The sequence below is a fragment of the Trachemys scripta genome, chromosome 9 (assembly GCF_013100865.1).
Source record: "Trachemys scripta elegans isolate TJP31775 chromosome 9, CAS_Tse_1.0, whole genome shotgun sequence".
Classification (NCBI taxonomy): domain Eukaryota; kingdom Metazoa; phylum Chordata; order Testudines; family Emydidae; genus Trachemys; species Trachemys scripta.
This window is the reverse complement of record NC_048306.1, coordinates 25,109,108-25,181,196: the sequence shown is the minus strand read 5'-3', so window position 1 is coordinate 25,181,196 and position 72,089 is coordinate 25,109,108.

The following is a 72,089-nucleotide window of genomic DNA, read 5'->3' as shown; positions in this document are numbered from 1 at the left end:
CTGGGCAGGCAAAGCCGCAGAAGTGGGTAGCACAGGGTGCTTAATTACCCAATACCAATAGTAGCCCATGGAGGGCCCCATTTTGCCCTCTGATAGAAGGACCTGGCTCAGCTTCCTCCTGACAGTGGGACTGGAGGAGAAGACAAGTCATGTTCAGCCCCTCCCCTCTGGCAGTTTGGGTTTGTGGTAATGAGCAGAGATGGCTGCTATCTGAAAGTGGGCACTTGCCACTGAGAGACAATTCCAGGCGTGGGTAAAGGCATCTGACTGCAAGCAGGATTAGTGTCCACGCTGCCTGCAGCATAGAGTTACCATATTTAAAAAATAAGAGGACACTCCACGGGCCCTAGCCCCGCCCCTTTCCCACCCCCGGCCCCACCTCAACTCCGCCCTTTCCCCGCCCCTTCCCCAAAGTCCCCGCCCTAACTCCCCCTCCTCCCTCCCAGCCACGCGGAAAGGGCTGCCCGAGCGCTACCGGCTTCACGGTTAGCCGGGCAGCCTCCAGACCCTGCGCCCCCGGCCGGCACTTCCCCAGCACAGCTGGAGCCCGGGAGGGGAAGCGCCCAGCTGGGGGCGCAGGGTCTGGAGGCTGCCCAGCAAACCATGAAGCCGGTAGCACTCGGGCTTCGGGCAGCCCTTATGCCTCCGGACCCTGCGCCCCTGGCCGGGCACTTCTCCTCCCCGGCTCCAGCTGCTCTGCTCCTCCCCGGACTCAGACTTTGGCTCTGTTTAAGAGCCAAGCTGCCCAAGCCCAGTGCTACCGGCTTCGGGCAGCCCCCGTGCCTCCGGACCCCAGCCGCTGGCTGGGCACTTCTCCTCCCCGGCTCCAGCTGCTCTGCTCCGGCGGATCGGGGTCCGGAGGCACGGGGGCTGCCCGAAGCCGGTAGCGCTGGCTCGGGCAGCTTGGCTCTTAAACAGAGCCGAAGTCTGAGTCCGGGGAGGAGCAGAGCAGCTGCGGGAGAGGAAGTGCCCGGCCGGTATTTTTCCCGGACATGTTCGGCTTTTTGGCAATTCCCCCCGGATGGGGGTTTGATTGCCGAAAAGACGGACATGTCCGGGAAAAACCGGACGTATGGTAACCCTAATGCAGAGCACATTGTCCTCCCCTCCCATCAGCCCTAATTGAGTCACATGCAAGGAGGGGCACTCCCTTTCCTCTGTCTCAATTCTGGCCTCCAGTTAGCAGCATGAAGAGGGCTAGTTTACACTGTGCTCTAACCCCATGGATGTCAGCAGGGGCTCCTTGCAAGCTTCATTTACTTTATTTCATTTGTAAATATCTTTAGGAGTGGGACCCGGTCCCTGAATATGGGCTTCCCTCCTAACTCCAGCCATACTTCCCTTGCTCCTTTGTTTCTTCCATGAAGGAGCGTTTGTCAGCCCTCTCTGTGCTACCAACGGGTTTCAGTCTCTTTGATCCTGGCATGTTGGATTAGCATGGTAAGGTGAATTTGGTACTATGGCAAATGTGTGGGGCTGAGAGCACTGATAGCTACAAGATGCACAGGGGAAGGTAGACAGTGTGCATTGTGCAAGTTCCTTAGCTGTAGTTCTGTCAATGCACTTCACTCCTGAGTCTCAGCACCCACTGCTACTCCAATCCTGGCTGCCATACACAGTGAGATAAGGATGTTCCCAACCCTAATATTAACCCTGGTCTCAATAGCTAAAGGTCATGTATTCTCTCACTTCTTCACATGTGCTACCATTGCCATTCTATGGGTCATTGTGGCCAATGTGTACCTGAGTGGAATATAAGCAGCTTTCCCTAGGGAACAGAAGCTTCATCTGGGATCAATAATTCCTGCATTTGACTCTGAAAATGGGAAGGGAAATCCCTAGAGTCCTAACAGCAGGGCCGGCTCTAGCTTTTTTGCCACCCCAAGCAAAAAAAAAAAAAAGGCTGGACCGACGAAGCAAAAAAACCCGGCAGCCGCAGGGAGCGCGTGGAGGATGGTGAAGGGCGGCCTTGGGGTGCCTCTTCCGGCCAGGCAGGCAGAGCCCCCGGGGGCTGCAGGAGGTGCTGGCTCAGCCGCTTCTTTAAAGGCGACTCGGCTGGGCCGGGCTCCGAGCGGCGTGGGAAGCGGAGGCCGGTGCAGGCAGCGGGGAGTGGCGCATCCCGGGGAGCCCGGTGGCATGGTGAGCGGCAGGATCTCTAGTTCCTGCCCCCCCTGGGCCGGGGTCCGTGCCCCTGCAGGGCTGAGCTGGGCTGGGCGAAGTGCGGGGAGCCGGCCAAAAGCAAAACAAAAAAAGAAAAAAGAACCACGGCAGAGCGGCCGGAATGTGCCGCCCCAAGATTGGCTGGAATGCTGCCCCTTACAATGTGCTACCCCAGGCACATGCTTTCTCGTCTGGTGCCTGGAGCCGGCCCTGCCTGGCAGGTGGCTGCTGCTGCTGGATTCTGAAAATGTGGCACTTGGATTTTTACGGTTTTTTTTTTTTTTTTTTTAATTTCTTTCTTTGTCTTCATCCTGCGGGTAGCTCTTCTTGCTCCAAAAGCCAGAGATGGATTCAAGAATTGTTTTACACAAAGGGTAAAGCTATTTTCCTTCACTTACAATAGCAATTCCATTCTCTCTCCATTTCCCTGTCCCTTTCAACTCTTTATTTTGACAACTTGAGTTATGTGTCTCTCTCTTGCCAAACTCTCAGCAGTTATTCCCATTGGCTGCAGTAACTCCTCCTTCCGAGGGTGGAGTCTCCACCCTAGCTACTGCCTTGGCCAATCAGCCTCTCATAAATCACAGCAGCTGTTTCTGTTTTTAAGAACAAAGGGAAATTTCATAGAACATTTCCCCCTCCCCCCACCTTTTGTTTTTCCCTAGAGATTAGGAACAAAGTGCTGATTACATCAGAACACAGCAACATAGTTAAGGCTTGGAAAGACCATCTGGCCCATCACGGGGCCCAGGAAACACAAATTAGCCTAGATACTGCCATTTTCGCCCCTCTCAAATCTCATTTATGGACATACCCTCAGATTCCTCCTCTCCAATAATGTCTCCAGCTCCCCCTTACATTGATTTACAGTACACCACTGCCTTCCCTCGCTGCTTCATTCCATAGTCCAACCTATTCCCGCCTTAGCTTCAATCCATCATCGCCTCCTTTTTGCTAAATGACTATTCTTTTTTTTAAAAAACAGCACAGTTTCCAGCTCTTGTATGCCTCTAGGAGGTACCCATACAGTGCGTGTGTGTGTGTGTGTGTGTGTGTGTGTGTGTGTCATCTGGGATCTCCAAGGGAAAACCTAGGCCCCCAACAAGACCTTTTTGTTCACTTTTTACTATTTGAAAATCATTTTGCCTGCTACTGCATTAACTTTATCACTATTTTAGTAATGCTACTAATTTTCCCTCCTCAGTTTTCCAGCCATGTTTTGTGTAAAACATACAAGCAGGTAGAGTTTGTGAGCCGAACAGGTGGCGAAGATAAACGTTTTCATGCCATTAAGTGGGAACCACTGAATCAAGGAGCATCTGCTCTAACACTTGTGGGAATGGGAATCTCCTTTGGCCAGTAGTGAATCTTGTCTACACTAGATACATTTCCTGCAATTGATAGCAATGCCGAAAGAGTTAGCGTAGACAAGGTGCTGGTGGCTATCAGTCTTTCAAGTATCATGATTTCTAAACCTGTGGTTAAAATACAGGTAGCCATCTACAGTTGGGCACCCATTGTTGTTACCGTGGGTAGAACTGCTCCAGCGGGAAATGTTAGGAAAGTTTCATTCAGCCCTCCAGCCACTCAAGAGTGCGTGAGCAAGCCCATTACAACATGGGATAAACATGAAAAAGACCACACCAACAAAAGGGCAGCTTAATTCAACTGTAGTTTCCTCAACACTGAATTGTCCCAGAGACAGAAATATGAATAGGCGCTCTTCAGCCTTTCTGTCTAGTTTCCCTTTCTGCTATGCCCTGCAGCAAGGTCAGATTCCTTTCTTTGTTCATTTTTATTTTCTTTAAAAAACATTTTTTAGGGTGAATTCTGTGCTGCTGGAAAGTGCCAGTTTGACAATGCCAGAGACTAAAGGCCTCTGTTGCCCACAGGAGAGAGAGCACAAAGAACGGCAGTGCAAGTTTCCCATACATGCTGCCTCTCCAAAATGCCAAACCTCCTCCCAAGAGGGACCCCTCGAGCAACTGAGCAGGGAGTTGCTTCTCCAGGACCCATTTTTGTTGTTGTTCAGGCTGTCAAACACACCCACAAAAAGGCCAGTTGGGGCCAAGCGGGCTGGTAGTTTGTGTGATGTGGACATATGTCCACTAGGAACTGGCCTGAGACTCTGCAAACTCCTTTTGCAAAGGCCACCAAATAACCATCATCAGATCAACCCTGCTTGACATTATTCCTATTTCCTTGTCACTGATTGGGATACCATAGATTCCGGATTACAATTACACAGAAGGACGGGAGAAGGGGCCCAGGAGGGATGTCAGCCCATCCCAGGAACATGAATAGCTTTGATAATTAGCCAGGGCTGTGGAGGGAAATGATGAAAGGTAAAAAGGATTTGTTTAAACATGGCAAGCTTTACTGCTTTTCCTCACTGAAAGCCTCTCTTTAAAGTGGTTGGAAGATTTTCCTCCTATTTCCCCCCAGATGTTTAACTTTAACATTCAATGCGAATGCATTGAAATACCTGTAATAGGAATCAATCAGTTAAAAGATTTTTTTCAAGGATTCCCTCGTACATTGTATTGCATTCAATCCCCAGCCAAATGCAGGGGCTTTGGAAGGAGCTTAAGCCTAAGGTAGCAATTTCCAGGTGATGTCCCTATCCCCTCCTTTCCTTGTCTGATGTAGGATGTATTGAAGGATTAATCTGGGTATGGGGCTGTGATCTCTCTAGGAGGAAGCATATGCTTTTCTGGGCTGGCCCCACTGCAGAATAGTGGACCTCCTCTGGGGGACTCCCTAACCTGACTGGCTGTATATCTGATATAGTGTGTGGTAAAAGGTATCCATATATCTCACACTTTCTATGTTACTCAGTCTTAGCTGAAGGTCTGTGTCCAGGACTGAGTAAACACCAAGCCATTCAGAAGCAGGTTCCCCTTTCTTACTAGTTGTCTGCTTCCAGTGACCAGCAGATACTTCATTAGTGGCCTGGAGCTCTGCCCTCCAGCCCTGAAACGCATGACAGGGAGTTTTCACTAGCCAGATCCATGCAATTCTTTATCTTTACTTTGAGTGTTATTTCTCTTGCAGGATTACTGCAAGGCCCCACTCAGCACTGAGGCCCTGTTATGCTGGGCACTTTACAGACTCACATGAAGACAGTCCCTGTCCCAAGCATCTTAAAGACAAAATGGAGTGACAGAGGAAGCGCTGCATTATACAGAGTGGTCGGGGCGATGCTGGCACAGGAGTAAGAGTTTCACAGTGATTGTTTATTTGCATGACCTATCCTCAGTTGCAGCCTCTTCTTAGTAATTATATATCCTCCTTCTTGAAGGCTTCAAGGGAGATTAATGTCTAGAGGAGAGATTTGAAGGGTGAGAGCATGGTGACCTGGAGTAGCAGCTTGGGAACAGCATTCCATGTTCAGGAATTGGCATGGAAGAATTCAACAAATCGGGCGACAGGTCTGGCATGCCTGGCAGAATGGGAGGGGATGAGGAGGAATGCAAAAAGAGGCAAGGACAGCTAATTACAGAGTTCCGCTTGAACTTGATGTGGTGAAGAAGAGAAAACCAGCGGAGGGATTCAAAGAAAGGCAAGATGCACTCAGGTATTCCCCAGGGCAGACCGGACATATGAGTAGCTATTATCGACTAGGCATCTGGATTTATTATTCATACTACACCATAAGTGCTCAGGGCATTTTATAGGCAAATAAAATGAGCAGATCAGTGCCCAGAGGAGCTTTGCGCCTATAAATGAATCTGATGGCTCTAATTGTTTTACAGGTTCCTTTTCCCATCTCCATTGCCACCTCGCCAGCACAGCAGCTCCATAATGGGAAGCTGCTCTTTCTCTCCTATCACTCCCACTGGCTAATCACTTTCCAGCCCCTGGGCTCATGGTAGAGCACACAGAAGTGACACAGGCTGGCATCTCCAGTGACAGGCTGGCCTATCCAACTCTGCCTTCACTTGCTCATGCTGGGAAATAATCATCTGCTCTCTCTATCTGCCTTGCTCTGGGGGAGCAGCGTCTCTCTCAGACATGTCAAGGGCACAAAGTGCTACCTAGCCTGGCTACAATCACATCACGGCTTGCTGTGTAGACATACTCAGAGCGAGCAGTGCAGAGCTGTGGAGCAGGGACCAGAGTATTGCCCAGCAAATAGTGAGAGCAGATCCTCTGGCCATGCTGTAGGAGCTATAGGCCACCCCCATGCTTCTTTCCTCCATTTCCGGAGTTTCTCTAGGCTACTATTTTCTGTTCTCCTGTTGTCGTGGCTTTCTCCCCTTCCCACTCTTCTTTGCAACCTATCACTCATCTCTCCAGCTGTGTATCCACCTGGCTCCTCCTTCCCCACGCTCCTTGTCACTCCCTTTCATTCGTTTCTTCTCTCCTTCCTGCTCTGCTCCATCTATTCTTCATTTCCCCTCTTTACAGAGTCCCTTTTCTCTCCTCCTCCTTTTCTATTCTTCCTCTTCCATTCTCTCCAGCCAGAAGCTCTCAGCCAAAAGTGCTGCCCCAGCAGCAGGCAGAGCCCAGCGAGCGCCCGCTTCATTTCCATGGTGATGGGGCATGTGTTAACCCCAGCAATCCACTCATTGCCTCCCTTCCTCTGCTCGCCAGGGAACACCCAGGGTGACCGTGCAGGCTGCCTGGCTGAGACAGAAGCAGGCAGACCAGCCTCACCAGCAGGGTTTACACAGGCCAATACGATTCTCCACAGCCAGGCAGGCTGCTAACTTTCCTCCTCTCCTGATGACCAGTGTGGGGTTGAAGGGAAGGGGGTGCTGGGCGAGTCCCACCAGCTGCTGCCACCCCAGCTGCGGGCTGTTAGGTTTCAGTTTAGCTCAATTAGTTTTTTAAGCCTTATTAAATAAACATAGTTAGTGCTGGGGCAGCGCCCAGCCTTCTGTTTGCAGCTGGAGCCAGTGGGCAGCCCATGTGAAAGCAATTTGGGAGGGTTGGGTTGGCCAGGCTTGGCCAATTAGCCACACTGTCAAAAATGGAGTCATTAAGGGGGGGGAGGGGCGAGGCTACAGGGTAAGAGTGGGGTTGGGAGGCTAGTAGGGAATGAGCAGATGTGGGGTTGACCTGAATGGACATTAGGAGTCTAAGTACCTTTGTGGATCTTGGCCTAAGGTCCTGTGGAAGGGTGACTGGAAAAGAGGCCAGTTAAGATAAAGTCACAGGGAATTGATTAATAATTAGTGGGTGATTAGTAATTTCTGGCTACCACCTAGAGAGGGATTAAGAAAATGAGGCACTATGGGGCTGTTTCCTCCTGGGGACTGCTAAAGGGCTGCCTGTGCCTCTGTTGCATGCACCCCCTGCTCTGGTACAATGTTTTCCCTCCTTTGTGCTACTGACAGTGTAATTCAACTGGAGTGTGTCTGTCTCTGCTGAAGTCTCCTTTTCTGCAGCAGTTACAGTGAAAATACATATCCTACCACCTCCGCCTGCAGAGAGATGTGAGGGTGCATCAAGGGGAAACCACAGCCTTCAAACTTAATATTTGACAAATGTCCTGAGAAAGGCAAAAGCACGTGAATGAGAAGGAGGAGGGGCTGCCAGCTTTATGAGTGGGAAGCTATGGGGAGGGTGCTAGGCAGGGTGGGCTATAAACATTATATTTTATCTCTAGAGATCTGAGTTCAAAAGTCACCATCAGCTTAGTGGCTTCTCAACCAGAAGATAAAAATGGGCATTTGTCAGATGGCTGACTAGCATTCATGTTAAAAGGACACTTATCGTCCCTGGATGGTAAACAAACCAACCTATAGCACAAGTGAGCATGGATGACAGTCCCTGCACAGGAGAGGCCCACACCGGGAAAAGCAGGACACAGAGCTGTGCAGGTATCCCTGCTGGAAAGCAGGATGAGGTGTATTGACCAAGTTGTGTGGACTGAAAAAGCAGAGGGTGCTTTGGGCCTGAACCAGGTGCATTGACAGAGCTGTGTGGTGGAAACTTGCACAGCATCTGCTTGAACAGTTTAAGATTGCACCTCCCCACCTTGAGTTTCATTCTGCATTCACTCTCTCTGCCTCTTAGTGGCCACTCACCCATTTTGCATGGGGACTTCTAAGGTGTTCTACTTCTTCTTGGCCTAATTAACTTAATATCAGGAGCACAGAGACCCTGTGTCACTGAAGTCCAGGATTTCTCCCTCCTCACAATCATTTCCACATCATTTGGAATTTCCTGCTCCACTAATTTTTGTGCTGCTCTTCCTGCTCCATTGTGCCACACTGCAAAGGGCACAGCAAGTGAGTGCTACATTAGGTCCTTCCTAGATGCAAGGAGGCCTGAATTATTGAAAAGTTTGCTTCTTCATTTAGATCTGGAGCAATTGATCCTTAGCCTTTCATCTCCTCTCCCTCCCCCTAAGTAATGGGCAGTATCCCCAGTCCCAACAATGTACTAAGGGTCTGTAAGGAAAGGGTGAGGACAATACCAGGAATGAAGTGGTGGGGCTGTGCCCATGAAGAAGTGCCTGGACCTCTCTTTCCCCATGCTGCTGGAATAGACTCTGAGAATTCTTAGACTCATTCTCCACTGCCTTGCTCGTTGTCTTTTGGCAGCATTTTACAGCTGCTGTGCACTTACTTTGAACAGGTAAAAATGATGCACAAGGTACAAGGCAGTGTAGGACTCAGCACCCAGGGCACTTTTTGCTTGGCTTGCCATCTGTGTGGAAGCCGTGGATAATCCTCAGCTGTCACCCACACTCCGGCAGGGGGGGCAGGATGACGTCTGCAGGGCCGCATCACAGCGTGATGACACCATGCTCCAAATGCTATCGCCCTGGGTCTCAAGGTGATTTGATGATGCTGTGCAGCTGAGTCAGCTGAATTAAACCCCTGGATGTTTGAGGCTCATTTGGCAAAACTATGATAAATGCCCAACAATAACTGCTCCCCCCAAACCCTAATACTGTTTTTCTATCCAATGCTTCTGGGAGATGGCTCAGAAACATCAACTGAATCCCCTTTGGGTGAGATGCAGCTGTAGCTTGGAACAGAGATGCCATTTCCTCTAGTGCCCTGCTGTGTATTTTAAATAAGATCATTTTGACATGGCCAGATCTCTGTCCCATTCGTGTGCAATAAATAGAATGAAGCATGTGACAAGTCTCCATTCTCCTCTCTGTGGGTGAGGTGAGAAGTCCCATCTCCTCCTATTCTCCTGTGAGCGCTCTCACAGGAGACTTGACTTTGCTCTGATGTGGGCTGTGTTGTTTCCACACACATGAGCATTAAGAGGCATGGCTGAGCACACACAGGGACTGGAAAGGTTAGCCAGGAATGAGAGAATCTGACTTCCCCGAGAGGAGCTCTCTGGAGGGGATTTGACTAGAAAAATAGCACCAGTGCAGAAACCAGAAAGCCCTTCTTTTAGAAACAGGAATAAAGGGATTTGAAGACACAGTGGAGACAAACACCATAATCTAGGGCTATTCAATGAACTGAAGAAGGCTCTGAATTATGGGGTCACGCCCACATCCCACCCCCAGTTCAATGGGAGTCTGCTGTGTAAAATGCTGGCAGAATATGCCTTATGAAGGAATCACTTCACTCCCGCAGTGAAATGCCTCCCTCACCCTGGTGAAACACCAGGCAGTCACCAGCAGTACTGCTGAGAAATGCCAGGCTAAAAGAGGAGATTTTTACCCAGAGGAAACTGAAAAGGAGAGTGTGGGAGTAAGGAAGGGGACAGTGTAAATATCTGCGCTGGAATCTGGTCAAGAAATTGGGGTTAGCAGTGTCTCCTTTTGGGGACAAGTGGTGGGAACTTTCAATATGTCTTTCCCCAAACCCTCCCTGAAATGTGAATACTTCATATGGGTCAGATATTCCCTCTGGGCATACTACACCTCAAATGCAGTGTTTAAGGCCATGGGAAAATTTCTGTTTTCAGCTCATCTTCATTTCTGCAAACATTGCTTCAGGTTCAGTCCAGGTGTTTCACTTTAAATATAGGGTTTGCTTGAAACCACCATGGTCAAGGTGAAACTGAAGTGAAAGCAGTGAGTTTTGTGAAGCTCTCTGCAGGGTGAAGGTGTACCAGAGGTCCTGTGAGCTTTGTGAGGACTTCCTTGGGTTTTGTTAGAGAAAACCCACCATGCCACACATTTCATCACAAAGCCCAAATGAAACCACAAAACTCAATTGAGAGACATTTTCTGCCTCTCCCGAGACCACAAAAATGTTCTTGTGTAAATTTGTCTGGCTTTGCTTCTGTATTTGGATCTGAAAGTAGTTTTATGCCTCCTGCTTTCAGGCTAACAGTACCACACTGGGACAGGATTTGTATACTCATGAGGTGAAACCTCTTTTTTGTTGAAGGGCAGAGTGAAATTAACCACTGAGTAATAATTTGGAGGAAATAAAAGAATTGTCTGAAGGGAAGGGGAGACTGATCGCAGCGCTGACATTGTTACTGAGCAACCTTTGAGCGTCAAAGGCCTCCGCAGACTTCCCCCAATGAGGCACAGGCACTTTCCACATCCATAACCAATGAGGCTGCATGACTCACACACTGGCTAGTTGGTTGTGCATTTCATATCCTTGGAGAACTGGTGCCCCAGAGTAACAAAAGAGCTTCTGAGTGCATTTGCAATGTCAGGTGGAGCTGATAGATGCCCTCCCAGGAATGGGAATTATGACCGGTTTGCATTAACCTTCCCAAACATCCTAAATCACTTTGTATTTTGTCATTATAAATCCAAAAGTTCCATCCCTAGCTGTTCATCACTGCAATGGCCCCTCTTGCACAGAGCCCAGCGGTACCATGGGTTCCTAAGCAGACCCCAGTGTTTGCAGATCTGCTTTTGCTATGTCTTTTTACTGCTGTTTAGCAAATGATACAAGTATCAAACCTCAGTGCAACTCGGGGCAAAAAAGGAGAATGAGGATTCAGAGCTGATGCAATGGGTTAAAGAGAATACAGTGCTAGGGTTGGTGAGGAGAGAAAGGTGAATCTGTGGTATGCGCTCGTAACAGACTGAGTACCATTATTATCTTATTTATCCTTGTTCTCCCTTTTGCCACTCCATTGTTTGTTGACATCACTTATTCCCCTCCTCCCCAATTTTGTATTGGGGGGGGGAGACCACATATTTTTTTATGTGCAGGCACCTGGAACACTTTAGGGTCTGATACAGATAATAACTACCCCCGCCACACACACACTTAAAAGTTAATTAATGGAAACTTCCAGATGTATCCATGCCTCACTGATTAACCATCTGATATTAATTACCCCTGTTTACTTACCTTCCTTTCCTTTCTTTTTTTTGTCTCCTTGTAATCTTTGTTTGTGTGTCAGGGGGCATTTATTTTGTAAGCTCTGTGGGACTGGGATTGCTTTCTCACTTATATTGTGAAGGTGCCTGGTATGTATTTGGGTGCACAAAAGAAAATGACGTGCATATAGACTTCCCCAGGCACAGGTGCATCCAATCTGTAAAATGGGGACAATGATAGTAAGAGTCCATTGTAAACTGCTTTGAGATCTATGCACGCAAAGTGCCATAGAAGTTCTAAGTATTAGTGTTTTGGATTATATACACAAACACCGCCTGCATTCAGGTATGCACACCTCTGCACAATATAGTGATCAGTAAAACTGCAAGCCTAGAACTCTCTGATATGCTCAGAGCCCTAGTCAGTTTCCCTAAATTTTATAGATTTGTTGGCACATTGACAGGGACCGGCAGCTCAGCTTTTCGTCCTTTTGATTTAAATTAACTGAGTGCTATGCAAGTAGATACCATAACATCGTTAGCTCTGCCTAAACATTTAAGATCCATTAAAGACTGGTTATCTGACTGCCTCCTTCCAGAGGAGGCAGCACCACCGTAGCTCGTGAGATGGTGAGATGTGCTGCAGATATGTTGTTATAATGTCTTTGTTATTATGTCAGTGAACAAATGTTGGACAAAAAATGCCCTGGGCCCATTTCTTCCCACAGTCCTTGGGCCTCATCATGCACTTCACCTCATCGTTAGGCATGTTTTCTTGGCTTCTACTCATCAGAAATTTCCTGCTACAGAAGAAAACTATTTTAAGATTTGTTTTCTGACACATGATTTTGGAGCAGCCATTGTTCCGGCCTTGAGGGGAAATTGGTTTTAAGGACTCCTGAGCAGAGCTGTGCCAATAACCAATTTTTTTGGTTCAGTGGCCAAACAAAAAAAAAAAAATCATTTCACCGTAAGACAAAACAGTTTGTTCAGTTTTCAGTGTTTTTACCTTTAAAAAAAATAAAATGGAAGTAAAATTCAAAACAAGTCATTTAGTCTTTTTGGACTTTTTGTGTGTTTTCAGCTGAAACAATTTGACAAATTCAATATTAATTTGTGAAATGTTTCAGTCAACGCAAATCTGAATTTTTCACTGAACAAATATATTTTGTCCAAAAAATGTTTTATGGAGCTTTACTCCCCAGTTCTCTTCCAAGCTCTGACACTGACTGATTTTAATCAAATGCCTTTCCCTCTTTGTCACTTCGTTTCACTATTTGTAAACTGGGAATAATACCTATCTCCCAGTGGGATTGTAAGGCTTAATTAATATTTATAAAATGCTTTGAAGGAAAAAGTGGCTAGATAAATGCTGAATATTGCCATCCATGTTATAGATGGATTTATGACATCGAGGTGTGTCAGCCAATTGGCACACAGTTTGCATTCAGTAATTTGCACGCTGCCAACCTATTGGTTAAAGAGTTGTTAATGTTATTTTATTTCTCCTGGTCCTGTCCACTTTGACAATCTTGTATTTTTTGTCTCTGATCTCACCGTTGTTCAGTTCTGCCCTCTGAAAACAGACCTGGGGCGACCTTAGAGCTGGCATTGGCTAAAGCTATCAAATGTATTGGAAAGTCATTGATATCACTAGTGAACCTGGTCTACAGCCAGATTCCTTTGTAGACATTTTAATTATAATGAATGCAGTTAAAGACTATGGAGATCAGCCAAAAAATGTAATAATGTATCCAATGTCTAGAGACCCTTAGCTGATGGGACCAGATCCATCTCTTGTCTTTCCATAATCAATGGTGTTAAAGCAGGTCTGAATTTGGCTCCATATATTATGGTTGCAAATCTATCTTTCTGTCTGATTAGGCACGGTAGTGTGGACTCGGTGATTCTGACATCGATCCCTTTCCTTTTCAAAGACTGTCACAGAATAATACCATAGAAATTGTAGCATGTATCTAAGCCCAGATGTGGACACTTTACACAGAGAAATCCACTCAAACTTGCAACCTAGAGAGGAAGAATATTGAGAGCCTGCCCTTTAGATCATGTTTTCTATCTAGGATAAGCCAATTGCAGTGATCCTAGCAACTGTCCAGCAAAGCTCGTAGCGCGGCTTCTAGGAACAAGCCATAGACAGTGCCCTGCTGTAGGGTGGTTTTCACTAGTGCTCAGCCCTGGTGTTTTAATAGCTCAGCCTTTACTGAGCCCCAGAGTGGAGTCATCTATCCATCAGTCCTAGTGATATCAGTGGCCAAACATCTCTGAGTGGGGTTCTAAGAGGCTACCCACACCAGGGGCTAGTTGGAGCTCTAGTGGGCTCTTGAATGTAAATGACCTGTTTTTATCAAGATGGCTGTGGGCTTGGCAGCTAGTGCTCAGAGCACTTTGGATCTTACTGAGTCTGGGGGAGCTGCCAAGAGCAGGAATGCTCTTTTTCTGTGCAGCAGCATTATGTATACATATGCTGTGTGTTTATCTGAGAGTCTCCTTATCTGTAGCTGCATGTTATCCCCAGCCTTGAGATTGTTTATTAGATTCAGCTGTTTTCATATTTTGCTGATGTGTCTGGAACTTAATGCTGTAAAAATGGTCACGTGATCTCATTGTACAATGCAAACCTGTCAGACATGTGACCCGAGGGCACTGGAATGTATTTAGAGAGATTTGTCTGAAGACAAGCTTCTCAATTGGAGAGCAGTTCAGTTATACATTATCTCTGGTCTGGCACAAAACTGCTCCAACTGCCTGGATCTACAGGCAGCTCGGGAGAAACCCGGGCTGCAGGTGAGGTGCTGCAGGGCAGGCATGAGGTGCATTGGAAGAGCTGGGTGGGGAGCTGAGGAGTAGAAGGAGGGGTGCTACAGAGCAGGAGTGAGAGGCTTGGCAGAGTTCTGTAGGCAACCAGGATTGGACTAGTGGAGGTGGGTTTGGGATATTAATTATCTGGAGCTCTGGAGTGAGGTGTGTTGATAGAGATGCGGGGAGAAGGGCAGCATTAGCACCATCCTGTGCTGTGCCTGGCTCTAAACCAGTGATTTTCAACTTTTTTTTTTTTTCATTTGCAGACCCCCTTCAAAATTTCAAACAAGGTGCAGACCCCTTTGGAAATCTTAGACGTAGCCTGTAGAACCACTGCTCCAAACAACAATGGTCTCGCTGTCACAAACACAGGATTCAGTTTTAACAGTAGAAGCAAAACTGAGCTGAAGCCTTCACTGAGGACCGTCAGTTCTCATGTCGTGGATTCTCACACAGTGTCTATTACTCTGGTGCGACGGAGGCAGGTACAGGAATAAGGAGGGATTCTGGTGGGTCAACATTCATTGTAAAGCTCTGTTCCCTACAGGCCAGCAAGCTGTATTTGGCAGCTGGTTTATGATTGTCTTTGGCATTCCTAATGAAGTCCCTTGGGCTCCCCAGCCTCTTTCATAGCATTCAGTGTTCCTAGACACTTTAAAGCTCGTTTTGTTACTGGCTAACAGCTGCCTTTAAACTACTATTTGAAATGGAATTAAATTAATTTAAAAAGAGCCTTTCAAAGTTGTTTTTTCCAGCCGTGGCAGGTTTTCCATCTGGGTTTACCTCATTTTGGGCAGGCGACTGTATCACAAGGTCTTTTCTCTTAGACCTGGACAACCAGCCTCCTTCAGACTCCCTCTTCCTCCTCCTCAGGTAGCCCAGCTTGTATAAAAAGCCTGACTGAGATAGTGGCTGCTTTCCCCAGCCCATGACGGGCTTTAAACACCTGGGTCTCTTTCTCTTGGCAGGGAACTGCGAGGCCACAATTGAGCCCTTTGAGTCTTCTGTGGAGTCCATGGAACATCCAACTGGTTCCTGGGCACAGTACCTGTTGTACCTCCTACCTGCCCTGTTAGTTAACTGTCCTAGTTTTCCATGGGACACAGATCAGTGCAGTCTGGCAGGGGCTCAGCAGCGCAGTAGGCTACAGAAGTAATTTTGGCCTTCTGGAAACCTGAATGCAAATCTTGTTGCTGAATGTGACAAATGTAAATGGATTAAGTGTGTCTCAGCCTAGTCCTTAGTTAATTTTTGTCCACATCATAAAATCATGGCACAATTCATAGATTTTAAAGCCAGAAGGGAGAATTCTGACCATGTGGTCTGACCTCCTGAATTATACAGGCCCTATACTCTCACCCAGTAAATTCTACATCAGCCCATAACTTCTCTTTGAGCTTAGAACATCTCGTTTAGAAAAATGTCCAGTCTCAATTTAAAGGCTTATAGTGATGGAGAATCCACCATGTTCCTAGAGATGATATTCCAGTGGTTAATTACCCTCACTGTTAGAAATAGGTCTGTTGTTGCTCATCTGAATTTGATTACCTTCAGCTTCAACCTACGGTAGCCCATTATGCCTTTTTCTGCTAGATTAAAGAACCACCTGCTATCAGAAATCTCTTCCCCATGTAGGTACTTGTGGGCTCTGATCAAGTCATCTACTGGACACACTTATTCCAGTTTTGTCTCAATAATGCCATGTGCAGGGGTAATACCACTTCCCAACTCCTACTTGCTATTTCCCTGCTTATGCATGCAATGCTCACATTTGTCCTATTAGTTACAGCATCATGTTGGGGGCTCATGTTCAATTGGTTGTCAATTATGACCCCTAAGTCCTTTTCAATGTCACTGCATTCCAGGATACTGGATATTGTAAGTATGGCCTATATTCTTTGTTCCTACATGTATGACCTTGCATTTGGCTGTTCTAAAATGCGTGTTATTCAAATGAGCCCATCTTACCCAACGATCCAGATCGGCCTGTGTAGCTGATTTGCCTCCCTCGTTATTTACCACTCCACCAATTTTTATATCATCTTCAAGTTTTACCAGCAATGATTTTCTATTTTCTTCAGATCATGGGTAAAGCTTTAGCATGACTGTAAGTTTCTGTTTAGGTCTGGGTTCACTCGTAGAGCACTGGAAAAACAGCGAGTGTTGCAGGTGAGGTGAGGTGCCTTGTTAGTGCTGTGGGTCAGCTTGAAGTAAGACTTGTGCAAGAAGGGAAGATAAAGAGGGTGAATCCTGGAAATTCATTTCTACCCCCTCCCCACAATGCCCCAGAAAGTTGTGATCTTGCAAAAAAAAAGCCATAAGACAGTGGTGAAATTAGGTGGAGTTTATAAGGAATGTGGCTCTGGAAACGTAAAAGATTTGTATGGTTCTTATCCAGACTTTCACTGGGGTTCAAATGTGGTGGGATTCATCCACCAGCTCATTAGTATTGGGATTCTTGTAGGTGTTGAAATTGGGAGAACTGCTCCCAGTGTGCTTAGTCATCTGTGACCAATCAGGGCTGCATTTGGTCTTGTTTCTGAAGCCCATCCGGTTCCTGTGCAGTTCTGGCTTCCTGCACTCTTTACCCATCAAGTGAAAGTTGGATCTGAAGGTGGCCAGAGGTCGGCATTTCTCTTCCTCTCAGAACAATGACGCGATGGACTTCAGCAGCTATTAGCAGTGCACTGATGGCTGCCAGCTGTGTTGCCTTAACATCTTCCCATTATCTCCAGGCTGCTGGCTGACTCTATCTTTGGGGAAGCTTTCCCCTGACTGTAGCAGATGAAGAGACTCTCACAGCATGGAAAGCTGGCCTGATGCTGGCTCAGTCTACCCTGAACATCTGCCGTTCAGTGGGAGTGTAAACTGGGCTGCATACCAGCTATGACTTTTGGAGACGTTCAAAAAGAAGAACACACACAGTTAGCACACTCAAAAATCCACATACACTCACTGAACTAACATGCACAAATATATTCACATGCACACTCACTGAGTCACACACAGACTTGCGCATGAACACACACGTGTACTGTTTTTCTGGAGCACAATGTGGAGTTGATCTCCTTTAGTTTCTGGATGGATGAACTGGATGGTTCAGATAAAATAACTAGTGACTCAAGCTTGAAATTAACCCAAACCAATCTTTTTTTTTTTCTTTGAGGTCCTAAATAGCTTAAGCAAAATTTTCCTGTCATCACTTTAATTTTCACTGTGCATATTTGCATGTTCCAGTTGTAACTTGCACAAGAAGCAGAAGGGCTGAAATACCATAAGTCTGCTCTCTTGAGATCCCAACCTAGTGTTGGTGCTTCCAAAGCTCAGGATAGTTCAATTAAAATTCAATATTGGGAGTAGCTTATGCACATGGCAACTCCATTGCTACCGCCAGTACCTTGCCCCGGCCTGGATGCAAATACAGGACACAAGACCCACTCTCCAAAACTTCCAGTGATTCTCAGAATTGTTCTAGAGAAAGCAATTATTTGCCCCTGGCACACTGAGAATCCAAGCCCCAAGGCCAAAATCAACAGGCCAAACTAATCTTTGGCATACCACTGAAGTTAATGGAGTTTCACCAAGTATGAATTGGGCCCAGTGAGCTGATTATTATTATAATTATTTGCTATTTAATAAGCACCAACAGTGTGCGTGGCACTGCACAGACATGGGGTAAGACCCTGTCCCTGCCCATAAGGAGCTCACAGATTAATACCAAAGTGTGCAGGAAAAATGAAGCTGCTGCACTTCTTAACCTTTGGCAACCACTTCAGAAGTGAAATCCCTACATGGAGAGGAGGTGAAGGATCACTGGCATCTGATGTGCAAATATAAATTAAACCCAAACATTGGCAATGGACCAAGGTAACAGTCTTGGGCCAAAGGCAGCTATTGCAGCAGCTATTGTGCTGTGATGGAGTTTGATGTCTTGCCTGACATCTCTCCACCTTGCTGTATATACTTGCCTGGTGTGTTAGAGTGTGAGATTGGGAAAGGAGCATTAGACCAATGGTTTCAGATATTCAGATGTCTACACTTACCGCGGATCGATGCTGCGGTAATCGATCCACCGGGGGTCGATTTAGCGGGTCTAGTGAAGACCTGCTAAATCAACGTTAGATCGCTCTCCCGTTGACTCCGGTACTCCACCAGAATGAGAAGCGTAAGGTAAGTTGACGGTAGAGTTTCTTCCATTGACCCAGCGTGGTGTAGACACTGCAATAAGTAGACCTAAGCTACGTCGACTCCAGCTACATTATTCACATAGCTGGAGTTGCATAACTTAGGTTGACTTAACCTCATAGAGTAGACCTGCCAAATTATGAAGAGTTGCAGGTTTGGCTGCTGCAATTCAGGACTGAGACACATTGGCAGAGCTGTGTGGGAGCCCAAGGCTGGAGTAACGTGGGGAGGGCCAGGGGGAACAGCTGCAGGGCAGGACAGAAGGGCATTGGCACAGCTGGGTGGCCACCTTGTCTCCTTCCTTGTCATGACAGATATGCAATGCAATGTGAATCACAAATGATTGGTAACCAAACCTAGCACTGAGAATGCTTTGTCATACAAAGATCTCAGATTGTATTATTATAAAAGCAGGAAATATATAATCGCTTAATAATACTATTAGTAAACATGTTTATTATGGTAGTGCCTCAGGTCCGGCCGAGAATGGGGCCCGTTGTGCTAGGCACTGTACAAACACAGAAGAGTAGATGATCCCTGCCCCAAAGAGCTTACAGTCTAAACAGACTGGACAGACACAGAGTGGGTGGAGGGATTAAGACACAAGCATGTCCAGTGATAACTGTAGCACGTTCTCTGAATGTTCAGAATTTTTTTATAGATAGGGAAATTGAGGCCTGGAGAAAGGAACTGACTTGCCCAAGATGATACCACAAGTCAGTGGCAGAGTCAGGGATAAAATCTAGTAGTGCTGATTTCTAGTCCCTTTCTCTACCACAAACCCATTCACTTGTGGAGCTGAGAACAGAACCCAGGAGTCCTTCCCTTGCTCTAACCAGTAGATAACACTGTCTAGTTAAGGAAATGGTGCTGCAGTACAGCCTTTCTTAAAGAGAGAGGCGTATGAAGGAGGAGTGTGATGGAGAAATCCCATGTCTGGCCAGTGCCAGCTGACTCGGGCTCGCAAGGTTTGGGCTAAGGGGCTGTTTAACTGTCATGCAGACATTCCGGCTTGGGCTGCAGCACAAGCACTGGGACCCTCCCAACTTTCAGGATCAAACCTGAGCCTGAATGTCTACATCACAATTAAATGGCCTGTTAGCCTTAATCTTGCGAGCCCATCTGCTGGCATGGGTCAGCCATGGGTTTTTAATTGCAGTGTAGACGTACCCCTAGAGACAAGGTTGGGGGCCTAGGTTGAGGTTGTAGAGAAGGAGAGTAGGTGAGAGAAACCTGAATAATTTGAGAACATGGATGTCTCTTGCTGTTCAGGTTTTGTGCACATCTTTAAGAGAAACACATGTGAAATGTGTCCTCCGTGGCCTTATCTGAGAAGCCTTTCCCATTTTTGCTGCATTAGCAAACTGCAGATGACTCTCTCTCCCTACCATGAACTACTGAGCAGGGATCTGGGCTTTCTGCTCCATTTTCATTCAGAGCCTCTGCCAGCATCATAAACCCAGGAAAACGTTATGGCATTTTGCACCCATTGGGAAGCCAAATGTATTTTAATGTATATTTAATAGATTTCAGGTCTTTCCGATATTAAATTTGCCTTTTTGCCTCTCTCTCTCTCTTTTTGGTGCATGAGACGCAATGGGAAATTTTAAGTGTATTAAAACAGCATCTCATAGAAACAAATCCAGATGGCCTGGTATGAATCAAAGAATCACATCAGAATCTATTAGAATCTTTAGTCCAAATGTAGTACACATTTCATCAATCAGAGAGCTGTGCCGTTTCTCAGCTCCTTACTAAATGACAGGGAAGAAACATGTGTTTTCTTGTTTTGTTTGCTTTATAAAGTGAATTGTAGTTCTTGGGAAGGTGATGTATTTGACAGCCGTGGAGGCTGTGGTCTAGATTCCTCTCATGTACTGGTGTAAATCTGGAGTAAATCCTGATGTTAATGGGGTTATTCTGGATTTGCCCTGCTATAACTAACAGTGGAATCCCAGAACAGTTACAGGACAGGAAGCAACAATACAAGCTTCCTACATCTACACCACACTGCCCCTGCCAATTAGCCTTCCCCTGATCAGGAGGGGAATTCAAGAAAAAGTCTCTTTTCAGTTCAATTCCTGTTCTCCTAGATAAGATTACCAACATGGGCATGTTGGGGAAGGCCTAGAGGACTTTTAATACCAGTCCCAGGGTCTAGGAGCAACTTGGACATTTGTTCCGCTAGATTCCACGGCACTCCCAATCTAAACCCCCAGCATAAGGGACAGAGTCCTTTGGAATATTGCTCTGTGGCAGCTCTTCCAGCTCAAAAGGTCCGTGCTAAGGTCATCAAGACAAAGCCAAAAGTGGCTATGGGGTAACATTCCCATGGATTCTGTCTCCTACACTGGCTGTTGGGATTGGGATGGTGTCCCTGCCCCTCTGGTCCCATTCCCCTCAATCAGTGTCCTTTCTAGAATACGGAAAGTGGTAGAAATCTGGGGTGGCTTTAGATGGCTTTGAATTCAACTACAGACCCTCTCAACAGAGGTGAGTCCAATAGACAAGAGTTACTGTTAGCTCTCTATTTTTCATGCATCCATCAGTGGAAAAGTTAGAGGGATGGAGATGAGGGGTGCATATATATGGAAATAACTGTCTTGCATTGTACACTTGACATTGTACACGGAAGATGATTGACAATACATGTACATCCATACTCTGCAAGGCATGTGTAATGTGAGTGTAGGTGGTGTATATTCAATGGGTATAGTGTTAATAGCAGATTAATTGCAAGGTAAACAAGAGGACCACAACTCCCTAGTGACTCAGATTTACATAGTTTGCTAGTATTGTAAACCACAACTTTGTCTGTTCTGGTTAAGAAGGATGGAGCATGTTAACAGTTGAAAATAATTTACTGTTTCTTTTTCCTGGAATAAAATGTTGACAGATGGTTTGTAGTTGGGGTAGGGAAATGGGGTAGAAATGGGGAGCATTTTCCTAAACATTGCTAAAGCACTCATCACTAGAGTTGGTCAACTGCTGCAAAACCTTTCCCACACATAACATTCCGATTTTTAAACAAACTCACTCCGACTGTGTTTGTGCCCCTTTCGTGTTTGCCTTTGACCACTGTTCTAACAAGTGCAATGAGCTACCGGCAGGAAGGGTTGTGGAAACAGTGAATTTTAAGTAAATCTCACAGAATGTTAATGGAAAACAAATTTTGAATTTGTAGTCAGAAGTGTTTGCATCAGAAACCCAATGCTAAGAGAGAGGCTCGTCAGCCAGGTATCAGAAGCAGCATTCTGTTACCTATGTAGCTAATAAAACAGCTGGAATTTTGAATCCTTGCAGGGATCTGCTTGTGAATAAAACACAGGCCAAGAATTATTTGCAGAAATTATTAAGGGTCCATTTAAGTCAACAGAAAGGTACCTCTGCATTAGGCCCCCAAATCATTTTGGATAATGAATACATTTGAGAACACTGTTCTGGTCACAGCCAATTCACAAATAGAAAAGGAGGCAAATTCCATTGTGCTACAAGTAACTTGCTTAGCTGTGCTCATCTCCATTGTATCTGAACTTCTCACAAGAACTGAAAACACATCAGTAAATTTAGAAAGCAGAGCTCCTCCCTTCTCCCTGGAGTTTGGTGTCTTGCAGTGATGGGGGAGACCGTTGATTCATTCTGCAGCTGGTTTCCTATGACTTGGTGGTTTGGGAAAATACTGGTTTAAACAGGGGCATCTTGAAGCACGAGACCATTGAAAGACACTATTTCAATTAAGAGAGGCTGGGAATTCCACAAGTCCTGAAGCAGCTGGATTAGGATGAGGTAGAAAGCAGGGCTTCGGAGCGGAGCTGCAGGTTTTTGCCTGGAGCTGGTGCGGAGCTGGAGCACAGCTCCAAAGCCTTGGTAGAAAGCAGTGAGGTAGGATATAGTTTCAGCATTGCTTCCACTTTAAAATCATTAAGGTGTGACATTTTCGGGCATTTCCAGAAGTCCAATAGCAAGCAATGATTGTCACTGTTTCCTTTCTTCAAGCTAATAAGAGATTTGTCTACATACCCGCATCCTCTTCCAGCTCCCCAAATCCTCCTTGTTTCTTGACACTTCATTCTCTAGGGCACCAGGAAAGGTTCTGCATTAGTGATCCATGGATTACAGTCTGAGACACCCTGCCCTAAGAAACTTTGATAGGTGTCCTAGCGACAGGCCAGGGAGATGAACTTGGATCACCCAGATGTCCTGTCTATAGCATTGGTCTGTCTCCAAATGCTAAAATAACAATGTTTACTACATAGAATTCCTGTGCCCAGCATTATGGGATGATAAAGAAACGTGTTGGTGCCCTATATGGTGGTGCGCTGGAGAGCAAATTCTATAATCCCCAGTGGACTGTAAACAGTTTATGCAAAAGAGGGTTTATAGCCTTATGACATTGCACCCAGGATATAGTCACAAGAAAGAGATGTCAGGGAACTACATGAGATAGGGATGATGACTCCTTTCCCAGTGGAGTACCTAATGGATGGCTCCTCTTTTCAAGAGTATATCAAACTGCAGAGCCATTTGTTTGATGTTGCTTTTCCGTGTATCTAATTGTTAAGCACCCTGGGACTGTCAGAAGAAATACGATAGAAATAAAATTCATTACTATTATTATTATTATTATTATTATTATAATGTGCCAGTAATTTCATTGAGGTGTCGTGGTGAAGCCATAAAACACAAGAGCAAGGCTTGACTCACCAGAAGCCCCAGGAGGAGGAATGACACCATTAATAGCTGTACATTTTTATTGCCACACTTTCATATCGTACTTAAACCCTACAAATCTGGCCATATTATTAAATTATTCTTGTTTTGTTTTTTATCCCTCAAGACTGGCAAATAATGCCGGAGGCGAAGAAATCTGGTTTGCTTTTTAAATAATGTTCTTTCCCTGACAATTATCATTATGAACATTTCCGATGTCCGAAAACAACACAACAAGGCTGCGAAACATACTGTCACTGACACAGCAATTAGAAGAGTCAGCAGCATCTAATAACCTGACCAGGCATTTGGGGGGAAAGAAATCATTCTCAAATTAAACTGTCCATCTGGGGAAAATGCAGGGAGCCAGATGCGGGAACAACAGACTAAGAGGGAGAAAGGGAGCAGGGAACTTGAGACATAGGAAGTACATCACAATGGAGAGCAACTAAGGAAATGGATTTAAAAAAAAACCCCAAACAACTATGTGTTATATTTTATATAGATAATTTGCAAAACTATCTGCATTGAATACCAGTGTAATGGGAAGCCAATGTCAGAGTGTATGACCCCAATCCCATCTGGATGCAATTCTGGTTTAGAATCTGAAAAACAAATACATATTTTGTGAACATATCACACTCTTGCTCTTTTTCTGTGTTTGTGTTTGTCTGTCCCTGGTATGTGTTAATGGGGTTAATGTAACAAGGGTGTGAGACACAGAAGTGCTGATAGGAGAATGAATTCTGTTCCCTGGTCTGCATCAGGGTTACACAATCCAATATGTCACATGGCAGAGGCCAGTTTGCACTGACTCCAAGTAGCTACAGGTCTGGCTATGGACTCACTGCCAGTTCAATATACCCCAAGGGTCTTCTTGGTGTCCCTCTCTGGGAGCCCAGCAATGGGACTCAGACTATATATGCAGTAAGGGTGAAGTTTGCATTAGGAGACTCCCCGCTGTTCACTACATTCAGACATTTGGGGGAAGGAAGCAGTTCCAATTTGCAGGACTGGCAAGTTCTTCCCATCTTCATTCCCAACCCCCTGCCCTAGTTTTATGTGGTTAACCATTAGCATTTTTAAATAAATTCACTTAGACTGTCACTCTCCATGAATATTGCAGTGGGCAGAATGCTCACAGAAACAGAGTGAATTCTAAGAGAACAGTGGGAAATATTTCCAGACAGCGAATTTTGAATTCAGAAGTGTGAGTATTCACACCAGAAATCTGAATTACGCTCAGCCAGTCAGGGGACAGAAACAATACCATGTGACATATGGCAGCTGTCCAATCAAAACTAACCAGCATAGCTTGACTTTTAAATGTCAACTATACTCAACAAACTGCAGGTGAACAATCTATAGGCCAAGAAATCAGTCATAAAAAGTAGGTGGTGAATCAATTTGAATGTTAAATAAATTAGAGAAAATTGCAATCTGTCCACAGACCAGTCAAAAATGGAAAAAAAGGTAAAATTCATCAAATAAATGAGTCACTGTGAATTATTTTATATTTACCCTCAGTGAAAACTCTACCCATTAGTGTGTGACATTATTACAAATGCTAGAGCAGGTGTGATTCCATACACTGGTGTGTGTGTGTGTGCGTGTGTGCACACAGACACCATCATGTTTGTGCTGCGAACGTGCTGACTCAGTAACTGTAACTTAGGTCCCCTACTGCAGGCCATTGGATACACCTGATATACAGGTGAATGATGTATATTTTGAATTCATACAATTCAGCAATTGGCTGAATATCTGCAAGCACTTTTTTGATCCATGTTCCATGTGGCATGATAGGAAAAAAATAGGTTGCAGCAGAAGAAATCTGTTTATTCATTGATCTCATTTTATTGCAATGGAGAGTTTGCTGTGGAGCATCAGAACTGTTCTTCTGTGGTTGGGAAGTTTGTGTGACAAGTATGTTGTTAATGGCCCCTTGTAGAAACAGGGTGGCTGTAGTCAGCCAATGATTTTCTGAGCTAGTGGGGGGAGGTATGTTTCCGCCCCCATGCCCCCCATGGATTTAATTGGCCTGAGCTGAACATGGCAGCTAGAAAGAAATGTTCCCATCTTCCCAACTCAAACAGGAAGATTCATTAACCGTAAAAATATACATGGCCCCAGCCCTTCAAAAACCTGCAATTTATTTTACTCCAGGCAGCCAAACTATATAATCCGAGATGAATGCAGGGATCGGGGGAGGCGGGGGGAATGGGGAAGAAAGTGCAAGGAAAGGAAGGCAGGGATGGAGGTGGAGGGGAAGGAGGAAGAAGGCTATTAATGAAAGGACAAGCACTGAGGGAGTGTGGAAGAAGGGAGTTTTCCGGGAGGATGACTACCATAGGGGCAATGTTGAATGATTGATGAACAGGCGAGCGCAGCAATCAACATGCCACTTTATCCAGCCAACAAACCTGGAGCCGTTGGTATTTATACAGGCCCCAGTGTGATTATTATTGTAAGGGAGATTTCTCTAATCAAAACTCCAAAATTACACACAGGCCTTGCTGATTAATATTACATGATAACAGGAATGGGGCACATCTGGCAAAGAAGCCAAGAATTTTCCACGCCGAGTGTCCGTTTATTTGCCTGGAGGAAGAATAATAAACGTAACCGCCCCCATCCCAGACTCCCCAACACCCCACGATTGTGTGTTTCCTCTCTTAGGGAGCTGGCAGGTCTGTCTGAAGGGTGTTACTCTCCCATTCCATCTCTGTGCTTTATGTACACATTAGACAGGAGCAGAATGTCCTGCATCTAGAGAGCTCAGCTGGGCAGGAAAATGTATTCGGTGTTGATGGAAGGCACCAGATTAACTGAGTTGGAGACTGAATCCTCTTGTTATCCAAAGACTAGCTACCAGCTACAGCACAAGCAGTGGCAGCACAGGCCTACCTCCACCTGAGGATGTGTCTCTGACCAGGAGGGCTTCCCAAAATGAGGGAGAGGGCAGCAGCCCCATCAGCCTTTGGTCTCGCTGAGGAGGCCACCAACAAAGAGGACCATTTGGATGCTGTTTTGGGACTGACACTTACGTGCATGGGGCAGTGGATTTGAAAAAAAACCCATCTTGTTTCACATTGGTCACCAAACAGCTGTCATACCTGTATTCCATCCAGCTAATCAAAATATGTTTGTGAAAGGAAGCACAATGAAATTCATTGGGGGGGAGGAGGGAGAGCTGTAACACATGCTCCCCAGTAGGAAGGTACTGGATGGGGTACAGGGAAAGTGTTGCTGAGGGGAGGCTGTACCTGCAGAATCCAAAGCCTGAGCTCTTGGTAACCCTTATCTCAACCTCCAGTCTGAGAGGAAGCATGCTGCCACTGGGTCTTTAGTCTTGGAGAGCTGACAGGACTTTACCTGGAGCGTTGTGAGTGCAACTCGATTACACGCGTATGTACAGAATATATTTACAGGCTCTCCAGTTTCGGGAAGTTCCCATTGAGCGGCTTGAGCGGCCCCCTTAGCCCCACTGCGACATTCTGCCGATGCTAATGTGATTTTTTTGGAAGCCAGAATGGAAACATTCTAACCTCATATTATAAAAAATAACAAATATGCGCAACAGTGCAATGCAAGGAAATTCCAGCCAGGGCTTTTGGTGCCTTGAGCTCCGCTCTCCTGCTTTATGATGTCACCGGAGACACTTAGTCCAGTTGCAACCATCGCTTTGTATTACGGGGCTGTTTATCGAGTAGTCTTATTACCACATTACCATACTAAATGCCTGTGGCTGGCTCTTGTCTGAATGTGACCGCTGAGGGGAAGGGGGACATTTGCCAGCCCCAGGGATTGCTTGCAAAGCCCTCTTCTTCGTTATTCTGTATGTGTGGCAGATTTTGGGGCCAAAATGTGTGATCAAAATGAATTGTTAATGCGATTACATACATCACTGGGAGATACATTTTTCTTCTTGAAAGGGTATATTGTCAGGAAGGTAAGATTGAAAAATTGACCTACCTTCAAATTATTCTGGTCTGCTGTGGCAGAGGTTCTCAACCTGGGGTCCGGAGCCCCATGGGGGGCTGTGAGCAGGTTTCAAGGGGTCCGTCAAGCAGGGCCAGCATTAGACTCACTGGGTCCCAGGGCATACGCCGAAGTCTGAGCAACGTAGCTTCGTGGGGGGCCCTAAGGCATGGGGCCCCAGGCAACTGCCCTGCTTGCTACACCCTAATGCCGGCCCTGATTTTTATATACAGAAAACCAGTTGTTGTGGCACAGGTAGACCGTGAAGATTTTATAGCATGTTGCAGGGTCTCAGACAGGAAAAGGTTGAGAACCCCTGTGCTAGGGAACGGTCTCTGGACTCCTTATAGCTAATACAAAATCCCACTACTGGGTTACAATAGAACCTCAGAGCAGAACCTCCATTCCCGAGGTGTTTGTAACTTTGAAATGTTCGTAACTCTGAACAACATTATGATTGCTCTTTCAAAAGTTTACAACTGAACAGTGACTTACTACAGCTTTGAAACTTTACTATGCAGAAGAAAAATGCTGCCTTCCCTTTATTTTTTTCGTAGTTTATGTTTAACACAGTACTGTACTGTATTTGCTTTTTTTGTTTGTTAGTGGGTTTTTTGTTTCTGCTGCTGCCTGATTGCATACTTTTGGTTCCAAATGAGTGTGTGGTTAGGGTGACTAGGGTCCCGATTGTATGGGGACAGTCCCAATTTTTGGGTCTTTTTCTTATATAGGCTCCTATTACCTCCCACCCCCTGTCCCGATTTTTCACATTTGTTGTCTGGTCACCCTATGTGTGGTTGACTGGTCAGTTTGTAATTCTGGTGTTCGTAACTCTGAGGTTTTACTGTATTGAGAAACTAATAAAAATAATACCCAGTGTTTATACGTAGGACCTAGACAAAAGCAAATCATTGTGCTCTGATATTTTTCCTGACGGCCTGTAGGAGCAGTTCTGCAACATGCCCTACTGGAAAAAAATGATCACTGACTATGCTGGGGTACCAACAAGGATATAAAAAAAAGGAAGAGAATCTGTCCGTGTCCATTTTGTACCCATAAGAACAACATGGGAGAAAATAATCTGTGATAGACAAACAGGAGAAGAGAAATCAGGCGGGAATAATGTGTGATCCTTCTTCATTTTACAAATAATCTGGCCTTGTAGTCCTTACCCCAGCCAAACTCTCCAGCCGTCAGTGAGTGAGTTTCCTCAAGAAGAGCTGCAGGAACAGGCTCCATAAGGAGAGTAAAACAGGGGCAGTGAACAAGGAGGAATCATTTGCATGCTATGCTGAGGCCAGGGAAGATTAAAACTGGTCAGAACCCTTGCTCAGAACTCAACCTGAGTCTTTCCCTGAGGTCTGGAGAAGAGCATTTCATTTATCCCCTCTCCTATGTTTCCTGGCTGTGATTGGAAGCTGAAATGTCCTGGGGGAGGTTTTGCTCATGGTATTTCTGATATGGCTGGAAGTATCACAGGGTTCCAAGCACAATTTCCAGACCAAATCGGTTCAGAGGAAGCTCTGAATGGGCCCCTGAGATTTTGGATGCGTCTCTTTATTGAACCTTTGAAAGCTCCCCTCAGCTTTCCCTCTGAGAGGGCCATGTGGAAGTGCCAGTGCTCTGGAATTACTTTACAAGCAGGAATGGTGAACCCCTCATTGATTCAGGGCCTGTAAGCTTAGCATCGTCACCCAGACCTCCTGCTTTTGGCACTCACCAGCATGTCCTTGTTCCCATGACATTTTATTAATAAAGGGCAAGACCACTATGCAGGCAAATGAAATGAAGGTCTGCAGCATCCTGCACATAGCCAGAGACATATATGGTGCTGGGGCCGGAGTAGGAATCAGGAGTGAATGGAAATAAAAATGAGTCCTCTCGTCCCTGACAAGCCCCCATTCCAAGGGCTCCCAATTCTCTTTTATGAGAAACATCCTTATTGGTAGAACCACAGAGAAACCCGAGACCCTATCCAGCTGGGGAAGGAGGAGAGGTGAGTGGCCAAGAATTAGACCCATTGCTCAGCTGGCAGTGGTTTGTAAAGAGTCATGCTGAGGTCAGCACCCTCCTTCCCCTTAGAGCCTAACAGTTCTAGCATCCCATGGAGCCACTGCAACCGCTTTTCCTTTCAATATCTTTTGTTCTCCCTCCATATCTCAGCCCTCCTCCATTCTCCTCAGCGTTTGTTTCTGCAGCCTGCTCATGACTGGCTGCCTCATGGTAGGGTGACCATATGCCCCGTTTTGGCCAGGACATTCACATTCTTCTTCGAGTGCTTGCTCATATCCATTCCATTAGGTGTGCGCGCGCCGCGTGCACGATCGTCGGAAGATTTTTACCCTAGCAACACCGGCGGGTCGGCTGTGGAGCCCCCTAGAGTGGCGCCTTCATGGCGCTGAATATATACCCCAGCCGACCCGGCGCCCCCTCAGTTCCTTCTTACCGCCCCTGACGGTCGTTGGAACTGTGGAGCGCGGCGTAGCTGTTCTCCACTCTCCCTAGCTTACTTGATCATTCAGAGTTATAGTTATAGTTGTAGTTCTAGTGTTTATAGTTAAATAGTTTTTAAAGTTGTTATAGTTGTATTGTAGTTCAGGGGGTTAAGGGGGTCGTCTCCCCCTTTCTCCCCCGGCCGCGGGCCCGGGCTCATGCCCAACGCTCCCGGCTTCAAGCAGTGCGCCTCCTGCGCTAAGCCTATGCCAACGAGCGACCCTCATGACTCCTGTTTGAAGTGCCTGGGAGAGTCCCACCAAACAGACAAATGCAAGATCTGTAAGGCCTTCAAACCAAGAACCAAGAAGGAGCGGGACTTTCGGCTCAGGCAACTCCTAATGGAGGCGGCACTTAGCCCGGACACTCCTTCCACGGGCCAGACTTCGGTGCCTAGCACTTCGGTGCGCAGTGCCCCGGCGGCACCGGCTATGACGACCACACGAGTGGCGTCAGATAAGCCTCCCCGGCACCGGACCTCGTCGGCACCGCAAACACAGCAAGTGCCGCGGCGCCGGTCATTATCCCCAGGGCATAAAAAAGCCCATAAGACGGGGACGTCCGCGCCGAAGACACCGGCTCCCCCAGTGCCGGGGGTAGAGCCGCGTCCGCCGATGGAGCATCGGAAACAGGCTCCTCCAGCACCGGACACTCCGGCGCCGAGGCCGTCGAGTCCGGTGCAAATAGCGTCTCCACCGAGGCCGGCGGTGATACAGTGTCTCCCGTCGACTCCAGAGACCTTCGCGGCGGCGAGAGACTTGATAGCTCTCACGGAGCCGGCACCGCCTCAACCACCGGCACCGACTGCACCGTTGACTCGCCCGGTACAGTCAAGAGGGAAACCTGCCTTGATGCGCCCTCCATCACAAGGGCTGGAACCTCGGCGCCGATCCAGGTCCCGAAGCAGGTCCCCACGCCGCTCGCAGTCCCGGCACCGAACGTCTCGGCACCGGTCGTACTCGCGGTCAAGATCTTCTTCGCGGCACCGCTCTACGTCTCGGCACCGATATGATCGTCGGCACCGGTCAACGTCGAGACGTAGTTCTCGGCACCGCCACGCTCGACGCTCGACGCCGAGGGGCCGATCCCGGCACCGGGCATACTCTAGGTCCTCGTCGAGGTCCAGATCCGATTCCCGGCACCGACGAGGTCATCGGCACCGGTCGCGGTCCCGGCACCGATCGCCGGCACCGCACAGAGATAGATCATCTCCGGACCGGCACCGTGCGGCACCGCAGACCACGGGAATCATTCCATCTTTCACGGCACCGCCATGGCCGTCAAGATCAGCGTCTCGATCCTCAGAGGACCTGTCGAGATCGGCATACCCCCCTCAGGGGCAGGCCGAGGAACGAGACTTGGGCCATTGGCAGGAGAGGGCAGAGGACCACCCTCATGGACCATCTCACTGGTCGTTTTGGACCCCGTGGGCGTACCACCAGGAGCAAGGGGCTCCGTTACCATCGACCTCTCGCTCGGGTCACTCGGTCAGAAGGGCCCCAGAATCCACCATCTCTCGGCCTCCGCCTGGAGGCGTAGAGGCTTCTGTGTCCACACCACCCGACACCGTGGACCCAAGTGCCGGTGATGCTCCGACCCAAGACCAGGGGGACCGGGACCCCCCCTTGGATCCACTACCACCAGAGGCGTCCTCCTCCTCCTCTCCGGATGAGGCAGTGGCGGGCACTTCATGCACGGGTCCCCCTCCGATAGATCTTCGGGCTCACCAGGATCTCCTGCGCAGAATGGCCCGTAACATGGACCTGCAGACGGAGGAGATAGTGGAGGTGCACGACCCGATCGTGAACATCCTTGGATCGGATGCCCCTTCGAGGGTGGCGTTACCCTTGATCCGCACGATCCAAACGAACGCGGATACGATATGGCAGACTCCTGCCTCCATTCCACCCACTGCGAGAGGGGTGGAAAGGAAATACTTTGTCCCATCTAAAGACTATGGGTATTTGTACACACACCCCCAACCGTGCTCACTGGTGGTGGAATCAGTGAATGCACGAGAGCGCCACGGCCAGCAGGCTGCAGCGCCAAAATCAAAAGAGGCTAAGCGGCTTGATCTGTTCGGCCGTAAGGTTTACTCAGCCGGAGGGCTACAACTTAGAGCGGCGAATCAACAAGCGCTACTGAGCCGCTACAATTTCAACTCCTGGAACTCTATGGGGAAGTTTAAGGAGTTGATTCCCCAAGAGTCCAGGGAAGAGTTTGGAGCCATGGTTGAGGAGGGTAAGAAGGTGGCTCGGACCTCCTTACAGGCCTCCCTGGACATAGCGGACTCGGCCGCAAGGACCCTGGCCACAGGTATCGCTATGCGTAGGACCTCCTGGCTCCAAGTTTCGGGTTTGCCCCCTGAATTACAGCAGACCCTACAGGATTTGCCCTTTGAAGGACAGGGGCTGTTCTCGGAGAAGACGGACTCTCGATTACAGAGCCTCAAAGACTCCAGGACAATCATGCGCTCCTTGGGGATGCATGTTGCGGGTCCCCAGCGCAGACCATTTAGGCCCCAGCCTCAACGGTTTTACCCCCCTCCACCTCGTCAGAGACAGGACCCTGCCAGAAGGCGAGGGCGAGGTGGTAGGAGAAGATGGGCTGGCCCTCAACCTGGTCAAAACCAAGGGCCACCAAGACCACCTTCAGGTCCGAGACAGAACTTTTGAAGGTGCGGTCGAGGACGGCGCCCCAGTCATCCCCCAGGATCCAGCTCCCTCCTTTCGGGATCGCCTCTCCCACTTCCACCGTGCTTGGTCCCTTATAACTTCGGACCGTTGGGTCCTCCGCACGGTGGAGAGGGGATACGCTATCCAGTTTTCTTCTATCCCCCCCTCCCACCCCCCTTCCCCGTCCCTCTTCAGGGACCCTTCTCACGAGCAACTTCTTATGCAGGAGGTTTCTACGCTCCTGGCCATGGGGGCTATAGAGGAGGTTCCGATAGAGTTAAGGGGCAGGGGATTTTATTCCCGTTACTTCCTGATCCCCAAGTCCAAAGGAGGTCTGCGGCCCATCTTGGACTTGCGCGGACTCAACAAATTCGTAGTAAAGTTGAAGTTCCGCATGGTCTCTTTGGGGGCCATCATCCCTTCCCTCGATCCTGGAGACTGGTTCGCCGCCCTCGACATGAAAGACGCATACTTTCATATCTCAATTTACCCACCTCACAGACGTTTCCTGCGATTCGTGGTAAACACGGTGCACTACCAATTTACAGTACTTCCCTTCGGCCTATCCTCGGCCCCAAGGGTGTTCACGAAATGTATGGCGGTCGTGGCAGCGTACCTTCGTCGGCAAGGGATACAGGTGTTCCCGTACCTAGACGACTGGCTGGTGCGCGGTCGCACCAAGGAGCAAGTTCAAGCTTACGTCCACAAAATAGTGCACACATTCAGCGAGTTGGGCATCCTACTCAACAAGGACAAATCCACTCTAGAACCTACCCAGAGAATAGAATTCATCGGCGCAGTTCTAGACTCCAGTCGTGCACAAGCCATCCTGCCAGACAATCGCTTTGGCACCATCACGAACCTCATTCAAGGGCTCAAGGCCTTCCCAACTACCACGGTGAGGTCGTGCCTCACCTTGCTGGGTCACATGGCTTCCTGCACGTACGTAACCAGGCATGCCAGACTTCGACTTCGCCCGCTTCAAACTTGGGTGTCATCAATATACCGTCCACATCGGGACAGCCTGAACATGGTGGTCACGGTCCCGAACTCGATCCTGGCCTCCCTCACCTGGTGGCTAGATCACAATGTGGTCTGCGAGGGGATGCCATTTCACGCCCCACAACCCTCCCTGCACCTGGTCACAGACGCGTCATCTCTGGGGTGGGGCGCCCATCTCAACAAACACCATACCCAGGGCCTGTGGACTGCATCCCAGTTAGCCCTACACATCAATGTTCGGGAACTGATGGCGGTACGCCTGGCGTGCCAGGCATTCCTCAGTCTCCTACGTGGCCGCTGTGTGTTAGTTCTCATCGACAACACCACGGCCATGTTCTACATCAACAAACAAGGAGGAGCACGTTCGTCAATTCTATGCCAAGAGGCCATTCGCCTGTGGGACTTCTGCATCGCCCACTCAATCCATCTCACGGCATCGTTCCTCCCTGGAGTCCAGAACACTCTAGCGGACCGGCTCAGCAGGTCCTTCCAAACGCACGAGTGGTCTATCCGTCCGGACATCATACATTCCATCTTCCAGAGGTGGGGGTTTCCCCAGATAGACCTGTTTGCATCTCGAGACAACAGGAAGTGCCACGTGTTCTGCTCCCTACAAGGTCGAGCTCCGGGCTCCCTCTCGGACGCCTTTCTGCTTCCCTGGAAAGACCACCTGTTTTATGCCTTCCCTCCGTTTCCTCTGGTCCACAAGGTACTGCTCAAACTGCGCAGAGACCAGGCACGGGTAATTCTGATCGCTCCTGCGTGGCCGAGACAACATTGGTACACCACACTGTTGGAGCTCTCGGTTCAGACACCGATCCCGCTTCCGTTGGATCCGGATCTCATCTCTCAGGACCACGGCCGGTTGCGTCACCCCGACCTCCAATCACTCCACCTCACGGCGTGGCTGCTCCATGGTTCACCCAGGCAGAGCAGCAATGCTCGCTCTCTGTGCAACAGATTCTACTGAGCAGTAGGAAGCCCTCAACACGGACCACGTACCTGGCCAAATGGAAGCGGTTCTCCTGTTGGTGCGAACAACGAGCCACATCCCCGTTGCAGGCACCCATTCCCCTCATTTTGGACTATCTCCTCTCCCTAAAACAACAGGGGTTGGCGATTTCCTCAATTAGAGTTCACCTGGCCGCTATATCGGCCTTTCACCCAGGGGAACTCGCGTCCTCGGTATTCTCTAACCCGATGGTCGTTAGATTCCTCAAGGGCTTAGACCGGACGTACCCTCAACATCGTCAGCCCGTCCCGACGTGGGACCTCAACCTGGTTCTCTCCAAGCTCACAGGTCCTCCATTCGAACCACTAGCCACCTGTTCACTTTTGTACCTATCCTGGAAGACAGCCTTCCTCGTAGCCATCACCTCAGCAAGGCGCGTTTCTGAACTCAGGGCGCTTACATCCGAGCCCCCTTATACAGTTTTCCATAAGGATAAAGTGCAGCTTCGTCCACATCCTGCCTTTCTCCCTAAGGTGGTTTCTCCTTTTCATATCAACCAGGACATATTTCTCCCGGTCTTTTATCCCAAACCACATGCCACTCGCCAGGACCAACGTTTGCATTCCCTGGACGTACGAAGGGCCCTGGCCTTCTATATTGACCGCACAAAGCACTTTAGAAAGACGACGCAACTCTTCGTTGCAGTGGCCGACCGAATGAAAGGCTCACCGGTCTCCTCACAACGCCTATCCTCCTGGATTACGTCTTGCATCCGGACTTGCTATGACCTGGCAGGTGTCTCAGCACCACACCTCACCGCTCACTCCACGAGGGCCCAAGCCTCCTCGACTGCTTTCCTGGCACATGTTCCGATACAGGACATTTGTAGAGCGGCGGTTTGGTCATCAGTCCACACGTTTACAGCTCACTATGCACTAGTGCAGCAGTCCAGGGACGATGCTGCCTTCGGATCAGCGGTTTTGCACACAGCATTGTCTCACTCCGACCCCACCACCTAAGTTGGGCTTGGGAGTCACCTAATGGAATGGATATGAGCAAGCACTCGAAGAAGAAAAGACGGTTACTCACCGTTGTAACTGTTGTTCTTCGAGATGTGTTGCTCATATCCATTCCAAACCCGCCCCCCGTCCCCGCTGTCGGAGTAGCCGGCAAGAAGGAACTGAGGGGGCGCCGGGTCGGCTGGGGTATATATTCAGCGCCATGAAGGCGCCACTCTAGGGGGCTCCACAGCCGACCCGCCGGTGTTGCTAGGGTAAAAATCTTCCGACGATCGTGCACGCGGCGCGCGCACACCTAATGGAATGGATATGAACAACACATCTCGAAGAACAACAGTTACAACGGTGAGTAACCGTCTTTTTTTAGGCCCTGTCCCAGCCGTCCTGACATTTTTTGGCAAAACTGGGCATTTGGCCCATTTGTTCTTGCCAACTGATCATCAATGGGCAAGAGCAAACTGGACAAATGCACAGTTTAGCCAAAAAGTGGGGTGCGACCCCAGGTGGGCACGGAGGAATGTGGCGGGAGGGGCGAGTGGCAATGTGCTGGAGGGAGGGCTAGGGAGAGCAGCTCAGGTAGGCTGGCCCTCTGTGTGGGCGGGTGGCAGGGGGCTCAGGCCGGCCCCACACATGGACAGGTGGTGGGGCAGCTGGGTGGGCTCGGACCAGTCCTGCGCATGGGCGGGAGGGGAGGGCTCAGGCTGGCCCCATGCGGGTGGGAGGCAGGGAGGCCTGGGACCAGGCTCGCACACGGGGAACAGGGGAAGAGGGAAGAGGGCTTTGAGCTGGTCTGTGGCGTGTCCCGTTTTCCCTTTGGGAAAATATGGTCACCCTACCTCATGGGAATAGCAGCAGCACGCCAATAGCAACAGCAGCCTCTTGCTTACAGGCTCCAACGACACCATAAAACCAGCCCTCCCCTCCAATGTCCCTCCTGCACCTTCAGCCTTCATTAAAGTAACAGGCAAGCACGTGTGAAGAGGGCAAGCGACAGCAGCCCTGCGAGCCCCCTGTGGAAATACAGGGAGCCAAGTTCCAGAGCCAGGCTGCTGCAGGGACTGCCAAGAGCTGCAGGAGGGATTTCCAGAAATAAAATCAGAACCATAATAATAATAATAATAATAGCGAGACTAGATGTGCCTTACTACTGAAGGATGGGGACTATAGTAGCCAAGCAAGTAAAGAGGAATTACACAGGAGTGCACTGATATCCAAAAAACAAAAGCTCAACAGAGCCATTACAATCTCTTCTTCAAGCCTTGAGAGAGCGGAGCCCGGGGATAAGGTTCTATACAGCCCTCCTCACCGCTCCTGATTTCACTCCACAGACCTGTGTCCTGAGTAATGAATATGATGTATCTTTCTCCTGAAGCACTTTGCATACTGTGCTTCCCCCTCTTGGCCACCTGGGAAATGCAGCTGCCTCTAGGGGGCAGAACAATGGCTGTTTAACAGTGCTCAACATCACTACACAGCAGCTTAGGGAAAGGAGTAAAGAAGACTCATCTCCAACTGAGACTGGGGGGCAATCTAGGGAAGTAGAATTCCAACCTGGAGTTGGCCAGGACACCAGTATCAAAACTAAAACTCAGAGAAAGTTCAGAGGTTCCATCTGCGGCTGTTCTCTGACCCAATCTGATACTTAACAGCAAACTATATTGTGCCTTACATGTGCATGGTGCTTTCCAGACCAAAAAATGAGAGCCCCTGCTTTATGGAGCTTGTGCCTGAGCAATAACTGAGGAAGGGATGACACTGAGCAAAGGGGATGAGGAGAGGTATTGGTGAATGATCCTCTGGTGAAAGATCATGAGCTAAACTGTTGTTATAGCTGGATCTTGTTAGCATCGTCTTCTTCTTTTTTTATTAGTCTTTTAGGCAGTACAAAACTGGAAGGTTGGTACAATATGAAATTAGACCTGAGCGCAGCGAGAGAGAATTTGGGGCTGCAGAGGCATTGAGGTTAGTGCATCTCAGTAGAGCTCTGGTGAAGCTACACAGAATACAGAGCTCACTTCTGTGCACCTCTGCACCAGAAAGAGACCAACAGATTTAGAGTAATTTAGAGAAGAGCAACAAATACGATTAAGGGGCCAAGAGACTGGATTTAGGAGTAATAAAGAGTGAACAAGCTAAGTATGCCCAGTCGGCTGAAAAATGACTAAGAGGGATGTGGTAACCATCTGCAGATATATGAAGGATGTGACAGTTGTGTGAGCAAGGGAAATTGACACACAGCAGATACAGAGTTCTTCCCTAGGATTCACACCAAGGAGGGAGGGGAGTTAGTTAGGGTGGATCATGAGAAATGGGGTGGCATTGAGCCAAGGAAAATTTAGGCTGCATAGCAGGAAATATTTCCTAACACAGGACTTTTAGACTGTGGAGCAGTCTCCCCATGGAAGGCGTGGAAGACCCATTGCTCATGAGGAGATAAAAGACTAGTCTGTACAAAGCCCTGGCTGGGAATAATGGGAGGGAACAAGCCTACATTGGCTCCTGGGGCTGGCCCTATTAGGTCTTTTCCATCGCTAATTTCTCTGCTGTCACCAGGTTTGGTTCCTCTCAGAGCTGAGTTACCTGTAGCTGCTCTGCAGCCGGAGTGCAGGTCATGCATTATCAGAGATTTACGAGGCCCGATTTATGGTGCTGGTTGCTGGTCTGGTATTATATAGCCCATATTAAGGATTCCAATTTTATGCATAAATGCTATTCTTGGAGCATTATACCTGCAGGAATAGTGGTAAAAAAAGCACTTTTCAGTTACCCGCAGCTCCGGGAGCCAGGAGCGGAACGGAGTCTGGTTCAATGCCATCTCACAGTCTCTGATGCCTGGAGGGAGTTCCCTTCACTCAGCAGCCAGAGCAGTCGTTCTAGAGGAAGAGGGAGCGTGAGGGTAAGAGCTTTAAACCAAACAGTGAGTCTCCAGAAATAAACAGAAATAATTCCTTTTGGTGTAGAGCATGGACCTCAGGTCTCCAGACACAGGAAGATGCAAAAGCTACATCCAAAGCCTTGCAGTCAATGGAAAGATTCTCAATAACTTCAGTGGACTTCAGATTGGGCCCATATTGCACTGACTGACAGGATACTCCGGGCAACTGCAGAAACAGCACACTGGTGCCTATCAATAGGGCATGGGGAAATAGCAACCCTGCTTCCCTACTGAATAGCACATACCAAAGGGAAAGGATTGGAATAAAACCAGAACACTGGTGACTTCCTCCTTCTCAGTAACATCAGGCCCAAGGACTGGGAAGGGGAGCACTGGGCTCAGTGGAAATGCCCGCCCCTCTAGTCACTGATACACTGGGACCCCTGCCACCTTATCTTAAAGCCTCCGGTGGTTGAAAAGCATCTGTGTTTCCAGCCTGGCCTGACTTGGCACAAGAAATCTGGCAAACCTCACTCAAGTCTGTCCTGCCTGAAGCTTCTACCTCAGTTTTTCAGACAGATAGCGGGATAGAATCTCTCTCTCCTGGGTATCTGAGCACCTACAGTAAGGCAGGATGTTTTGAAGGGCTTGCTTTGGGAGAAGTGTTTTGTTACATTTGCCCTGGAAGGTGTCCCCTGACACCCCCTCAGGGCGGGAGAGGAGTTCTGTCTGTATTGCATGATCTGTTCAGTCCTTGATTTTTCTGCTGAGACTGACAACGAGGGATCTAATGATCATAATGGGATTTGAGATGTGACCACCTGTCCATTAGGAGCAGGGGTGAGCCCATCCATGCCTTGGCGAGTAGCTATTTCTCAGCTCTGAAGCTGCTTGCAGTTCATACAGCAGCTATCTGGGTGGAAAGAAAATCTCTGTACCCGGTGGTGGGGGGAGAGGCCAAGGTCCGAGATTGTTCTTTGACTGACACAGACCATCTGTCCACCCTGTCCTTGAAATTCCAGCACAACCATTCAGCCTGTCTCCGGCCATGACCCTTTGGCAATTTTGCTTGTCCTGGAATCCATTAGGGAAGTGTGCCCTGGCCTCAGGACACAGATGCTTTTTACGCCGGGGCCTGGCCTATAGGGGGATTGCACTAGTGTGGGATGGATCTAACCCACACCTGTTTGCATTAGATAGAGCTGTTTGGGGTGACGCAGAGACAGTGGATAGCTCCTTTCATCCCACAGACAAGGTCATACTCCAGAGAGAGTTGGGGTCAGGCCTGGAGGGGGCATTGCCACCTGGTTCCCATTAGTAGGTCTCCTTTCTCCAGGAGAGAGTGATGTCATTCTCCTACTCACCCCAATTAGCCTGGTAGGTTTCTATTAGCTCTGCAAAAAATAAACTGTCTCCGCTTGACTCTCAGTAGGGCAGATGCATCCTTGGTCAGAAGCTTTCCAACATGCTGATTGCTAGCAGCCCTCTCTGGAAATGTTCCTTTGGACAATGACCTTTTCCTCAAACCCTTTCCTCTGCTTAGGGAGATAATCTACCTCACAACTATTTCTCCTACCCAAGTCCTTCTTCCTGACTGAGGTAAAGTGGGCAGCTCTTGATGGCTAGTGACCCCCACAGGTTACTGAATGGCTATGTCATATTCCCGTTCACCCAGACTGGGGGCCCTAAGTAGTGGTCAGTTGAGGGTTGTGTTGGCAACTTGTTAGAAGCATCAAATCAATCTGAACACAGCCACCATCATCTCTAACATAGAGGTATGGCTCGCAGAGACTACAGGATCCAGCATGCAGAGCTCTAAGATGGAGCATTGTCTGATGGGAGATGTCATCTCCACAGGCCACATTCTGGTGTTCAAGAGGAGACCAACTGCAGAGCATACTGTAGAACTCCATGGGCTACTCTTGGCTGCCTCTCCGATCACCTCTCTAGTCCCCTCGGAAGAATAATTTAATCCCTCCCCCCGCAACCAAGGATTTGTTTACATGGCTTCCCTCCCCACTTGTGATGGCTGCCCACTGGTGATTAATTCAGGGCAGGGAGAAAGGGAGTTGAAGTGTCACCTTCACAGCATTTGGTCCAATTCACTGGGAGCTCCTCTGAGAGAAATACGGGGTGTTTCATCAAGTTACCCCCCTTTTGTTACACTGTGCTGCCAGGAGGATGGAGCCCTGGCAACGGCCAGCATGATGGGTCAGTGTCCCTTACTGAGAGCCTTTGCAAGATGGTTGTGCTTGGTCAGACTGGCCTTTCGGAACTCTATAGAAAGAATGTTTCATGGTGCCCAGGTGACACCAACTGATAAAGGATGAGACTCGTGTCCCTGCTATAAGAAAACAAGAGAGAGGCATGGGACGTGACATTTCCCTGGTCATTAGGGCATGGAAGGCATCTGGGATTTTATCTAGCTGTTTGCAATTGCTCCAGCTGCTGATGACACTCTAGGCTAAGGTGTGAGTGAGCAATGTCTTAGAGATGAATGCCATGGGGCAGGGCTATGCTCCCAGGGCCATGTGTCTCTGGCACAGGGCAGGTTATCACAGGGCTACGTAGTGGAGCATTGTTAAAAGGCAGAGCCGCTATACGGTGTTAATTTCACAGATGGTTCTTTGAGTAGTTTAAATGGACTTTCATGGGATACCACAGGCTCTGGCAGGGTCACCGGTTTCCCAAACTTCCCCCCTTTCCTTCTGCTCAAGTGCCTGGAGATAACAGCAGCTAGGAAATGTGAGGTATTTCAGTATGGGTATCAAGGCCTCTCTCTTCTCGGCAGGAGATTAGATGGATATTTGTATATCATCTTTCTAGCCTCACTGTCGAGGCCTAGCACTGAGTGTAACCTCAGCATGAAGGGTAAGGGGCACGGGAAATAGCCTAGTGGGGAGCAGGGTCCAGCAGCTGTATCAAATGGTCATTGCTGTGCGGACCACTTGGGTCCAGTGTTTGTAGCTGTGGTACTGATGCAACAATCTCTCCCTCCCCTGTGAGATGGTGACCATTGCTGACCAGCATCCCAGATGGAGTCTACTAAGCAGCCTGTATGTTTTGTGCTCTTTCTACTAACATGCCCCAGCACCCCTTTTCTCCCATTGACACACTAAGTTGATGGCTTCATGTAGGACACTGGACCATTTTTCTGAACCTTTGTATTGCAGGAGGGTAGCCTGATAGAGGAAAACACCAGCTCAGATCCCTTAATGTAGCTGATTGAATCTGAACATGAATTGCATCCAAGGAGATTTTCCTGGAATACGTACATGGCCTCCCTTCTTGTTGATTTGATGGTTCACCCCCATCAAATCACCCCAATTCATCTAGTAAAGGAACTGAATCACTGAAGGGGAAGGGCTCCCTTTAAGCAGTCATGTGAGCACGTGGTATGAGATGGCATGTGGGAGATGGGGACTAATAGATGATAAAATCCGGCCATGTTCCCTCCTTCTGAATTCAAAGTTATCTGACCTCTGCTGCCGTATCTGTGGTGGCAATGAGATCTTCGGCGTCTGGAGAAGCGATTGGTTTATGGTGCAGCTCCAGCCCAAATGTTGCTCAGATCTCCCCTTCCAAATGAACAGCTGGGTAGGCTGTCCGCACCTGGCCCGATTAGCATATTTCCAATTAATTCTCCCCTCAGCAAGACAGGAATGCCAAATGCAAACTGACAGCAGCTCGATGAGCCAGGGTGTGGCAGTGAAGAGGAGCCAGCCAATTGGTGAGAGGAGACAGGAGAAGAACTAAAAGGGAGGCTTTTGGGGAGTGCAAGTTTAAAAGCCATCCTCGCTTCTCCTCCCTCGAGTTTCTGTCTCTATCTTCTGAGAGTGGTAGAGCGAACTCTATCTTCTGGGTGCAATGGGGCAGAAACCTCCAACCCAGAGATGGTCAGGGAGTCATAGACGTTAGAGTTGGGAAAGGCAGAAAAGGTTATCCAGTCCATTACCCTGCCAGCATGGGACTAGGGTGACCAGATGTCCTGATTTTATAGAGACAGTCCCAATATTTAGTGCTTTTTCATATATAGGCTCCTATTACTCCCCACCCTCTGTCCCGATTGTTCACACTTGCTGTCTGGTCACCCTACATGGGACTGACCCATCTTGTGTATTTAACTGGCGGCCAGCCCTTTTCTTGCTGCTATTGTTGTAGGGCCACCGTCAGGACTCTAGTAATATGGTTCTAATCTTCACATTTCCACAACCCTAGATGGCGCTGCAGAGAACTTGTGCTTTGGGTTAAGAAACAGGGAACTCTTGGGGTGGGTTGATATTTATCAGAAGCAGCCAGTATGTACCCACATTCTATACTAGCAGCTTTGTGAAACCACCACCGTGTTCTGCCAGATCTCAGCCTTCATTGTTTTAAAAAGCAAGCCTGTAGTTGGTATGGCTGGGAAGAAAACCTCAGAAGTGTGAATCGAGTGTAACCAATGCCGAGATGTCTATATGAGTCTGCCAAAGAGCCTGGAATGACATCTCTGACATGTGTAACTGCCCCGTTTATCTCAGTGAAGAATTAACGGAGATGACCCAGAATGATAATTTAAATGTCAGGATCGTTAACTATTTCATTCCCCATGTAAGAAAGGAGAGGGAGGATCATAGATCTGCACAATTTACTATGAGCGATGTCTCATTTTGGCAGCTCACATGGGTGGAGCCTGGAGCAATAGCACTCTTTCTTTTTCCAGTTTGACCCCTGGGTTTATGGGTTTTGTCTTTTCTAAAGGTAAGTTGGCCTATAGTGCTGTGGATTTTACTTCTTCGCCTCTTAAAATGATTGGGTAACTGTAGCACAAGGGAAGCAGAGATAGCTTTCTGTGCAATTTGAGCATGGATTGAGAAGAGGATGTGAAAGAGAGCTGTTCACAACAGCCAATCAGAATTTCTTTATTTGCATATAGAGTATCTAATGGTTGGGTCAAAAAAAAAAAAGGTTGCAAGACTCAGCAACTGGGGGACTCTAGGATTGCAAGGTTCAAGAACGAGCAACTGGAAATTTGGATGATTCAGGACACAGGCAGACTGAGACTATAAAGGGAACTGGGAAACTCTTAAGGAGGTGTAAATTGGAACAATATGGGTAGTATTGTGTCCTGATTTGGTTTCAGGGAATTAAGAGCTAATTCTTTCCCTGAGACTGGAATTGTTGGAATTGTACATGCAACAACCAGGGGAGTTTATGATCTCTGAACATGACCTGGGAGTGCTAAGGTTCAGGAACTGGAACTTTAAATGATTGTTTTTATAGTCAGTCCTTTCCTGGTTATTGAAGTTTAAGTTTTAGGTGCAGGCTTCCTTGTGGGCATTTGCTTTTATTAACGAGGGATCTGAATGCACTACCAGCAACTCCTAAACCAAGGAGAAATGGGTTACAAATTGATTACAGTGAGTTACAAACTGGAGGCAATTAGTGGGATTGGGCAGATTCGTAATAAGAGCAATTACAGTACTGGAATAGCAGCACTGAAATGACAGATAAGGAGGCTGGGGCTCGGCATGGCGGATTGAGAGCCCTGCTTTTTCTGCCAGAGTCATTCAGCAGAGTGTCTGGCAAATGGATAGTGTGGGCAGAGCAGTTTGAATTATAAAAGCAAATGGACAGAATGAGAGAAGGAGGCTATGTTTTCTAAGTCTGTTATTCTGAGGATGAGAAAGCGAGGTGCATAGAGATTTACCACCTGAGGGGAAAAGTGACTATGGAAGTTAAAAGAGCCATTAAAGCAACAATTTGAACCTACAATCCATGCATACTGCTGGAGCCAGGCTGCAGCCCTGGAATGGCTGCAGAAAGCTGGGGCTGCAGAATAAAAGAATAACATGATACTTGGCATTCAGAGAGAACCTTCCACCCAAGAATCTCCAAGCGCATTACATAGGTGGGGATTGTTATCTGTGATTTGCAGATAGGGAAATAGAGGCACAGACAAGGGAACAGATTTGCCCTGAGGTCCTAAAGCAAATCTGTGGCAGAGCTTGGAGGAGAACCCCAGTATCCCAACTCCCGATTTCATGCTCTATTCACTACACCTATATGCATAAAGTAGTTTTGGCACGACATGCCACCTGGCAGTGAAAGCTTATAGAATATGATTTAGCTACTAGAGAGTCAGTGATTCAGGGTTATTTTGTTACTATGGGTAGTGGTAGAATCAGAATTAATTTACCTAAGAGTTTAGAAGTGGCCATAAATGTGGCTGACAAAACTACCCAGATATTGCAGAGAATGGTGCTCTCTCAATGCCTTAGGCTAGGTCTACACTAGAAATGTTCCCCAGTATAATAATGTTAATTAGAGGTGTGATCCTTTATAATGAGTGGGGTTTCGCAGGGGTCTGTTTTGGGACCGGCTCTGTTCAATATCTTCATTAACGACTTAGATATTGGCATAGAAAGTACGCTTATTAAGTTTGCGGATGATACCAAACTGGGAGGGATTGCAACTGCTTTGGAGGACAGGGTCATAATTCAAAATGATCTGGACAAATTGGAGAAATGGTCTGACTTAAACAGGATGAAGTTTAACAAAGACAAATGCAAAGTGCTCCACTTAGGAAAAAAAATCAGTTTCACACATACAGAATGGGAAGAGACTGTCTAGGAAGGAGTACGGCAGAAAGGGATCTAGGGGTTATAGTGGATCACAAGCTAAATATGAGTCAACAGTGTGATGCTGTTGCAAAAAAAGCAAACATGATTCTGGGGTGTATTAACAGGTGTGTTGTGAGCAAGACACGAGAAGTCATTCTTCCGCTCTACTCTGGTCTGGTTAGGCCTCAGCTGGAGTATTGTGTCCAGTTCTGGGCACCGCATTTCAAGAAAGATGTGGAGAAATTGGAAAGGGTCCAGAGAAGAGCAACAAGAATGATTAAAGGTCTTGAGAACATGACCTATGAAGGAAGGCTGAAAGAATTGGGTTTGTTTAGTTTGGAAAAGAGAAGACTGAGAGGGGACATGATAGCAGTTTTCAGGTATCTAGAAGGGAGTCATAAGGAGGAGGGAGAAAACTTGTTCACCTTAGCCTCTAAGGATAGAACAAGAAGCAATGGGCTTAAGCTGCAGCAAGGGAGGTCTAGGTTGGACATTAGGAAAAAGTTCCTAACTGTCAGGGTGGTTAAACACTGGAATAAATTGCCTAGGGAGGTTGTGGAATCTCCATCTCTGGAGATATTTAAGAGTAGGTTAGATAAATGTCTATCAGGGATGGTCTAGACAGTATTTGGTCCTGCCATGCGGGCAGGGGACTGGACTCGATGACCTCTCGAGGTCCCTTCCAGTCCTAGAATCTATGAATCACACTTTTATACCAGCCAAAAATCTTAGCGCAGATGCAGTTAAACTGGCAAAAAAAAAATCCGTTTGCTGCTCTAGCTTATTTCATTCAGGGAACTGTTAAAAGCCCATATAAATTCCATCTCCACTAGGGGGATTTGCCGGTAGAGCGATACTGGCAAACCCTTTCCAGTGCAGCTGAGGCCTTAGCTAGGTAGCTAGAAATAGGACAGACAAGGAACCTGCTGGGGAAACTGAGCTTGTGTTATAGCACAAGGTAATGCTAGACATCTATTACTGATCTGATCAAAGGAAATGCCTCATCCCAGTCCAGTCTGAAGATAAAAGGGACCACATCATGGTGAGTGCAGAAGAACCTTTGGCTCTGAAGGGTGAGACACTGTTAACCAGGCAGGTAGAGCAGCTTAGGGAGAGGCAATGTCCGCAGATCCTGCTGCTGAAAACCAAACAGGACAAAGCTTCTCCGTCTATGAAGCTTCAAACATGAAAATGGGAATGTAGGAGGTAAACACTCCAGGGGCTTGTCGACAGGGGGTTGGTTTCTAAAGTTGCACTATCGTTATTCATTAACTGGTCCCTGCTGGTGCACAGTAACTGTTCCCTTAGTGTGCGTTACCAGCAGGATCTGCAGTGACCAACTGATGCACAACACCTTGGGACACTTTAGAAATCACACCCCTGTCAAGTGCATTACCCCACTGTGCAGAGAAGCCCCAAGAGTTGGGGGGAGGGATAGCTCAGTGGTTTGAGCATTGGCCTGCTAAACCCAGGGTTGTGATTTCAATCCTTGAAGGGGCCACTGGGGGATCTGGGCAAAATCAGTATTTGGTCCTGCTAGTGAAGGCAGGGGGCTGGACTTGATGACCTTTCAAGGTCCCTTCCAGTTCTAGGAGATGGGATATCTCCATTAATTTATTTATTTAGTTAAACATGACTCCTGAGCTTAATCCTTACTAAAATATGTATGGTCATTGCAAATATGGGCTGGGATCCTTTGCCTGGAGGCAAGACATCCTGCAGTTAATGTACCTGATTGTCTGCTCACGCACGTTGGATTTAGAATGGTGTAACTGCACTGACTTCACAGGAGTTTCTGCTGATTTACATTGGTGAGAGGAGAATCAATATGTAATTGAATCTAGCTCCCTGCTGCATTCCTAGAGCCCCTGGTATCGGAGCACTGGAGGGAGCAGCCTTGTATCTGATAGCTAGCACTCGGAGGACAGGGGGCATTTAGGAGAAGGGGTTGTTGTGGTTCATGTAGGGCACTGGGACTCAGGAGAGCAGCATTCAATTCCCATGAACTTCCTATGTGACCTTGGGCAAGTCACACGATCTTGCTGTGCCTCAGTTCCCCATCTGTAAAGTGGGGATAACGACACTTCTTACTCCCACCCTCTCCTCTGTCTTGTCTATGTAGATTGTAAGCTCTTCAGAGCAGGGGCTGTTCTGTAACTGTGTGTATGTACATTACCTAGCACAATGGGGCCCCAATCACACTGGGGGCCTTTGGCACTAAGAATAATAAAAAAAATCTCTGGCCTCTCGCCTCATGCAATCAGATGGCATTTGGTATCATCTGCAGTATTGGCACAGACAACCCTCGGGTGTAACAGTGTGTGTGTGAGGGTGAGGGTGGGGATGCTGGGAAGAGCCCTTGGAGACTTGTATCCCCCTTGGTCCAAGAGAATTGAGTCTCTAGGCATTCTAGGCATACTACAAGGCTTAACTCTTCTCTCAGGCTTTCCTGAAGGAGGTTGGCGTTTACTCTTGAGACTGTGCTGGGGTAAGGAGAGATCAGACTCGGTGAGATTTGCTGTTGTTTTTAATGGCCTAGAGCACTGGACAATGCTTTAATAATAACCCACCTCAACAAATGGGATCTTGCTCCAACTGGCTTAGCTGGTGAAAAACGGCCACCCTTTGAAGTGGTTCAGCATTCCAAAGAGAGGGGAGAGGGTTGTCACTTATCTGGCTGCCCTGGGCAGATAACACAATGGGAAGGGACCTGCAGCCTCACCTGTGACTGGCTTGCACAGTCCTAATCACGGGTATCCTATTGTAGTTACCCGCCTGCTCTGCGGCTCTGTCCCATTTGGCTTCACTTCAGTTCCCCTCTATCTGATGGGTGCAATATACTGTGTCAGAGACATTCTCCACCCCAGTGGGCATTAATCCTTCGCCTGCCAGAGTGTAAAAAGACCCAGGCACCAGGTGACTTTGGTCCCCCACACAGCACAGGCCTAGGGGATGGAGATGATCAATAACCACAGGATTCCCCTCTATGCTGAATTATTTTAAAATGTGAAAGTATCTACAATATTACACAGGGGAAAGATGCTGGTTTACCAGGCCTGGAGATTGATGGCCTGTCTCCAAGGACCAGGGACAGCACAGGGAGTGACAGGGCAAGTCTCCCCCATGACATCCCACCAGTATGCTTCAACCGTCTCCTGGAGAGCCTCCATTCTCATTCCCAGCTCCAGACTGGTTTCCATATTATCCAGGTCTAAGATCAGTGAGCACAACAACCTGGTATCATTTCTCTCTCATGTGGATGGGACACTCACTACAGTGATGGGAGTAGCCATTTCCTGAGTGACGTGGAAAACACCCCCCTCCCCACCAATACGCTTCACCCTCTGTTCCCCACCCCCATCCCTATTAAACTCCCCTCCAGTGCGTCACTGAAGAACAAGGCTGAACAGCAGGTTCCGCAGGGGTAGGGGACGAGTGGGGGTTTAGCACCTTGGGCACTCTGTGCAGGACAGTTTCTGGCACTGTGTGTGGCAGAGGGAAACCCATTGACTCTTTCCTCCCAGCCCAGCGCAGCCGTGCCCGCTAGTGTTCCTGCTCCATACCTGGGCTCTGTAACTCGCTAGGGGGAAGGGGCAGATTTGGCATCCAGGTGCTGGGGGTGGGTGAGGGAAGGACTCATTTTTGCTCCCTTTTAAATGATTGTGTTAGACTCCTATTAGAATCCACAGGTTTATGATGCCTCCTTTCCCTGGCTTAGGCAAGCAGCACTTCCACACAGCTCCCCCTCCTCCTTGGCTGGTGCCATAAGACTGCGCCCTTCTCTTTCAATCTGCTTTGACCAATGGCTGTTATTATTTATTACTATTATTATTCATTGATATTACTGTAGTGCCCAGCAGCCCTAGCTATGGCCCAAGATCCCATTGTGCTGGGGCCATAAAATATCTAACCTCACTGATAGTGACATCCTCCCTCCCTGGGGGGGGCCTCTGCATCCATGTCTGAGCTCAGGCTGCTGCTCCTTTGTGCTCCCCGCCCTCAAGGTCTTGCATCATTGATGCTACCCTCAGGTTTAAGCCACTTAATGTCACTCCTTACTTATCCACAGGGAGCAGTGCTGTGTTACTAAACAGGCACCCTGCTCCCAGCAGCTCCTCCTGTTCCCAATGTGTGTGCTCCCCGGGGATGAGAGCCAAGGGACCAAACCGCAGTCACTGACCCGGGTTCGTCTGTGGCACTGTATGATTGAAGATGATCATTTGTAACATTGTTGCTACCACTCTTATACAATTGCAACAAATCTTGTACAAAGTGTATCATGTAAGGTGTCAATGGACAAGTTACAATCTGTCAGGTATGATTATCCTGGTTAAACCCATGTATCATCACTGTATCTGAAATTATGAATATTGGCTATGTGTTTGTATCTCAAATGTGTTTGTTCTTGGGGTGACACCAACAAGGTAGTTTACACCCAGTCTCGCCAGCCCATTGTGAATAAACTATTCAAGCTTGATGGGCCATTAAGAAGAATCAACTCTCCAGATACCTCTTCCTGAGGATGCCTCAGACAGCAAGGAACTAATGGCCACCCATGTAATTCAGCAAAATATGTAAGGACGTGATATGGACGTGTGACCTAAAATTCCATCTTTGCCAGTAACTTTCCATGCACATGAGCTATGAGCATTGTTTGGGATAGTAACTTTCCATGCACGTGGGAGAGGGTATAAATTGCAACTGAAACATCTCCATTTTGCCTCATTCCTGCTCCAATTCTCTGGACTGTGGAATTACAACTAAAAGGAGTATTTTGAACAATGGACTGAGGACCTTCCAATCTTTTGGAAGTTACCAGAGAGACTTTTGAAAGGCAGCAGACTATTCCATCACTGATACAAACCTGATCTAAGGACTTTTCAGTCATTTTTAAGTATATGATCTTTGAGCCATCTATAACTCAATTCTTTTCTTTTATTAATAAATTCTTAATTAGTTTACTAAGGACTGGCTGACAATGTGATATTTGGGTAAGGTCTGAAATATTTTATTGACCTGGGGGTAAACGTCTGATCCTGTGGGACTGGTAGACCCTTACATGTGGTGAATTGGGTTTTCAGTAACCTCTCATTGAATTAGACCAGTTTGTCTGGATAGGAACCAAGGGCTGGAATGCCTAAAGGGAATTGTGTTTTGCTTCCTGTTAACCAGTCTGCTGCTACAGAAGCTCTGTCTCTACTGGTTTGGTGAATCTACTTACAGAATAAACAACCCATTTGGGGACATTGTCTGCCCTGTTTCTTGCAGTCTGCCCTGCATGTGGCATTCTCAGTGTGGTCCATCCCAGGCACCCGGTCATATCTCCCACATAATGCTGGTGGATACTAACAGGCCTGTCTCTTATTGGAATGAAGAACTGAAGGGAGACTGAGGTCCAAGGTAGGGTGGCCAGACAGCAAGTGTGAAAAATTGGGATGGGTGTGTGTGTGTGTGTGTGTGGGTAATAGGAGCCTATATAAGAAAAAGACCCCAAAATTGGGACTGTCCCTATAAAATCAGGACATCTGGTCACCCTAGTGCAAGGTGAGCACCAAGACAGGGTAGGAGCAAGGGGGACACTGAGGCAGATTGAGTACCAGGGGGGTGGCTCAGGGGAGTGCAGCAGGGCTTCCTCTGAGAGTTCTGCTCAGATTCCATTTGATCTGCACTGAAGGCAGCGTAACCATTCCTGCCAGCCCAGATTGTTTCAGTCCAGTGACCTCTCAAGTGGCTTTGCTAAAGCTGCAAGTTGATCTCATGGAAGGAAATTGAATTGTCGTGGGGGCTGGGTTGTATCTGGGCTTTGGGCTCCGCTGCCTGGCTCAGCCTATTAACGTTTGCTCATCTGATTACAGGCACAGCTTGGGGTGAGAGGTCACGTTTAAATCATGCCTCTTTCCTTTCTCATCAGAAAGTGTGTCACTGAGGGGTTAGAAATGTGGGGGGAAGGGAGATGGATTAGCAATCAGGCCACTGCCAGTGGGCCAGATGCAGGGCATTTTACTGGGGATCAGATCTTGAGCCACCTGCCAAACAAGCCCGTCAAATACTAGTCTGAGCTGCTCACAAGTCGGTAATGTAGACTCTCTGCCCAGGAGCAGCAGCTCCTAAGCCAGAGGCTGGGGCAACAAATCATCAGCATGATCACTGATCAGCCGGTTTCACACAAGCAAGCTGATAGGGGCTATGCAGCCTAGAGATCCAGGGAGGCTATGGTGCCTAGGGACTCTGAGGGACTAGGGTTTCCAAAACTGGTCTGATACCAAGGAGGAGGTTAGCCTCTATGCAGCCCAGGAATACTAGCTTGCTGCTGTGGTCATCTTAGGAGAAATCCTGGCTCTATTGGAGTCAATGGCAAAAGTCCCATTGACCATGGTGAAGCCAGGATTTCACCTCTTTATCCACAACCCAGGGTAGCTCTGTAAGGGTCTTGGAGAAATCCACATAGAAAGTGAGCCAATCAGAGTATAGCTAGGGTATTGCAGGGTGATTGGCCCTTTAAAGGGAGCTGGAGCCAATCCCACCTGTGCCATAATTAATTAGTGGCTTCCCACCCTGATGAGGTGGGACCAAGGGGATCAGGTGGTTGCTTAATGGACACCTAGTCTTCAAAAAAGGGCTGGGAGAGCTCAGTCTGGGGTGTGGAGCTACTTGCTGGCTCAGAAGGCCCTTACACAGCGCTCTATACCAGAGCAGGGGAAACCTTAGAAAGGGGATGAGAACAGGGTCTAAAGCAGGGGTTTTCAAATTGTGGGTTGTGACCCCATTTTAATGGAGTTGCCAGGGCTGCTGTTAGACTTGCAGGGTTGAAGCTGAAGACTGAGCCTCACTGCCTGCATCCAAAGCCCAAGGGCTCAGGTTACAGCCTCCCCTCCCCTGGATCTGAAGTCCTTGGGGTTTGGCTTTAGCCCCCTGCACCCAGGGCGGTGGGGCTTAGTCTTCAGTTTTGACTTCCCAGCCTGGGGCAACAGGGCTTGGGTGGGCTCAGGCTTTAGTCTCCCCTCCTGGCGTCTTGAAGTTTAAGAATCCCTGGTCTAGACAGTGGGCTGAAGAGAAGCCCAAGAAGGGCAGAGGAACCTTTTTGTGTGTGAGGATTTTTAGCTGGATTCTTGTTACCCTGAAAGGGGTTGTTTGTTTGTGACTTGGCCAGAGGGCCAAACCGTCTCCAGCAGAGACCTGTGTGGAGAGCTGAGGAGATCTGCCTTGGGGAAGGAAAGTGAGGCAGGGAGTGCTGAGCAGAAGGACACAGAGTAAGAGCCTCATCCCATCTTCCCCCATAATAGAGATTTCAACACAGAGGCACAAGCAAGTGGAGTGCAGTCAAGGGCAGAGATATGCATCAGGGAGGGGGAAGCTTACTCAGCCATTACTCAGGTGATCTCTGAGAATCTGCCTGTATCTTGGCACTGGCTGCTGTAGTAAATCCCTCTGCCTCACCCCACCACTGGGCAGTGGTCTAGCATTGTAGTGTATCTATGGTACAATGCTGGAAGCTTGCAGATATGGGGAGACAACTGTACTGCCAACCCCAAGCATTCAAGCAGGAAGACCCCAAAAGCATGAAATTATTATTTGTTCAAGTGCTGAGGTTGTTGTTGGGTTTTTTTTTTTTTTTTTTTTTTTTAAATTTGCCCTGAGGTTTTTGAGCCTCTCTAGGCCATGTTTAAAACTTTCTTCACAACCACAAGAGCTAGAAACAGCTGGTTTTGAAAAATGGAAGCTGAGATGATCACCTAATCACAGGGCTCCAGCAGCTGTGGCTTTAAGAACTCTTCCCCCCCCAATATCGTGAGTGAGGATGCCTTCCTGGCCCCAATCTCACATTCTAGAACCAACGGAGAGGAGAAAAACCCAGCCAGGTTTCTGGAAAACCAGGGGATTGGAGCAGTAACGTGTCCAAGGGGGAAGGCTGACCCTGCACTAAGCAATGTGTGCAGCTGTGACTGCTCTGGCCCCTAAGGAAAGGCTGTAGGGTGCTTTACTTATTAGAGGCAACAGGCTGGATGCCCCTTCTCCTCTCCACACTAGTTCTCTTTAATGACGTTAATCACCACTTCATTTAGAACAATCACTTTCCCCACTGCTGCCCTCCCCCAACATGGAAGAACATCTGTTACCCAACATTGCCCTTATAAACTGCTCCGATTTCATGTCACAAAAAATATATATAGGGCATTAAACTAGGTATGTTTTATAGGGGAACTGTCAAGCAGCTTAAAGCCAGACTCTGACCTACTTAAAAATTGTTCTAATCTGGCGAGGCATGTGTGTGGAGTTTAAATCTCTATCTCATCTATACTGTAAATGCATCACCTCAATGCTAAGAAATTAAAAAAAAAATCATCATGCAAAATAATGGATGATGCAGAAATCCCCAATGTTCTGTGCTCCCCCTGCTGGTCCCATAGCAAGAGTTCCCTGGCAGACCCTGCCAGGTGGCTGCCCGCAACATGCACCACCAGGCCTATGCACAAAGAACGAAGAAAACAACAGAAGCCAGGTGTGTTTCATCTCAGGGGTGAAGGGGCAGGTGAAAATGCAGGCCAAAAGTGGGATGAAAGGTCCAGTCCAGGGCCTTGACCTTGCAGTTGGATGCATGTAGGCACAACTCTTCCCCATTTGAATCCCAATGGAGGTCACATTGGGGCAGTACTGAGGAGCTCATTGGGGCTCCAGATAGGCACAGGGACCCCACAGCATGGGCCTGATGGCTGGATCAGGGTCCATCAATGGAAAGAGATAATAATGCCAGCATTTATTCTCATTTATATCTCATCTAGTGTGTAGATACTGTCTAGTAACTGGGCAACAGATTGGTCCATGCACTGAAGAGCTTGCAATCTAAATGGAAACCCAAGTAAAAGATAAGGATGAGGATGAAGGTCTTTTCTGGCCTTTACAGGTGTTATTTAATTTTGCAAACAAAGGAGAGTTAAAAAAATTGGGCAAATTATTTTTTAATAATGGTCTGGCTACATTCAAATACTATAACAGCACAGCTGCAGCGCTTCAGTGTAGACTAGGGGTGGGTGACACATGCGGCTCTTCAGAAGTTAATATGTGGCTCCTTGTATAAGCACCGACTCTGGGGCTGGAGCTACAGGCGCCAACTTTCCAATGTGCTGAGGGGTGCTCACTGCTCAACCCCTGGCTCTGCCACAGGCCCTGCCCCCATTCTGCCCTGTCCCCATTTCACCCCTCCCCTGAGCCTGCCATGCCCTTGCTCCTCCCTCTGCCCCCAGAGCCTCCTGCATGCCACGAAACAGCTGATTGGGAGGTGCGGGGAGGGAGGGAGAGGTGCTGATCGGCAGGGATGCCGGTGGGTGGGAGGCACTGGAAGCAAGGTGGGGGGGGGGGGAGCAGATGGGGGGCTGCTGACGTATTACTGTGGCTCTTTGGCAATGTAGATTAGTAAATTCTGGCTCTTTCTCAGGCTCAGGTTGGTAGCCCCTGGTGTAGACACTCCCTGCAGTGACGGGAGGGGTACTCCTGTTGCTGTAGTTAATCCATCTCCCCTAGAGGCGGTAGCTAGCTTGATGGAAGAATTATTCCACCGACCTAGCGCTGTTTATACTGGGGGTTAGCTCAGCATAGCGATGCCTCTCTGGGGTGTGGATTTTTCACACCCTTGAGGAGTAGCTATGCTGATGTAAGTTTTCAGTGTAGACCAGTCAAAAGTAGCTGATGGTGAGTGTGTCATGAGAAGGAAGGAAGGACATTTACCTAGGACTTGGGTTTAATTCCCTTCTCTGCCACAGACTTCCCGGGTGCCCTTAGGCAAGTCACTTTGCTTCTCGCTGCCTCAGTTCCCCGTCTGTAAAATAGGGATAATGGCACTTGCATATGGTGAGAGTAAATATGTTAAAGATTTTAAGGCACTAATACTACAGTGAGCAGGGGCTGGATAATTACCTTACATATATGTTGGGACTTTATCCTAAGAGGGTTTATTAATGGCAAGAATACCAATTAACTCTTAGAGGCAGCCCTTCCATTGGCTTCAGATCAGGCTCGTGTATTGTTTTTCATCCACAGATCTCAAAGCCCTTTACACAGGAGAGTCAGGCTCACTAGCTGTATTTTACAGGTGGGGAAACTGAGGTACATTATCAAATGACTGTATTGATTTAAAAAAGCCCCTCATACCATAGCAGTTTAGCAGCCTGAAGATCTGAGTGCAATAAATGCGAGCAGCAAAGCCAGCCATTCTCTCCATTCCTATCAGAGAATGGAACAGGCACGGCCCAGCAGTAAGGCCCAGCTCCATGCACAAGCTGAGAGTGCTTGTTAGGTTAAGAAGGGTAGTTGGCTTCCCACTCTAGAAAGAGATTCAATCTAGCCCTGGCAAAGGCTCCTTAGGAATACTTATGAACAGTTTCTGGGAAAGAGAAAGAAGGGGGGGATCCCCATCCTGCCTCTCTGTGTCAGTCTCTTTCACTCTCCCTCTGGGCTTGTGGAGTGTTGTCGGAGTTCCCCTGCCGCCTTCTGCAGTGGCCATTTGCTGCCGGAAAGCTCTTATGGGTGGGGTATTTCCCAAGTGTCTAGCTCTGATCGTTGGTGACGCTGATGGTTGGTGACGCTGCCAGCAGAGAAGAATACCCTCTTCTGTACAAAATCAGGAGGAAGGGAACTGAGATTTTTCCAGTGAACTTCAAACCAACCGTGGGAATAAAAGGCCAACACCCAGATCCTGTTCCCCAGTGCCTGGCCTAAGCTCAGCGGCACGCTCTACCTCCACAACGGCAAGCAGTCTCCTGTAGGAACCCAAGCCTCTAGGCACCCGTGAATGATAGTTGAGAGCACACCAGCACTGACTGCTGAGACAAGGAGCAGCTTGACAGTCTCACCAAGCCTGAAACAGAAGGGGTGAATCTTCCCACCCCCTTCAGGTGGATTGTCCCCACTGCTTGTGGATCTCTACAAACCAGCAGATCTCAGTGCAGATCCTCCCCTGCCAGCCACGTGTATCTGGGTGCTCTGGGATCTGGTGCTGAAGGGCTTTCCAGATCCAGTCTCCTACTGCACCCGGTCAGCGTTCACTTCCAGCACTGGATCAATGGCTTGAATAAAGCATGTGTGTTTGATCAAAATGTCTGCCATAGCTGTAAACCTTCCCTTGCAACTTCTTTCCCTCCCCGACAGGTATGCCACATGTCCTTTTGGGATACACACAGATGTACCCAGGTGCCCTCACAAATAATAGACTCCTCAGACAGGAACTTGTCTACTCCACCAGCCACACCTTGAGAAGCTGTCTCCCAGGGATTTTCATGCCAGGGAGAAACACAGATGAGATGAGTAACACAGTGATCCACACTCTGACAAAACAATATTGACCATAAAAGCTTAAAAAGAGCTTAAAGCTAGCTCCTCGGATCCCGCCCTGTCGTTACAGAACAGACCACATCAAGGACCCGGAGCAGGGATGGGCATGGGTTCCTCCTGCAGGCAGGCTCTGGACACGGGGAAAAGGAACATGTTACACATGGATTGGTCATGGTCTGCCCTCCAGGCACTGATTCAGTCTCAGACTCAGCAGCCTACATGTGTAAGTCTCAGTATGTCTGGAGGTGGTGAGCCTTACACTTACCTCATGTTCCTCACCCAGCCGGTAAGTCAAGTGGAGGTGAAGAAATCATTACAATCAGTGCATCATACTCTCTGCTTCGTTGCCCGTGTTGATACATGACATGTAACGATCTGGGAAGATGAAGGCAGAGTGGGATTGCACCTACCTTCTAAGATCAGCACGGTAGCTCTCGGTGCTGTTAGCAGGGGGAGGGGGTGGGAAAATGGGCACTGAGTGGGACACTGTTGTGCCACTCGGCGTGTGCTTCTCTTCGCTTTGTGACCTGCACACTGCCATACATAGGCGGAAGCAAATGTCAGTCTGCCCCTTTTCATTGGATCCCAGTTGGAAATTAGTTGGGGCTAATGTGAATTTCCTTTCTGGGTGGGGCTCAGAAGAGGGAAGTGTTGAGAACAAGAACACCCCATTAGCCAAGCCCTGCTGCCTTTTGAGATTCCTGGTTTCAGTAGAGGAACGAAGAGTAGCCAAGGCCAATCTCTTGTGCAGCTTGGGAGCAGCCAGGGAAGGGACAGTTTTGCTTTGGAACTCAGACAGGTCAATGTTTGTGCCACAGATCTCTGAGGGCAACATGTCACTCTCACAGCTGCCCTCCCCAGGCTCCCCTGGCCCCCTGCACCCATAGCAAACCATGGACATCATTTATTGCTCACTTTTGGTTCCCGTTTCTATTTGACCCGGATTCGTTACTGACTGTAAGAACCCCTGGTTCATCCTGTTTCCTTCTTCAGACAAAATACCAAGGCAGAAAAAGAAGCTAAAAAAATATGGCATCATCATATGCAAGACTAGCCTCAGCCAATAGCCTTTCATAGGGCTGAAGAAAGGCTAGGAACCCCGTTTGGCAACTCGGCTGGTGTCCCGTTTCCAACAGTGACCAGAGCTGGAGGCTTTAAGGGGAGGGTATAAACCTCCAGAATGTCAGACTTTGGGGTTTGGTCTAGGGATTTTCATCCAACCTGGCTGCGTTGTGTCTCCCCGAGACCAGCACGTAGAAACCCACGGCTTTGAATTCTTTTACTTAGTCTCCTTTGCTGCGTCCTCTCTTTTCCCCTCGTTGTCTTCTCCTTTTGCTGTTTACCTTCTTTCCTGGCTTGGTTTCCTTTCCTTCATCTGACTTCGCTCCTGGGCTTGCTCCGGGTCTATCTCTAGCTAGCTGTCAGATTCCCAGTGTGGCCACCAATGAAGAATCGAGATGTACCTGCTTTGGTCCTGGGAGGGGAGAATCAGTGATGGTGGAGAGGGGTCATGCAGATGTTTTGGATGACAATTCACTAATATAGCGACCCCCCCCCCCCCGGGTCCAGCTGCTGCTCAGCTGGATAGCAACAAGCTGGCTCACCTGGAACCTCCTGTCCAGTGGTTGCATTTCCACTTTCCCCGCTTTGGTTGCCTCGCCAGAGGTTACCAGGGCTGCATTACAGGGGGCCGACGACAGACATCAAAGGAGCTGCTTTAATAGCATATTGAGTATTCAGAGCTAGTTATTGGCCAACATGTCCCAGCACATTCATTACTTTCCACTTTCTCTCAAGGCACTTAGTCCCTAATTAAACTGTACACAACATTCCTTTCCCATCACACCTCGTAAAAATGAGGAACCCACAGAACCGGCCTGTGTTACACCAAGGATAATGATGAGGCCACTTACTGTACAGCACAGTTGGGTCTGTGACTCCAGCAGAGAGGGGCAGAGTCTGCCAGGGAAAGTGCGACCCACGGAAGTCCTAGAGAGGAGGTGTTAGTTTCTATGTCAGTCACTTTGCATTAGGTTACCTGCACATAAATAATAATAAGAGCAAAAAATACCTATTTACACACACACACACCCGTGGTATTGGTAAGTGGGAGCCATGCTAGACCGGCTGCATTTCAGCTTGACATAAAATACACTCACAGCTGGAATCAACAAATATTTTCGCTGACAGGACCGATTGGTTGATGAGTAGTAGGTCCTATTGCCGTGGTTTCTGGCCTCCTTACAATTATTGAAAGAATCCAAAATATCTGACCTCCAGTGGATTTCCAATAATATGAAGATGTCAAGCGATAGGAATTTAAATAATAACCCAGATATTGTGGTTATGGGATTATGAAAGGTTTCCTATAATATGAACTAAAATATATTGTGTGTTTACTCAAAATAAACCTTCTCCCATGTCTGTGTCTTGGATTAGTTCATAAAGTCCTTTCTGTGCTGCATGGATACTGAAGACTCCAAGGCACTTTTCATAAGGGCAAAGGTTTGCTCCCTTATTCTTGTTCAAAATTTCCCCTCCCCTCATTGATGTCTGGTGGGCTACGCGATAGGTTCTCCCTCCCCCAGAGTTGGCTGCATGTCAGTGGGGCTGTAAATGTGGTATTTGCAAAACCTTTTGGGCTTCTTTAAGATACAAGGGGCAATGGAAACATTAGTTATTGTTCTATTGTCATTGTAAAACCAGGGCAAGTTTTTAGAGGGGTCAAGATCTGACATCTAGATCATGCTTATCCCTCAGTCCATCCACATGGGGGAATCTTTCTCTTCCTCCATTCAGATAGGGATGCAGAGAGGATACAGGAAATAGCAGTTTTGACTACTAACATTCAGCTGCAGTTGGATGTGGGAAAGACACAAGACCACAAGCTTGATGGCTAATGATAGTTCTGCTCCTTATATGGGAGATTTAGAGGGAAGTGTCTAGTAACACTCAGTACCCACTGGTGTCAGGGCATAGATTTTGCATGCACTGAGATCACTATAGTTATATGTATGTCTAGATATAACATAGGTGTGCACACAACACATGTGGCAAAGCCCACTGGATGATGCATTATACAGTTACATCCCCAGAAATCCACACACATTTTGTGTTGTTATGATCACATCTTGGTAACCATGAGTGAAGCTCCTTTCATCAGGACTTGGAGAGAGGGTGTGCAGCCTTATCCACTACTTCCCTCTGTTGTGTTTCACGTATTTGGTGCTTAGGAGAAGATACTATTTTTGACAAGCCTGTTTGATTAAAATCACAAACAAAATGGCCTCTTTCCTGGGCCCACCTGCAAGTTATTTATTGTTTTGGTTAGACTGTTTCTTAGACAAACAGGAAAAACAATGGGACAAGAAACTTTGATTGTTTCTTTATCTTGCAGTTTATTATCAAGACAATTCTACCCTCCCAAGAGATAGTGGAATGTGGGCAGGATGTGACACCAGAGGGAACCTACCCAATAAGCAAAGAGCAGACTTGCACTCATTTGCATACTACCGTTTATGTTGGTTACATTTTGAGATGGATTGAATTGAAACTTAGGACCAACGTCCCCCAGCTTTGGGAAATTTGGATCTGGGTTTGAATGTTTTGTCTCGTGCCCAACTCTAGCCAAGTTTAAGGCTAAGTCAACCAGTTAAGGTTAAATCAGAACTGGCCTGTCCTTTACCCAGTTCTCAAACCAAACCATGATCCACAGAATCTTTTCTGAGGTTCGGAAAAGTGTGGTTAACGGGTTGGGGGGAGGGTTGAAGTTTGTTTTCTCTGATCCCTGAACATCCTGGTTCAAGCCATAACCAGAAGTGAAGACCAAACTACTGAGAGAAATACTGCTCTTCTGTAAAAAGCAACAGAGAGTCCTGTGGCACCTTTAAGACTAACAGATTGGTGGGGAGGGATAACTCAGTGGTTTGAGCATTAGCCTGCTAAACCCAGGGTTGTGAGTTCAATCCTTGAGGGGGCCATTTAGGGATCTGGGGCAAAATCAGTACTTGGTCCTGCTAGTGAAGGCAAGGGGGCTGGACTTGATGACCTTTCAAGGTCCCTTCCAGTTCTAGGAGATGGGATATCTCCATAAATAAATTAATAAAAATAAAGATGTATTGGAGCATAAGCTTTCGTGGGTGAATGCCCACTTCGTCGGATGCATGTAATGGAAATTTCCAGGGGCAGGTATAAATACACTGGCAAGAATCAGTCTGGAGATAATGAGGTTAGTTCAATCAGGGAGGATGAAGTCCTCTGCTAGCAGTTGAAGTGTGAACACCAAGGGAGGAGAAACTGCTTCTGTAGTTGGCTAGCCATTCACAGTCTTTGTTTAATCCTGATCTGATGGTGTCAAATTTTAAATGAACTGAAGCTCAGCAGTTTCTCTTTGGAGTCTGGTCCTGAAGTTTTTTTGCTGTAAGATGACTACCTTTACATCTGCTATTGTGTGGCCAGGGAGGTTGAAGTGTTCTCCTACAGGTTTTTGTATATTGCCATTCCTGATATCTGACTTGTGTCCATTTATCCTTTTACGTAGTGACTGTTCAGTTTGGCCAATGTACATAGCAGAGGGGCATTGCTGGCACATGATGGCATATATAACATTGGTGGACGTGCAGGTGAATGAATTGGTGATGTTGTAGCTGATCTGGTTAGGTCCTGTGATGGTGTTGTTGGTGTAGATATGTGTTCAGAGTTGGTATCGAGGTTTGTTGCATGGATTGGTTCCTGAGTTAGAGTTGTTATGGTGCGGTGTGTGGTTGCTGGTGAGAATATGCTTAAGGTTGGCAGGTTGTCTGTGGGCGAGGACTGGCCTGCCTCCCAAGGTCTGTGAAAGAGAGGGATCATTGTCAAGGATGGGTTGTAGTTCACTGATGATGCATTGGAGAGGTTTAAGCTGAGGACTGTAGGTAATGGCCAGTGGAGTTCTGTTGGTTTCTTTCTTGGGCTTGTCTTGTAGCAGGAGGCTTCTGGGTACACGTCTGGCTCTGTTGATTTGTTTCCTTATTTCCTTATGCGGGTATCATAGCTTTGAGAATGCTTGGTGAAGATCTTGTAGGTGTTGGTCTCTGTCTGAGGGGCTGCAGCAGATGCGGTTGTACCTCAGTGCTTGGCTATAGATGATGGATCGTCTGGTGTGTCTGGGGTGGAAGCTGGAGGCATAAAGGTAGGCATAGTGGTCGGTGGGTTTTCGGTACAGGGTGGTGTTAATGTGGCCATCACTTATTTGTACTGTGGTGTCTAGGAAGTGGACCTCCCGTGTAGATTGGTCCAGCCTGAGGTTGATGGTGGGGTGGAAGCTGTTGAAATTATGGTGGAATTCTTCCAGAGTCTCCTTCCCATGGGTCCAGATGATGAAGATGTCGTCAATGTAGTGTAGGTAGAGGAGGGGCATGAGTGGACGAGAGCTGAGGAAGCGTTGTTCCAGGTCAGCCAAAAAAATGTTGGCATATTGTGGGGCCATGCGGGTGCCCATGGCGGTGCCACTAGTCTAGAGGTATATATTGTCACCAAATTTGAAATAATTGTGCGTGAGGATAAAGTCACAGAGCTCAGCAACAAGTTGTGCTGTGTCATCATCAGGGATACTGTTCCTGACAGCTTGTATTCCATCTGTGTTTGGGATGTTTGTGTAGAGAGCCTCCACATCCATGGTGGCTAGGATGGTGTTTTCTGGGAGATCACCAATGCACTGTAGTTTTCTCAGGAAATCAGTGGTGTCACGGAGATAGCTAGGAGTGCTGGTGGCATAGGGTCTGAGCAGAGAGTCTACATATCTGGATAGTTCTTCAGTGAGAGTGCCAATTCCAGAGATGATGGGGCGTCCAGGATTTCCAGGTTTGTGGATCTTGGGTAGTAGATAGAATAACCCCGGTCGGGGCTCCAAGGGTGTGTTGAATTGTTCCTGTGTTAGTGCAGGGAGTGTCCTGAGTAGATGGTGCAATTTCTTAGTATATTCCTCAGTGGGCTCTGAGGAAAGTGGCCTATAGAATTTGGTATTGGAGAGTTGTCTGGCAGCCTCCATCTGGTAGTCAGACCTGTTCATGATGACAACAGCACCTCCTTTATCAACCTCTTTGATTATAATGTCAGAGTTGTTTCTGAGGCTGTGGATGGCATTGCGTTCTGCACAACTTAGGTTATGAGGCAGGCAATGTTGTTTTTCCACAATTTCTGCCTGTGCACGTCGGCGGAAGCATTCTATGTATAGGTCCAGACTGTCATTTTGACCCTCAGGAGGAGTCCATGTGGAGTAGTTCTTCCTGTGTTGTTGGTGGGAGGGTATCTGTGTATCAGTGCACTGTTCAGTGTTATCTTGAAAGTATTCTTTCAGTCGGAGGTGGCGAAAGTAGGCTTCCAGATTACCACAGAACTGTATCATGTTCGTGGGGGTGCTGGGGCAAAAAAAGAGTCCCCGAGATAGGACAGACTCTTCCGCTGGGTTGAGTGTGTAGCTGGATAAATTGACGATATTGCTGGGTGTACTCTTCTGGTATTTCTGACTCAGCAAGAAGCAGAAAGTACCAGAAATCTTTCAAGAAAGCTGGTTAAGCTAAAGAGGTTTGGATAATTCAGATAAGGTTTGGCTTATTGTACTGACTTTTACTGTAGCTGTGACTGAGTTTGTGGAAAAGCATCTGTTAGGAATCGAGCAAAAACCAAGACCAGACATATTTGACCTAAATAGGATTTGAATTCAGTTCTTCATAGCTAACAAGCTACCTTATATTTCAACTTGCTAGTTCTTGTTTTGCAGAGATCCCAGACTTGAATTTTCTGAGCAAGTTCATCTTTTTTAAATCAACTTTGGCAAAACCCTCCCCATTGCAGGGTGGGACTGCTATTAACACATGCCTTAAACTGGTTTGGAGCTGACAGAGAGAGCAACTCCATGTTTGGACCAGTGGTCACTCATGCTGCAAGAAGTTATAGGCCATAGAATCATAAAATCATAGAATATCAGGGTTGGAAGGGACCTCAGGAGGTCATCTAGTCCAACCCCCCTGCTCAAAGCAGGTCCAATCACCAGCTAAATCATCCCAGCCAGGGCTTTGTCAAGCCTGACCTTAAAAACCTCTAAGGAAGGAGATTCCACCACCTCCCTAGGTTACCGATTCCAGTGCTTCATCACCCTCCTAGTGAAGAAGTTTTTCCTAATATCCAACCTAAACCTCCCCTACTGCATTGAGACCATTACTCCTTGTTCTGTCATCTGCTACCACTGAGAACAGTCTAGATCCATCCTCTTTGGAACCCCCTTTCAGGTAGTTGAAAGTAGCTATCAAATCCCCCTTTGTTCTTCTCTTCTGCAGACTAAACAATCCCAGTTCCCTCAGCCTCTCCTCAAAAGTCATGTGCTCCAGCCCCCTAATCATTTTTGTTGCCCTCCGCTGGACTCTTTCCAACTTTACCACATCGTTCTTGTAGTGTGGGGTCCAAAACTGGACACAGTACTCCAGATGAGGCCTCACCAATGCCGAATAGAGGGGAATGATCATGTCCCTGGAGCTGCTGGCAATGCCCCTACTTATACAGCCCAAAATACTGTTAGCCTTCTGTCGACTCATATCCAGCTTCTCGTCCCCTGTAACTCCTAGGTCCTTTTCTGCAGAACTGCTGCCTAGCCACTTGGTCCCTAGTCTGTAGCAGTGCATGGGATTCTTCCGTCCTAAGAACAGGACTCTGCACTTGTCCTTGTTAAACTTCATCAGATTTCTTTCGGCCCAATCCTCTATTTTGTCTAGATCCCTCTGTATCCTATCCCTACCCTCCAGCGTATCTACCACTCCTCCCAGTTTAGTGTCATCTGCAAACTTGCTGAGGGTGCAATCCACACCATCCTCCAGATCATTAATGAAGATATTGACCAAAACCGGCCCCAGGACCGACCCTTGGGGTACTCCGCTTGATACCTGCTGCCAACTAGACATGGAGCCATTGATCACTAACCATGATGGTCAGGTTAACCATGATAACCTGGATGGTCAGGAGGAAGTCCCCTCCCTTGAGAGCTGTGTCTGTGTGTCTAGACAGCTCCAGCTTGTCACTTGTTTTATTAATAATTTCTCTCTCTTCCAAAGCACAGAGCAATCAGGCATGATTATGAAACTTAGAGATGGTCTCATGGGGATAGCACTGTGGGAGATGCATAGCTCCAGAGGGAGAGCTTCCAGACCTTGGGTTCTTCCAATCTGCTTAACATCTCCCTGTACACATACGATACTGTAGTAAAGACAAAGCTGACCTGCTTCATTTTTTTAAGGGAGGTGTGTGCGAAGACCTCTAGTGGTCTCGGTGTGTGAACACTCCAAACACCCACCTCTTTCACTTAGTTACACTGTTGTTTCGGGACTGCAATGTATGCCATCCAATAGAACAGAATTGCCATGGAATCTAGAGATTGACAAGCCCTATTAAGGCACCTAGGATAAAATGTTCAAAAGCACCTAAGTGACATAGGTGCCTAAGTCCTATCGAAAGCCAATGGAATGTAGGTACCTAAGTCACTTGGGCACTTTTGACCCCTTTATTCCTTATCCATTGTGCCCTGCAGGGTAAATGTACTTGCCTATCTTAGCTGTACAAGGGCTACTCGTTGTAACCAGCAGAGACTACTCATTGGAACCAGTTCTGCTCTCACACAGGTGCAAATCAGGAATAACTCCATTGAAGTCAAGGAAATTACTCCATTGTACACTTGGTGTGAGTGGTGAATTAGACCTACTGTATCCCCTTGGAAGGGCATCATATTCATTTCAGTAGTTGTTAGTTACAAGGGAGATGGGATTAGGGGAAAGAGTTTGTAGGGGGTAAAGGTGGGGATTATGGGGCCCTGGCCATCACTCTAATGCATGAAGTGGCATTTGAGGGAAGGAGTTGAGAGTTGATGGTCTCCTGTTGGTTAGGGTGAGGTGATTGCAAGTCACTATGCCTTACATTTTAGCACTTTGTCCCAGTTAAATATTTGTACAGTTAATAAATATATTATAATTTTTTCAGTAAGGAAATGAGGAGACTGCAAAGAAAAATAATGAAAGGCCCTTTCTTGTGCTTTCCTGCTCTCCAAGAATTTGGATCAGGACCTACTTCTTTCTCCTTGGCCCTCATGCTATGAGGAACCCTGCTGTGGATTTCACAACAGTGTGATTGACAAGATTAGAAATTATCTCCCCCCCCCCTACATATAAGGTTACTGCCGCTCCAGGCACAGTGTGAAATTCCCCTTGCCGGAGCTCATTAAATGGGTCAATGGATCCGTTCCAACTTCTCTGCAGTTCACAAAGGGCTGAGTCCTGGCCACCCCACCAAACTCTGTCCCAGGCTGTTGACGAGTAAGTGCTTCCATATGGCTCACCTCAGCATCTCCAGAAAGATAACAGAGAGCTAATGGCTTGCAGATTCCACAGATACTCATTGTTAAATGTGCAAAGAAAGCAGGGGCTCTGGACTGCATTCAATCACAGCAGATTGGAATGGAGGGGCACAGTTGGCTTGGTGCCAGTTTTCAACCCCCTACAGATCTTCCCCTTGAGGCAGAGGGCGCTGGCAAAGGGCAGCACATTCACACAGCATCTGAGGAGCCTCAAACTGGGTCAGAAATCAGAGCAGGGTGATGGATCCCTTAGCTGAAGCAGAACCACAGCACCCCTGGGTGACAGCAAGGCTGAGACTCATGATCTTTGATCATTGGTTATACAGTGTACACAATGTCCATGGGGACTGAGCACATGCAGGTATTGAATGCTTATATGATGATGTGATGTGCAGTTACTGTACAGAATATGCCCTAGGAGCACTGGGAGGTGCCGAGACCAGGCAGCCATCCATGTTGTCGTGGTTACAAGGAGCTGGGCAAAAAATGTATAACAAGTAATTTATTGCTAGAATTTTGTCTCTCTTTCTTTCACAGAGTGTTTGTGAGCAGATCAAAACTCTGCATTGTGCTCGTAATTTAAAAGTATTTGCAAATTGCTTTATGACTTTTACCCCCTTTTGTGAAATGGCTTGTGAACAGTTTGAGTATTCAGTCTGAAATTCAGGTGGTCTTGGCTACTTAGGTAAGTGGCATGGTTTTGCTTCTTTTCCCTGATTGGATGATTTGTGTAATTAACCAGCACAATGTGGATTTCAAACACAATCAAGTACACAATTCAAAATGTTGTTGAATATTCAAGCTTAACATTTGTTTTGAATGTGTATTTGCACTAGGAAAGTTTGAATGCTGGAATTATTCATGCAGATCAAACACAATGGGATTGAGAGCATGATTGAATCAAAGATCACTTTTGAATGTGAACACATATTCATGGAAATGTATTTCCACTATTCACTCAGCCCTGTAACTTCATTGGGGGCAGGATACCCTGTTGCCCTGAACCTTCCTGGTCCCATTATTCCAGGAAGCTGTTTGGAACCAGCTTCTAACTCTGATTCTCATGACATTTGAGAACTTAATAAACATTAAAATAATAGAAAGCAGAGTTTTCTCAATTTATATACTGAGCTGCCACATGGGGGTCTCCATCTTGGATAATCAGGGAGGGGCCAGAGAGAGGGTGAGTTCTTCCAGCGTCCAAAAAGTGCCTATGTGACTGTAGCTGGTATGCCATGCAGAGTATTATTATTCTTATAAAGTAGTGATTGAATGTATTGCTTAAGGAGTTCCGACCTGTGTGGTTTATGGTCTTGTTATTACATAGCTCAACATCCTTGCCAGCCAATTAGATCACTTCAGTCTATGTCATTATTGTAACTAACAGCCAATTAAAGTCACTGCTTTCAGCTGTCTGGTTCACTGATGTTCTGCTTTCCTTCAGGACAGATATTGACAAACTGCAGTTGTACAGTCTGATCTGAAATTGACATCACATTTTACACTGTGTATAACACATAGGACCCATTTTAGGGTATCTCCAGTTATAGATATAACCAGGCATTGTCAATGTGTCCTACACGCACCTCCCAAGGAAAGAAAGATGGTCTTATGGTTGAAGCACAGGTCAGGGACTCAGGAGACCTGGATTCTATTCCTGGCTCTGCCACTAACTAACTGTATGAACCTGAGTAAGGTGCTTTCCCACCTATTGGCCTCACTTTCCTCATCTGCAAAATGGGGATAATGTTACTGCCCTTTCACTCAGGGGTGTTGTGAGAAGGAATTGATGACTGCACAATGCTTTGAGAACCTTCACTGGAAGGCACTAGAAATAGGCAAAGGATTATTATTTGTACTAACTCAGGTTGGCACCCTGTTTCAGAAGCTCTGGTAGTCTCCCTTTGCTGAGCTACCGTGATTGTTTCACAGCTGGAACTTGGAGCCATCCAAGGGACACTCATTCCTATTAAAGATGCTATCTTCAGAAGTAGTATACCAATGGGCTGAGACCTGTGATGAATTTATGGTGACTAGTGATGGGCCCAGACCAATTGGGAGAAACTAGTCCAAACCTTTGCCTGAAATACATGGACCCTGAGCATGTTGGCAGGTTTGAAATTGTCCAAATGACTCTTTTTATAGTTACCATTTTGCATTTTCATGCAGCCCATGCACTTTGCATTACACATGAAATACTATGAAAGATGCTCTTCTGCCATTGCCAGTCCAGGTGGAAGTAGTGAAAATCTTGTGAGAAAGGCAGTGCTCAGGAGATTTCCAGGCCAGCTTTGCTGAATGAAGAGCACTGGAATTCATAAATACCTGTGCAGCTGTGGAATTGTTGAGGTTTCCCCATTGCCACTTGATCCACGCTGGAAAGCAGCAATGTCCTGGTAGGAGAAAACAATCCCACTCAATTCCCAGAGAAGAAAGTGTTTGCCATCACTGTGCATCCCCCAGATCCAGTACAAGTTCTGGGCCTTGTGTTGATTTCTTCTCTCAATTAGCAAAGTTAAAACTCCACGGCCACTCTTCTCTGTTCAGCTTTACTCCGAGTTCTAAGAAGTTAAACACCATCTGCTGGCCTGTCCCTCCTCTATTTGGGGAGTGAAATAAATGAAATTACCTTTAATTATTCTCATTTTTCTTGGGAATGTCAGAGTGAAAGGCAGCCTTTGGCAGTGAGCTACAGCAGGACTTTGCCCTTCCTTCTGCCCCCAAGGAAAATCAGCTCCCCTGCCATCCCCTGCCACAAGCCATGACTCATTTCTATGGTTTATTGAACACACACAGAGTTACCCTTTCCTTCTGTGCAGGATGAAAGGAGGGGACAATGTTAAGGAGGGAGGAAAAGAAGAAGTAGGACAGACTCTGGAGTAGGAGAGAAAACCACAGGGCAGAGATGAAAGTGGGTAACCCAGGGGTTAAATGCCTGGGGGAAGAGTGCAAACTATGGGTCAGAGTTCACATCTAGGGAATGATCTCATGCACAGTTCTAGGTCAGCTCTGGGCTCCAGGGACACTTTGGTTTATGGGGATGGAAGATGAAGGCAGATTTTTCAGGGTGCATGTAGGAATCTGATCATTTGGCTAGTTGGATCCTTTGTAGGGATCAGGAAGGAGATACCATTGTGTCTTTCCCTTTCAGGGTCCTGTTGCCATTTATGGCCCTTTATCTTGTGTTCCCTCTCTAAGTTGTTCCATTCTGAAAGTGGGGGTACAGAAGGGACAGACCTCTCTCTCCAGCCCTAGCAGAAACAAGCACAGTTCTGGAGCTAGATCTGAGTGGGGTTTCCCCTTCTCTGTGGCCATGTGTTCCAGATTCCTTTCCCCCAGGAGGCTGGCCATACTGCTCTGGGAAGAGAACACTTCCTGCCCACTTAGCATAACCGACAAAACACTAACAGGCCCCAATTGAGCGCATCTATTTTCTTCCAGATGAGAGAAGATTTTAGAGAGGAAGCATGGTCTAGTGGTTAAAGCACAGGTCTAGGAATCAGAACTCCAGGGTAGTTTTCCCAGCTTCCCCCACAGAAATCATATGTGGCCTCACTTCATCCTCCTGTGCCATGGTGCTGTGGTACTGGGAATTGTACCTTTAAATGGCTTAGCTTCAGGGACAGAAAGTTGGGAAGGCTACTGTGGAATCCCATGTTCTGTTATGCAGAGGCAGCTGGAACTGCATCTCTGAAGAGAAACTCTTTCAAGCACCTTAGGCCCAGAGTGATTGCTGAACACCACAGGTTCCTGCATCTGTAAGATGAGGATAACATCATTCACCTGTCTTTTCAGGGGGAGGGAGTGGACTGTAAGTCTGCATTGACTCTGAGCCCTTTTGACATTCTTAGATGGAAGGTGCTGTAGAAGAGCGGACTATTATTACTAGGTATTTAAAGATTTCTTAGTCATAGCTCTGTGCAGACTGGCATCTTCCAACCAGTGTGTGTGTAGGTGTCTGTGCATGTGTAGACGTGACTCAGGCTTGGGCTGGAGAGGCAGCAGGGAGTGAAAGCTTGAGATGGCTTAACTCAGCTTGAGTGCCCTTCTCAGCTGTCTGTGTGTATGAGCGTGCAGGACCACGGCAGCTGGGGTCCTCTGGCATTGCTGCTGGGTGTTCCCCTGAGCTATATATTGGTCAAACTCCCAATGTGCGGCTGCTTTCAGTAAATGTCCAGTCAGTTTCCTCAGCTGGGGCTCACAAAAGCTAAGCCAGGTTCTTGGTCTACAATTAACATCCAGCTGTCCTGCTTGCCCAGCTCAAGCAAGCAATAGCCAGTGTCTCCCAAAGGGGTTCCTATGGAGTGCTGGCTATGAGGTGGTTCTCTGAAGTCCCCATAGGAAGTGCTGTAAAGAATAGAGCCAACGGCACCTATGCATGTCATTGCAGTCTCTGGCGCTATAGACACCGGGTAGAGAAAGTTGTGTAAGAGCTCGGCCTGGTGAGGATGCTCAGGGCAAATAATCAGTCTTGTTACCTGAACTTCAAATGTCCCCATACACAGTTGTGGGTCCCTTTCCCCTCCATGAAGCCAAGGGAAGAAGACCCGGCTTGTCTGACCTGGTAGCCACCAAACTCCATCTCATTCTTAGGACTGGGGAAGGAAAACTGTTCCTTAGCCAGCTCTTTCCCTCAGGCAGCAGGACAGGAGAGGAGAACACCTCTCTGACCTCTGTGTGTGGAGGAAAAAGGGCCCTGCCTCTATGCCCAGCACCACTCCTATCCTGTGTAGGCTGATGGCAGGGGAAGGTGTAAGAAATCATACACTGGCCACAACCTACGAGTATAGACCTTCTCCCTGCCAGGAAGCCAGCAGAGAAGCCCCAGTCATCTGATAAGATTGAGAAGATGAGGGGGAGGGTGGAGAAGCCCACTCCCAGATGGACACTGGGCCATTCTTCCAGGGAAGGTCTAGTTACACTCCAAGGTCAGACATGAGTGACACTGAAACTGCTGGGGCCTTTGGAAATGAACATTGAGACACGTCCACTGTCAAATGGAATCTATTAAAAGGGATTAGAAGCTTTTTCATCAATCCCCCCGTGACACCATGATGGGCTGAAATTGCTGCAAAAACATCATTATTAAAAATGGGCTATTAGTATTAGAATGGACAGAAGCTCCTTGCTAATTTTAGCACCAGTGGCTGGAGCCAGGCTCAGGAGGGAGGGGAAGCAGCCCGAGGCTAGTCCTAGCGAGTGCTGTGTGAAACACACAGGCCAAGACGGGGGTGAGAAGGGTTCCTTGGGGGGTATGTCTGCCTCCCCCATCCCTAGATGGGGCTCCTCTACTCTCTTAATTGTGTGTGTGTGTGTGTGTGTGTGCGCTGCTTAGCTGGCTCTGAAATATTGGTGTGAAATAACCACAGTGATCACTCAAACGTAAAGCAAATACACAAACAATAATAATGTTTGCTCTAAGGTGCATCCACCAGTACAAAGGTGCTAAGTGAGCACCTACCGCAAATATGACAATACAATCAAAAGCACTGTCAGTATGAAATGAGAAACTGTTCCAAACATCCAAACAGCAGCAGCATCCAAAGAGGGTGGGCAATCCTTGGAGCCGACAGGAACTGAAACTGACAATCCCCATTCCATCGCTATTCCAAATAATGTTCTTTGGAGGAGACTTTGCCTGAGCTCCCTTCTGCCCAGGCTCTGGGGGTTGGGAATGTACCATATCAGTGCTGATCAGATGGGGCAATAATAAGGGGTGAAGGGAAATACCAGACAGGCTGTCCTTTGGAGAGGCTCACCCAAGCCTCTCTTTTGCCCCATGTCCGGTGGCTGCGCCATGTGGAAGTTCTGCATCAGACACACCCAGCTAGACGTCACAGTGATGTAGGCAGAGGGGAGCCAGTTCTGCCAAATGAGACCTTGGATCCAAAGTCCCTTAGGTTTGTATCCTGGATGGCAGGGATGTCTGGACCAGGATCAAACCATCATGGCTCAGGCCCTTCACTAACCTGAGCCTTCACCTTAGATTGGGGAAAACTGAGGAGGCTACAGCAGTGCCAGGGGAGGCAGCCAGGTTGGCTATGACTGGGATGGGGGGAGGAAGCCAGATTAGGGGAGGCTGTGGCAGCTCTGGGGAAGGCAGCCAGGCTGGGGAGGCAGCAACCATCCCAGGGAGGCAGACAAAGCAGGAGAGGTTGTGACAGTACCAGCAGTGGCAGCCTTACCTACCACACTGTAACAGCCCAGCGAGAGGCAGCCAGGCCGGGAGACGCTGTAACAGCCCAGCGAGAGGCAGCCAGGCCGGGAGACGCTGTAACAGCCCAGCGAGAGGCAGCCAGGCTGGGGAGGTTGCAGCAGTCCCAGAGGAGATACATTCACTTTTCCAGGTTTGAGCTAATTCAGTATTTGATGAAGTGAAGAAAAATGATTGCAGGTTTGGTATTTTTTTTATTGCTATGAAAACAAAGCTAACGAGACGGAGCCAAATTGACAGGTTCTGCCCATTTACTGAGCTGAAGGAATCACAGAGCGTCTCTCAGCCTCATGCTACAAGTGCCTGGCACACTTTGGGGTGCTGTAAAAAGAATAACAACCTTCCCACCGTGTGTGCACACATAGCAAAAAGGGATGGCTCTGACGTGAGTGTCATGTCTGAGTGTGCACTGGGGGCTGGAACTAAGGCAGAGGTGAGGGCTGGACTAGGGCAGAGGAGAGGAGCTTTCACCGGTGCTAAAGC